The following is a 62153-nucleotide window of genomic DNA, read 5'->3' as shown; positions in this document are numbered from 1 at the left end:
AGAGTAAAATTAATGTTATATTAATTGTAAATAAATATGAAATTTAATGAAAAATCACAAATTTAAGAGGGAAGAAAAAAACACGTCCGACTGCGAATGCGAGAGCGAGCGATCTCAGTTGTTCGTCCTATCCCCACCTATGGTGCTCTAGTGTGGTGGCAGGCCACGGAATAAAGGACGTACCTATCCATCATGGAAAGGACACAGCGTCAAGCGCTACTGTGCATCACAGGCGCTATCAGGTCGACGCCTACTAAAGCCCTCGAGGTAATAGCTGGTGTCGAACGGTTAAACCTATACGCGCAATCCATAGCCGCAAAATCGTCTCTAAGGATTGCCGCAACAGGCAATCTGGGTCTGCTAGGCTATGGTCACAGCGCCATTGGTAGGGAGACTAGTAGAGAATTGGACTATACTATCCCCCTTACCAGTACTGACCATATAAAAACAATATTCTTGGAACCGTACTGTTGGCGGGGAATGCAAACATTCCTATAAACTCCCAGACCATAGCAGCATCTTTCAGGCAGAAGTTTTTGTCATTGGCAAGGCTGCCGAATTGGCTCGGGGTTTACAGCGTAATCACAACTCAATTAACATCTTTGTTGACAGCCAGGCTGCAATAAGATCAATACACTCTGATGTGGTCAAGTCCAAAGTTGTCCTGGACAGCAGAAGAGCAATAGAGTCGCTGAACGAATCTGCGGTCGTGCGTATCTTTTGGATCCCAAGCCACCAGGGCATCGATGGCAACGAGATCGCAGACTCTCTCGCCAAAGAGGGAGTGGGGCTCGATGCCGGTAACATGTGCAATGTTCCGATATCCCTGCGAACTCTAGGCAGGAAAATTGAGGTGCGCTTTAGACTTCAGTGGGACGCAAGCTGGCGCAATGCAAAACTGCAAGGCTGATGTGTGCCTCTACTAACAAAAACCTAACCAAATTCGTCATGCAGCTTTCAAGGAAAGACTGCAGGCTAATGCTAAGCATTTTAACTGGTCACTGTCTGTCGGCTGTCCATGCTGTAAAGCTGGGTATCACGAACAGTGATCAGTGCAGGAAATGCAACGAGCAAGGAAACACTCGAGCATCTTCTCTGTAGATGCCCAGCGGTATCCCGACTCCGGCTGAAATACCTTAATTCGCCGTGCCCCAACGATCTTCGGGACGTTTCACGGCTACCTCCCAGGATGCTGCTGGCTTTTGGCAAAAATGCATCCATACTGCGCGACTTCTGAGACGTAGATACGCTACCGGTACAGCTACGGACCTCCACTGGTCTATGCTTTGCCCCGTACAGAGGCAGCAGATCCCACCTAACCTAACCTTCATTAAGCCAAACTTAACTAGAGTGGCGAAGCGAGGCGAATTCGCTCAGAGAGCAAAACGAAAGCTTTATTATCACTTCGCTAATAACTTCATTTGACAACTTCATTATCTTAACTAATCTACATCAAATGCGAGAGTGATAAAGAGAGCCAATATCGAGAGAGTTCGGATAGCCGAGACCCAGTCAGCAATTGGAAGATCGCTTTTGCAGTAATCACCTTGACGAGTCTTCTTCGAGTCGTTGAAATGATTAAAAAAGATTCGTTTTATGCGCGACTAGAATATGAGTCGTAAATGATCTTCAAAACACGATTAAGCAAAAAAGCAAAAAAATTAGTCATCCAGATGATTGAAATGAGATTATTTATTGCTTTGCATTAAAATTCGGTGAGAGAAACTTGGAGCTTAGTTGCGCGCTCTGCCTTGGTTTTCTGTTCTTTGCCTTATCTCGTTGATCTTTTTTAAACGGTACTTTTCACCAAATTTTTAAAGTTTGCTGCAATGTTCTGCATTTTTAAACTCAGTTTTAGTAACTTTGTGAGTTCAGTGAGATTAGGTAAAGTGAAAAGAATGTCGGCCAAAAAATATAAGAAAATTGGCAAAAAAAACAAGCCAAACAATTCAAAAACATTGTGTTGTCTGCTTAAAAAATGAATATGGACATGGCAGATGACACAAATGAAGAACTTGTCGCAGAAAATAACAATGAAAATTATAACGACTCAAGTGCGTCAAGTGAAAATGTTCTTCTACGAGTGATTTCGATAGTGAGAGTGAAAATGAAAGTGAAAAGCGAAAGAATAATTTTGTGCGAAGAAATTTAAAATGGGCTACTCAATTTGGAGTAAGCTGTTGCGCACTTAATGCATTGTTTTAATATTACGAAAGTGCAATATAACAGTGCCAAAAGACGCTAGAACCACGGCTGCCACTTTTGGTACAAATGTACCAAAAACTGGTACATTTTTTATGCGTTGGTACATCAATTTTTTCATATTGGTAAAAAAATATGCCTAGTCTAGTATTTACATTTTTTATAAAATTTTATGTTCACACATATTTTTTTTACAAATGGCTCTGTTCCACCAGACATCAATTGAGAAAATATATATGCGCCAATGTAAGGTCCATCACAACGTAAACAGTTATATATTGTGATTCACCATTTGTGATTCAACCAAATTTCTAAGCGAAGAAAAACTTTCCATAGTGAAAACCTTTGAAAATTTATATAATGGTGATCCTCGTGATATAATATCCCAATGGAACCAACTCCGAATTTCTTTTATAATCAGGAAAAAGAAAAAGATATTCGTAAATTTTGGAGACATTGAAAGTAAGAAACTTAATACAATTCATAAACAACTCGATTTCGTTGCCACACAGCTCTGGTGCTGGCGAGCGAAAGTATTTTTAAATTTCGTTAATGAAAACTAAATTACCAAATAAATTAGAATTTAAGACACTAAATAACATAATGTATTGCAAGGAATTGATTGTAAAGACCTTCACTATGTCTGGTCTACAAAAAGACTGTTCATTTTTAAAAATTAACTAAGATAGTTTAAATTTTGATTTATTATTATTCAAGTGAAAGTTCTGTTTTTGTTTTATTTCTATTTGAAAAGTATAATTGATTAAATAAAAGTTATGTTTTGTTTTCTTTTATATAGTAAATACTATACTAAAAATGAAATATGAAATAATAAAAGATAATTTAAAAAAAACGTTAACAAAATATACTATTAAAAATACCGAAAATATGAATAAAAATTAAACAAGTAAGAAAGCTACAGTCGAGTATACTCGACTGTGAGATATATTGCGGTATTTTTCTCAAAATACCGAATATACTGCAAAAATACTAAAAATATACCAAATGGTATATTTGGTATATTCGAAATATACCATAGACGGTACAATATACCAGATTATTAGCCAAAGCAACTAAGACGCCTAGTAAGTAGCCGTTTTGTTTCTTTAATAACTTCGACAATTTCTATCTGATCGCAACCAAATTTTCAGGAATTATAACAACTATAGTAATTATTGTATATACCAAAATTCGGAATTCTAGCTTTAAAATTACGATTTTTTTTATTTACGAGGGCGGAAGTGGGCGTGGCAAAAATTTGGAACAAACTTGATCTGCGTGCAAACTTAACAAATGCTGTCGAAAAAAATTTATTGCTCTATCTATTATAGACGGACGGACGGACAGACACACAGACGGACATGGCTAGATCGTCTCGGCTGTTGACGCTGAGCAAGAATATATATACTTTATAGGGTCGGAGATGCCTCCTTCTACCTGTTACATACATTTCCTGCCGGCACAAAGTTATAATACCCTTCTACACTAGGGGTAGCGGGTATAAAAAAAATAGTTTGCGGAATTTTTCTCAAAATATAATACCGATTACACTGCATAAATACTAAAAATATACCAAATGGTATATTTGGTATATGTATATAGTACTGCATTCAAAATATACCATAGACGGCACAATATATCAGATTGTCAGCCAAAGCAACTAAGACCCCTAGTAAGTAGGCGTTTTTGCCCATACAAAAGTATTTCTTTAATAACTTCCAAAATTTTTATCTGATCGCAACCAAATTCTCAGGAATACTAACTACTATAGTTATTCCAGCTTTTAAATTACGTTTGTTATTCGATTTTTGATTTGCTGGGGCGGAAGTGGGCGTGGCACAAATTTGAAACAAACTTGATCTCCGTGCAAGCATAACAAATGCTGTCGAAAAAAATTATAGCTCTATCTCTTATAGTCTCTGAGATCCAGAGTTTCATACGGACGGACGGACAGACACACAGACGGACAGACAGACAGACGGACATGGCTAGATCGTCTCGGCTGTTGACGCTGATCAAGAATATGTTACATACATTTCCTGCCGGCACAAAGTTATAATACCCTTCTACCCTAGGGGTTGCGGGTATAATTTTGCTAAAATTGGTGCATTTTTGCAAAATTTTGGTACACAAAATTTTTTTGGAGTGGCAACTGTGGCTAGAACCATTTTTAAGACTCCTGGCTCTGTTACTCAGAGAACAGTTAAAGAAGGAACTTACATACACTATGGAGTAAAATGCGGACTAATTGACTTTTTGACTGTACAAGATTGGAAGTTACCGAACTTGATTTTAGACTTCGGTATTGATGACCTTCCCTTGTTCAAAGCAGCTCGAAACAAGTATGGCCAATATTGGCCAGCGTTGCAAACACAACCTACGTTTTTCTTGTTGGCGTGTATGAAGGAACTTCTAAGCCAAGTTGCGGGATGGATTATTTTCAAGAATTTATTTCTGAGATGAAAATTGTTATGCAGAAGGTTTTTTTATTTTCTAATAATTTTGTACCAAATCTCTGTTCGCTGTTTCTTAATGGATGTACCGGCAAAGTCTTATGTTTTGGGAACTAAGAGATAGTATTCATGGATACTATTCATGTGGCAGGTGTACTCAAAAAGAATAGATGGTTAAACATCGTCTTATTTTTCCACCAGAAACCACCAATTCACCTTGAACTAAATATTCCCTCAGAAATAGGACTCAGCCAGAACATCACTTAAATCAATCTCTATTAAAATGTTAAATATTGATATTATATCACAATGTTCCTTAGATTACATGCACGTTATATGTTTAGGTGTGATGCGGACATTGTTGAATGCATAGGTAAAAAAAGGGTGCAGACTTTTCTTGAACATCGTGGAAAATCGAATCTATTTCAAAAGAGTTGCATTTTAATAGAAATAACATGACAAGGGAATTTAAAAGAACACCGCGAAGTTTAAAAGAACTTGACAGATGGAAAGCAATAGAGCTTAGACAATTTTTACTTTATACTGGACCTTTTATATTAAAAGAAGTTCTATCTACGCACATAAAGTCCAAAATTTTATAGAAGAAAATCTAAATTTTTTTATTTATATATTTAAACTAGATACCCTAGATAGAAAGTATCAATAAATATTTTTGTCAAAAATGCAACCTTGCAGTTTTTACAGATGGTTAAAATCAGCAGATTGAGCAGCTGATTTTGTGACAAAATTGGCGGGAAACTTTTAGTGACTTTGAGCGCTTGGCAAATCCACACGAAATAATAATTTTCTATTTTTAAAGAGGATATTCAAGTTTGAGGTGTGTAAATTAAGAATAATAAACACAATTTGTGTGATAATTTGTTTAACGTTATATATGTGTACTGTTTTGTATTGTCCAAGGAAAACAAAAAGCTGACAAAAGTGTTCGTCTTCTGTAGAGGAAAAAAAGGTTTTCTGCGTATTTGTGCGTTGTGTAATGTATGTTAAACAATAGTAGACACTTTATATTAAATTTTAATAACAGTAAGGTTTGCGGCTTTTTGTGGCTTTTCCGATGCTTTAATTATTTAGATGTGCTTGAGTTCTATCATGCCACGTTGCTGGACGTGTGGATCGTCAGCGGGCGCCACTCTTCCGCACTGGGTAATTTTAAAAACAAAAAAAGAGTGCAATAAATAAAAAATTAAAATAAAATATCACGTATACGTCATGATGTCTATATGGGCATTGGAGTAGGCGTGGTCAAACTTACTTAAAGGTTTGCTTAAATATTTAGAGTGGTCTATTATTGAAGTATGCCAAGTTTCAGCTCGATAGATGCAATATTCGATTTAATGCCACCAAATCGGGAATCCGGACCATAGTGCTACGGAAAGATATGCTCACTTTTTAAAATTAACTTTAGCCTTAAGAATTCTTTTAGGTAAATATGTCTGTTAGCTTAACTCATGTGCTGAAAATCTTTTTAAAATATTTTGTGTTTGATACACCAAGGCTATATGATCATGTAAGTAGAGCATATTTTAATAACGATATTATTTTTAGTGCAAAATGATGCCAGATTTGACAAAATTACTGAAATTTTACTAAATATACAAAAAGAAAACCGAATGTTAAAGGCTGAAGTTTTGTACATAAAGCTTTCTATTACCAAATTGGCAGAGGAAGTGATTACCGTCAAATTGGAAAATAGAAAACTTCACAGCACCAGAGGGCAACACACGGATGATTTCCCAGATTTCTTTGATAACGACGTACAGCAGGATAATTAGAAATTACAACAATTTGTAAGTATATATGAATCAATTTTAATTTGTTATAAATAACCAAATTTTGAGAAACAAATTATAGGGAAAACTAGTGAAGAAGGACCAACTCAATTTTTGAGAGCAGCAATTCGAAAAGTATTTTCTGACGAATTGGCTACAAATTATAGTTGGAAAGGCACCAACACAAAGCGCTGAAAAGTGCTTCCTTATTGTAACGAACCGTCACAACGCCGAGGTAGCTAGCGCTGTCCAGGGATCGAAAGAAAAAATTTATGTTTGCTGAAACCTTACAAGTCGAGTATCTCAAGGTGTGAGACGATCTTCGTAGGCAAATGGAGATCAAGATGTAAAGAAAAGACAGGAGTTCTCAATTTGTAACGTTGTTTATTTTTATTTGTTATTTCTCTGGCAACAGATTTGTCAACAATAATGTGAATATTTCTGCTTCTGGGGTTCTTCTCGGGTCCAACGTCGATAGGATTGTTACACGGGGGAATTTGTCACGGAAGTCAGTGTGAAGCACACCGTCTATGCAGCTGTGTACACATTTTTTCGTCGTCGACTGTAGTGGTTGTAGTCACCCTACTATAGCTAAACGGGAAGAGTTGTGGTTCGTGCGAAGAATATGGAAAACGGGGCACGCGGCGTGGGTGAACTGGTTGCGAGTGTGTAATCACACTAGCCCAATTACACTGTACACGTTTTTCCGGCGTCGACTGTAGTAGTTTGTAGTCACACTACTACAGCTAACGGGAAGAAACGGGGTTCGGACGAATTGTATGAATCGTAGCACGCGGCGTGGGTGAAGTGGTTGAGAGTGTGTAATCACACTGGCCCAATTACACTGTACACGCTGTTCCGGCGTCGACTGTAGTTTGTAGTCACACTACTACAGCTAACGGGAGCTAGGTATACCTCGCGGAGAATCGTAACCGGGATGTACGGTGTAGGTGAGGCGAGTATTGGTGTGTAATCACACTGACACGGCCGCACCATACACACTATTACAGTGTCGACTGTACTACTGTTCCCGCAAACGGGCACTTTGTTTTACACAAGCACTACGGGCGAAGACGAGGCACACAGTATGAGTGAGACAAATGCTGGCGTGTGATCACACTGGCACAGTCACACTATACACCCTTTTTCAGCGTCGACTGTAGTAATCTGTAATCACACTACTACGGTGAACGGGGAAAAATGTGTGCGTTGTGTGAAAAGGTAGACAACGACGAGCGAAAGATGCGGCGAAAAGAAAAAAACAATGTATATCGTTAGTGTGGTGGTGTTTGTGCGTTGTCGCACTCGAAGGGGGTTAATACAATGACTATGCTAATGGCTATGCGTAATCGCATGTGTTGAACGGGGAGCAAAGGGAATAATTATAGTGTAAAAGGGTATCAAGCATTTAGCTTGAACGTACCTTTTAAAATCCTCGTGTGTTGCGTGTTTAAACTGTTCGACGTGTACTTGGCACGTGGTTCTTAGACTTTTCTTTATCACTCGCGGGTTTACGTGTAACGCACTGGCAAGTTCTTATCAGAGTGAGAGCCCCGCTCCTCCCCACTCGCCTTTTTATCTAGGTCAAGGTCTTGGCTCTGCCAACTCGCTTTTTACTTTCTTTTCCTAAATTTGTGCATGCGCTGTTAACTCGCTTTGCGTTGCACTTGTGCTGTTAACTCGCTTGCTCATTTTTGCGCTGCGCACGCGCTGTCAACTTTGTAGCTGAAATTGACTAAGCCTAAAAGTATGCAACATTTTTTTTCTTCTTTTTCTGCACACATACGTAATTATACCTATTATTTATTATCTTATTTATTTATATGTTTATTGTCCTAGTTAATTTGTATTAGTTAATTTGTTTAGTTGCATAAAATAATTTGTAGTCTGAGAAAATGGTGCTCAATGTCTTGTCATGTTTTGTTCTGAGAAGCGGAGCTTTATTTACAAATGAAACTGAAAGCTCCAAAAATAGCGCCCTCTATTGGTGGACCACGATACATGCAAGCATGGATTGCTAGATCAGCTGATCGTGTTAAGTCCAGACCAAAATAGACAAGCGATTTCCTTTTTGAGTAGGATTAATTGTCAAATTTCCGAAAAAAAAGGTTTTTGTTGTTGGTTTTGTTGGCAAGAAAATGGTTGGCAGGTTATGTGCCGAACCTGAGGAAAAAATGTGTAAAAGTGCATGTGACTAAAACCAGAAAAAAATAGATCTCAGTGAAGTGGTTGGCGAAGTCCGTTGCATATATCGTATTTGTAAGTATACAATCGTACTGCAATGTATGATTGATATACTAATACGTTAATTGTGTTTTTATTCACAAAAGTGCACCTATGCCGTCCACTTAACCTACGCAATAGATGGTTGTCCACTTCCACGTCCTCCCATACCAAGTGCCGTTTTCCAGATTAGGGTAAATATTTGTTATACGTATGTTTAGTTTTTCGTTGTTCTAAGTTTAGTTTTGTCCATTTATTTTAGATTCGGCACTTAGTCATATTTTATATAAAACCCGGTATTAAACTGAATTTAATACCCCAGCCGTAATTTATATAATAACCCAGTCATAATTTATATAAACCCTATTGTGTAAATTATAAAAATCCAGTGGTAGAATTTTAAATTAATTTAAACTGTAACTTCACCACACATAAATGAGGGATTAACGGCCAACCACCCAAAGCTCCACTTCGCAGCTGTGCTGGTCAGATCAGCTGTCTGGACAACACAAACAGATGAGCTGTTGTTAGCTGCAGACGCTCATTGAGCATCAGGAGAATTGCAGGCTGTGATTCTACTGCCGAAAACACCTGTGTCTGTCAGCCGTGCGTTCGTCATTTACTAGTTGTTCCGCACTGGTGGTGGCATCGAGGCCAAATATATGCGTCACCCAGGAGGAAGGCGAACAGCTGGATAGCAGCTTATGTTTTTTTTTCTGTTTGTTGATTATTGTTAGTTTACGTTGTTCTGTCCCAATATGCATTTATAAGTGAGAGTCAATCATCAGTGTTGTAAGTGTAGTATGATGTGGCGAGAAAGTTGAAACAACAACTTTTCTTGGGCACTCATAATACAAGTACCACGGTATTGTTGTATGAAATAACAACTGCAATCATTTAAGAATGCATATAAGGCACCATATATAGGCAAAATATCTTTGTACAATTGTATTTAATTATTGAATTTAATGTATCTGTATTGCCTGCAAGTAGGTACACTCATACCTACATACATTTGTATGTACATATGTATGTTTGTGTGGAATTGCACTAGCAGATCATAGCAGCCAGCTTTTACGCATGCGCAAAAGCTTTCTTGTTACTATTTATCCACAGCTTCACCACAGACAGTCACTAACACAAGGAAAGATCTTTCTGCGTGGGAGTCGCCGAATGTATGAAAGTCTGTTTCACTCTTACTAAATGATAATATATACTTGAGTTAGAGCTTTTGGGTGCATCTCAGCGCTGCTATAGCTGCTACTGCAGTCCCAGCGGTCAATGACCTTGAAGGGCTGGCCATATACATGCCTGCATTGAGTGACAGCCATCAGCTGATCCTCATCCAATTGCTTGCGCAGAGCTTTTCTGTTTAAAAAGATAGATTATGTTTGCCTATATTCATTGTGCTTTTCATCATTCTCAATGAAGTCATTTTAATTGCAAAATTCTTAAAGTATTAGTAATTTTCAAACCCAAAAATAATTAGTTATATTATATTTATGCTAGATCATATTTTATATTTATAGGTTAATTATTTTTAGTTTTCTTTATTTATTCTTTTTCTTTTTGCCTTATTTAATTAATTTCTGCCTCATACACACTTACTATGTTTGTCCGTTAATTTATTTATTTATTTATTTTTCTTGTCATTTCGTTTGTAATGTTAAAATTCAAATCACTTTTCTTATATGTTAATAAATTAAGGATGTTCGCTTAATTTAATCATTTTTATTTGGAACCATGCATCACCAAGCAGGAGTAGGTTAGCCGAACCACTGTCTTTTAGGGATCCTGCCAACTTTAAGTTTTTGGCATATGAATGCAGGATCATGGTAGGGTGGGCGTCTGCACACAATAACAGCTGTGTTGCATGAGAGAGTGGCTCCGTGTTCTTTGTTAACCTACCTTCCTCTCCTTCCCTTTCTCGTCTCTTTCACTATTGTTTATTGTAACCTTCCCATTACACTCCTTCTTCTCTGACTTCCCTTATGTACGCGAATTTTAAATGTATTATTGTTATAAGTGGTGCGTCCTATTAGTTGGCCTTTTATTTAACCCCATGCTACCTGAGCAAAGCCCGGAGAAGCCGGGGCGTACGCCACGCTACTAAACCCAACACCAGCACCAGACGAATACTACAATAGTGATTCGTTACAGATATAATTATAATTTAATAATATATTTTGGCGCCCAATCGTGTGGCCTGTTTTTGGTAGAATCTAAACATGGCCTATAAAAAAATTATGCTCTAGAATAAATACCAGCTAGTGATTCAAGTCTTTTGTTGTCCTTATACATATTTGTGTACTAGGTTAGTCTCTTTGTGTCTATTTTATTAGCGAGAAAGTAAGACCTCGTAAAATCAGGACAAAAGAACTTAACCAAGACGGTGTTGGTTGACGTTTTAGAAAATAATAGCTTCAAAATGGCTTTATACTCAAACGGTCAAACTGTCTACTGTCATTTATATGCTATCGTATTTCTTTAGGTGTAGAGCTTACATTGAAAAAGTTCGTGGACCAGATCTGCCTCTTGCGGTAAGCAAAACACCTAATGAAAACGATGGAAATAAAGTAGTACTACAAAATTAATTCAGCAATTGACAGTTAAACTCATTGACTGGGGTTGCATAGTCCCGTGGTGGCGCAAGTCAGCTTAGTGTGTTTAGTACTGTTTATTGTCCGTCTTTAGCAATCATAAAAGTTTACAATGTAATATTACTAATTAGGCGATCTATTATCGACTGAGTATGGTTTGCATGCGCTATTATGCTATACTTGGTTTTGAAATAATTGCTCTTAAAGTTGGTATTATTAAAATGAAGGAGCTTTATGAATGCTTATATTTTCCCCAATTTCTTTTCTTTCCCTTTAGTGGCTGTTAAGGCGTTCACATTTCAATTAGTGTTTGAAACGGATCGTGGCTCAGAGCTGCTTTCTCGTCATACTAATTGTAGGTATGCTTATCTAGCAACTAGTCCTATCATTTTCCATTCATTCCTATTCTTTTCTTCTTTTTCGATATCTGCTTTTTGATTCTGTGTTGATCACTACACACGAGCATGGTCGTTATCTTCTGCGTGGATACGAGTGTAAGTGGTAGTGATGCAACCAAAATCTATCTGTAGGGGGACATTGGTTCTAAATATTCGCTTGGAACGAGTAAGTGGTTCGAACTACTTAACTTGCCGCTATATTTGGAACTATGTTTTTTCGAATTCCCTATTTTCATTGGTTTCAATATATTCTTCTTTTTTGTGTTAATCACTATACACGAGCATGGTCGTTATCTTATGCGTGGATACGAGTGTAAGTGGTAGTGATGCAGCCAAAATCGATCTGTATCTGGAACAATGTTTCGAATTTCCTCTTTTCTTTTTCAATATCTATTTTTTTTCTGTGTTAATCACTACACATGAGCATGGTCGTTATCTTCTGCGTGGATACGAGTGTAAGTAGTAGTGATGCAACCAAAACCTATCTATGTTTTCGAATTTCCTATTTTCCTTGTTTCCAATATCTACTTTTTGATTCTGTGTTGATCACTGCACACGAACATGGTCGTTATCTTATGCGTGGATACGAGTGTAAGTGATAGTGATGCAACCAAAATCTATCTGTGTTCTTGAATTTCCTATTTCTTTTTTGTCATCATCTACTTTTTTTTTATTCTGTGTTAATCAATACACACGAACATGGTCGTTGTCTTTTGCGTGGATACGAGTGTAAGTGGTAGCGATTTAACAAAACCTAAATGTATTTGGATATTGTTTCTAGATATTCGCTTGGAACGAGTAAGTGGTTTGGAACTACTTAACTTGCCGCTATATCTGGAGCAACTTTTCAGATTCCCTATTTTCGGTGTTTTCCATATCTGCTTTCGACTATTAGTTAGCAACTCTTCCTTCGATAAGTGTTGCATGGTTCCAAATTTATTCATGGCATATTGGTTTATATTTTTGAGTTTGATTTCGATTATTGTTTGTTTATTTAATATTGTTTTGTGTTTCATACGTTTTTTTTGTTTAGTTAGCAATTTATAAATACTCAATTTGGCCAAGATGTTTGATGCACCCGGCGCAGACTGACAGCGTTGCCTCAATTACCTTTGTCAATTCGTAGCAACTCGAGTTGACATCGGAGCAACAAACAAAACTGGCAAATTTCATGCGAAGGACCTTAAGCAGTAATCGTTTATCTTCGCATCGTTGCAGTTAAGCTACCTCCAAGCGGGTATCCCACTTTGTCGTTACAACGACTAAGTGTGATTTTGCCAGGGGGATGTGTAATGGGCCGCTTGTCGTAGCTGAAATTGACTAAGCCTAAAAGTATGCAACATTTTTTTTCTTCTTTTTCTGCACACATACGTAATTATACCTATTATTTATTATCTTATTTATTTATATGTTTATTGTCCTAGTTAATTTGTATTAGTTAATTTGTTTAGTTGCATAAAATAATTTGTAGTCTGAGAAAATGGTACTCAATATCTTGTCATGTTTTATAAATGAGACTGAAAGCTCCAAAAATAGCGCCCTCTATTGGTGGACCACGATACATGCAAGCATGGATTGCTAGATCAGCTGATCGTGTTAAGTTCAGACCAAAATAGACAAGCGATTACATTTTTGAGTAAGATTAATTGTCAAATTTCCGAAAAAAAAGGTTTTTGTTGTTGGTTTTGTTGGCAAGAAAATGGTTGGCAGGTTATGTGCCGAACCTGAGGAAAAATGTGTAAAAGTGCATGTGACTAAAACCAGAAAAAATAGATCTCAGTGAAGTGGTTGGCGAAGTCCGTTGCATATATCGTATTTGTAAGTATACAATGGTACTGCAATGTATGATTGATATACTAATACGTTAATTGTGTTTTTATTCACAAAAGTGCACCTATGCCGTCCACTTAACCTACGCAATAGATGGTTGTCCACTTCCACGTCCTCCCATACCAAGTGCCGTTTTCCAGATTAGGGTAAATATTTGTTATACGTATGTTTAGTTTTTCGTTGTTCTAAGTTTAGTTTTGTCTATTTATTTTTTAGATTCGGCACTTAGTCATATTTTATATAAAACCCGGTATTAAACTGAATTTAATCCCCCAGCCGTAATTTATATAATAACCCAGTCATAATTTATATAAACCCTAGTGTGTAAATTATAAAAACCCAGTGGTAGAATTTTAAATTAATTTAAACTGTAACTTCACCACACATAAATGAGGGATTAACGGCCAACCACCCAAAGCTCCACTTCGCAGCTGTGCTGGTCAGATCAGCTGTCTGGACAACACAAACAGATGAGCTGTTGTTAGCTGCAGACGCTCATTGAGCATCAGGAGAATTGCAGGCTGTGATTCTACTGCCGAAAACACCTGCGTCTGTCAGCCGTGCGTTCTTCATTTACTAGTTGTTCCGCACTGGTGGTGGCATCGAGGCCAAATATATGCGTCACCCAGGAGGAAGGCGAACAGCTGGATAGCAGCTTATGTTTTTTTTTTCTGTTTGTTGATTATTGTTAGTTTACGTTGTTCTGTCCCAATATGCATTTATAAGTGAGAGTCAATCATCAGTGTTGTAAGTGTAGTATGATGTGGCGAGAAAGTTGAAACAACAACTTTTCTTGGGCACTCATAATACAAGTACCACGGTATTGTTGTATGAAATAACAACTGCAATCATTTAAGAATGCATATAAGGCACCATATATAGGCAAAATATCTTTGTACAATTGTATTTAATTATTGAATTTAATGTATCTGTATTGCCTGCAAGTAGGTACACTCATACCTACATACATTTGTATGTACATATGTATGTTTGTGTCGAATTGCACTAGCAGATCATTGCAGCCAGCTTTTACGCATGCGCAAAAGCTTTCTTATTACTATTTATCCACAGCTTCACCACAGACAGTCACTAACACAAGGAAAGATCTTTCTGCGTGTATGTAAGTCTGTTTCACTCTTACTAAATGATAATATATACTTGAGTTAGAGCTTTTGGGTGCATCTCACCATAGCGCTGCTATAGCTGCTACTGCAGTCCCAGCGGTCAATGACCTTGAAGGGCTGGCCATATACATGCCTGCATTGAGTGACAGCCATCAGCTGATCCTCATCCAATTGCTTGCGCAGAGCTTTTCTGTTTAAAAAGATAGATTATGTTTGCCTATATTCATTGTGCTTTTCATCATTCTCAATGAAGTCATTTTAATTGCAAAATTCTTAAAGTATTAGTAATTTTCAAACCCAAAAATAATTAGTTATATTATATTTATGCTAGATCATATTTTATATTTATAGGTTAATTATTTTTAGTTTTCTTTTATTTATTCTTTTTCTTTTGCCTTATTTAATTAATTTCTGCCTCATACACACTTACTATGTTTGTCCGTTAATTTATTTATTTATTTATTTTTCTTTTCATTTCGTTTGTAATGTTAAAATTCAAATCACTTTTCTTATATGTTAATAAATTAAGGATGTTCGCTTAATTTAATCATTTTTATTTGGAACCATGCATCACCAAGCAGGAGTAGGTTAGCCGAACCACTGTCTTTTAGGGATCCTGCCAACTTTAAGTTTTTGGCATATGAATGCAGGATCATGGTAGGGTGGGCGTCTGCACACAATAACAGCTGTGTTGCATGAGAGAGTGGCTCCGTGTTCTTTGTTAACCTACCTTCCTCTCCTTCCCTTTCTCGTCTCTTTCACTATTGTTTATTGTAACCTTCCCATTACACTCCTTCTTCTCTGTCTTCCCTTATGTACGCGAATTTTAAATGTATTATTGTTATAAGTGGTGCGTCCTATTAGTTGGCCTTTTATTTAACCCCATGCTACCTGAGCAAAGCCCAGAGAAGCCAGCGCGTACGCCACGCTAATAAACCCAACACCAGCACAAGACGAATACTACAATAGTGATTCGTTACAACTTGCTTGGCTCATATTTGCGTTGCGCATGCTCTGTGAACTTGCTTGGCTCATTTTGCGCTGCGCACGCGCTGTCAACTTGCTTGGCTCATATTTGCGTTGCGCATGCTCTGTGAACTCTCTTTGCGTTGCCCTTGCGCTGTTAACTCAGCACAGCTGGGTGAGGGACCATGTATAAGAGAAAACTCTGGTACATATGTTTTCGGACTATTGTTTATTTTGTGGCGCAGTATGGTGCGTTACACTCCCTTTCCCGCCGGGCGAATGAAAATCCGGATACGTCCGAATTTAGTCCGGTTCACCTGGTAGGTGGTGTCAAGGTAAGTATGGGTGAACCTTGTCCTGGTTCCTCGTCCCTCGCTGCAGCGGACCTCCTCGACTAGGCCCCGGGGTAGTTGACGTTGGGGCGTTTCTACCTTCCACTCGGCAGGAGCTTCCACCAGCTCGCTTTCATGGGCTACCTCGGTCATCAGAGGTTTCTCCTCCTCCTCCTGCAACGGCATCAAGTCCTGCCCCAAGACCTCCAGTAGGTCGGCGAGAGGGTCGGACTCCTCGTTGGAGGGGAAGTCCTTGCGTACTGCCGGCGGACCCGAGGCCCGTCCGGCTCGTCGTCCGACGACGCGGACTCCCAGTGTGGACCTTCTTGCGGTGGGGCATAGGAAGACATAGGGAGGGGGAACCCGTCGGGGTCGGACATATCCATTTCCTCCAGTCGGCGTAGAACGGGTGTCATAGGGCGTCGAAAGGCTGGCGGGAAGTAGGGTGGTGGCACCGGGCGGTCAGCGATCGCTGGCCCCCGATAATTCCAGTGCTCTGGCAGCTCAAAATAGGAGGTGGGGGTTTCCCCTGGAGGGAGGATAATATCCACCACCGCCCGGTCAATACGAGTTACCCGCATTCCCCATGGGCGGATGGCCGGCTCGTAGGTTACCGTACGGTCTACTTCCTCGATGAAAAACGGTTCGTCCGCGTCGCTATCCTCAGTGGGAGGAGGCTGGTATTGTTGCACCTCCGTCTCGGTCGGCGACGAGGGTCGAGCATACAGCCCACGCCCTAGTCGCGGGTCGCGGCGTTGCCCGGGCCTGGGTGACCAGGCGCCTGGTGGGAGTCGGAAACAGGGCTCTTCCGCCTCGCTGCTCTCCTCCTGTTTGGAATCATCGTCCTCTTCGTATGGCCTCTCCTCCGATTCCCCCTCGCTGGTGGAGTTGTATCCGGCTGGTAGGCCTGCCAAGTAGAAAGGGTCATCCTTGTCCCACGGGGTGTAGTGTGGCGACATACGGGGTGCATCCTCAGGGCACGGGGAATAGCGCTGTTCCGCACGATCCGGCGTCATAGGGGGTGCATCGCCAGCGTAGTCGCGTGGCGGAGAAGAAAAGGTGAGATCGATAGGTTCCATGTACTGTAATAATTAAGAAAAGTAGTGAGATTATTAGTAGGGCGACTGAGGAAATTGTGGTCGGAGGGATAGGATCAGGGTTTGATCGCGGTTCCCGACGTGTCGCTTTCGTAGTATTCGGCCTCGGAGTCAGGCCTCTGCTCCTGGAACTCCTGGAGATCGGCAATGTTAGCCACTCTTCTTTGGTTGGTCGTAGTGTGTTGTAAGCGGACGATGTTTGCTGCAATGAACTTCTTTACTATGTAAGGGCCATCAAACTTCGGAGCTAGTTTTGCTGCGAAACCGTCGGCAGCGTTGGAAAGATGGTGTTGCCGCAAAAGCACCTTTCCGCCCAAAGTAGGTCGCCATTGCCTCCGGCGTAGGTTGTAATGTTGACTCTGGTCATGGCTCGCTTGATTCAGGTTTCCGCGTACGATTGTAAATATCTCCTGCAGTCTTTTTGCCTTATTGCTGGGGTCTTCTAGTTCGCCGGGGGCCTCTGGTGTCACCTCGTCATATAATCCTCCGGGAAGTCGTGGCTCCTTACCCTGTACTAGGAAAGCTGGACTGTAGCCGGTGGACTCGGAGACGCTGGAATTGATAGCTAGTGTGTTCTCTGGAAGTAACTCATCCCATTGGTTCTGCTGTCCGTCGATTAGTTGCGAGATCATGGTCTTAATCGTCCGGTTGGCTCGTTCCGTTGGATTTTCATGTGGCGAATAGGGAGCAGTGTGTTGTAGGTCGACCCCGGCGATTTTAGAAATGCCTTGAAAGACCGGCTAGTGAATTGCGTCCCATTGTCGCACACGAAACGTCGCGGAACCCCGAAATGAGCGAGGATTCGCTCTCGGAACGCACGCTGAAGGCTCGCAGTAGTGGCACTAGTTCTACCCATTTGGAAAACAAGTCAAAGAAAACGAGGAGCATAGTGTTACCTTGCTTGGAACGAGGAAGTGGGCCGACGAAATCAGCTCCAATGACGGCGAAGGGTTCTTCTGCGGGCCGGGTATGCATGGGTCCGGCAGGCTTCTGCTGTGATGTCTTGAATTTTGACAGCTCAGGCATTGCCGGACGTGCTTCTTGACGTCCCGGTGCATACCTGGCCAGTAGTACCGCTGACTAATTCGAAGAATAGTCTTACGTACTCCTAAGTGGCCGGCAGCTGGTTGGTCATGACACTCGTGAAGAACGCGGGGTCGCATGGCCCGGGGTACGCACAACTTCCACGTCACGTCGTCGAAGTCATCGGATCGATGCACTATGTGCCGGAACAGTTGCCCGTCCCTGATGGTATAATCCGGGTAGCGTTGTGGTTCCTCACTCACCTGTCGTATGCGCCGGGATAACCACGAACAAGGTTGGGCCTCCTCCTTTAACATAGCCAGCCTGGTAAGGGGTTGTCGGGAAAGAGCGTCGGCGACTACGTTCTGCTTTCCGGGTCGATATCGCACGTCGTATTGGTATTGTTGCAGCTCTAAAGCCCAACGTGCCACACGTCCATGTGGTGATTCTAGTGAATTCAACCACTTGAGTGCCAGATGGTCGGTGACGACCTCGAATCGATAACCCTCCAGATAGCAACGAAGTTTCCTGATGGCCCAGATCACTGCGAGACATTCCTTCTCGGTGGCGGAGTAGTTCTCCTCCGCTTTGTTGAGCCGTCGACTAACATAGGATATCACCCGCTCTTGACCGTCGATTTCTTGAGTCAAGACTGCTCCGATTCCTACGTTGCTAGCGTCAGTTTGTAGCACGAACTGCACGTGGAAGTCCGGGCATGCTAGCACAGGGGCGGTGGTCAACAGGGTTTTTAATTCATCGAACGCGACTTGCTGCTCTTCGCCCCATGTCCACTTTCGCCCCTTTTTGAGGAGTTGTGACATGGGTTGCACCACCGTTGCAAAGTTAGGGACAAATCTGCGGTACCACGACGCCATGCCGATGCACTGGGGTAATTCTTTCAGGTTCGACGGGGGAGTTAATTCGCGGACAGCTGCCACCTTGCTGGGATCCGTGTGAATCCCCTCCTCACTGATCACATGTCCTAAGTAGGTTATTTTTCGCTGGAAGAATGCGCATTTTTCGTGGCTTATACGTAAGTTCGCCCGCCGGAGTCTTTTGAACACTTCTCTAAGATGCTTAGTGTGTTCCTCTAGGGAGTTCCCGACCACCACAATATCGTCTAAGTATGCGAAGGCGAAAGGTTCCATGTCGACTCTGATCACGGAGTCCAAAGTACGCTGGAATGTCGCCGGGGCCGAATGTAGTCCAAATGGCATCACTCGCCATTGATACACGCCGCATCCTGGTACGGTGAAAGCGGTGGCCTCTCGACTTCCCGTAGCCATCGGTATCTGCCAGTAGCCGTTCTTAAGGTCCAGCGTGGATATGAATTTCGCGTGTCGTAGGCGTTCCAGGATGTAGGTAATCCTCGGAAGGGGGTATGCATCAGGAACGGATCGCTCGTTGAGTTGTCGGTAGTCCACGCACATCCGCCATTGTTGTTATATCAACGTCACAGTTGGTGGTTGAATCTTTTAGCTTTTGAAGTTCAATTGAATCAACTCGTGCACGTCAGTGCAGTTTTGGTTTGGTTTTCATAATGTTCATTTATTTTGAGTAAAATGTTCTCTTACCCTAAGTACATAAGTTCAGCGCGCAATGCGCTGCCGGTTCAACCGGCAGCGGCGCGGCTGCATATATATTACTTATATGTATATACTTATACTTAGGCGTCAATGGACAAGCATGCTTTGTCTTACATAAATTCTTTAGAGTGAGAGAGTGTATTATGTATTATGCATATTCTATTCTATTCTATTTATAGTACTAAAATCGTTTGGTAAATTATGCAATTTTCCAAAAACTAACTCATATGGACAATAGTTGTGTGCCATAGAGGGGGTCGTGTTGAAACAGTATACGAAATATTGAATCCATACGTCCCAATCAGTTTTATCAGCTGATATATAAGATCGTATATATTCATTGAAAGTTCTGTGACTTCTTTCGACTGTTCCAACGGTCTGGTGGTGGTGTGCAGTAGATGTTATATTATTAATCTTTAAATATTTGCACAAGTCATTTATAATTGAATTCTTATATTCCGTTCCCATGTCCGAAATGAACGTCTTCATTGGACCGTACTTGAGAATAAAAGATTCAAATATTGCTTTTGCTATTGTTGTTGCACTTTTGTTTGCAACTGGTATAGCTACTAAATATTTAGTCAAGTCACATATAAGCGTGACTGCATATTCATTTCCATGCTCTGACTTTGGTAATGGACCAATTGTATCCACTATAACTCTGTCAAAAGCTTGTACTGGTGTTTCAGTAATGGTTAGCGGGGTCTTATTATGTTTAACTGTTTTTGATTTTCGGCATTTTTGACATTTCTGGATGTGCTGTGTTATATCACGAGTCATACCTTTCCAGTAATAATGTCTTTTGACCTTGGCCAAGGTTTTTGTAATGCCTGTGTGACCTTGTATTGGATCGTCATGTAGTGTAGACAGTATAGCTTCTTTCTCTTTATTTGTATTTATTGTAGTCACCGGGATGAGTAGCGCTACTCTTAATGTATTCAATTTTTCATTGCCCATTATTTTGAAATTATCTATTGAAATTTTCTCAAAGATATTTTCCCACGGTGCTATTTTTAATTGGCTTATTTGTAATATACCGGCTTCTTTCTCGAGCCTTGGAAATAGTTGACCTAAATCAATATTTCCATTTGTATATATGTCACCAATATCTACTCTTGCAATAATTTTCTTACCATGTTTAAAGAAACATAGCGAATATTTTATATGCAAGGTCACTACTTTTCGTATTTCGTCATTGTTTATGACGTTGTATACGTTGGGCTGAGAAGCTTTTTCTGTAGATTGCCTTGGCAATTCTACTTTTTCATTTTCTGCGCAGAAATTCTGTCTACTTTGGTACCTGGTAGTGACTTTCAGGATTTTATTTTGTATGTCTTTAAAGTCTTGGATGGTTATTCTTGATAACGCATCCGCTACATGATTGTCTTTGCCCTTCAGATATTCTACAGTGAAATTATACTCCTCCAGCTCAAGTCGCATGCGCGTTAACTTGGAGCTTGGATTAGTCATTGAAAACAGGTAGGTTAGAGGTCTATGATCAGTCTTGACAGTGAAGTGTCTACCATAAACGTATGGTCTGAAATAAGTTATTGCCCAATGAATTGCTGTCAATTCTTGTTCTGTTGTACTTTTATTACTTTCACCCTTAGTAAACGATCTTGATACATAAGCTACTGGAAGTTGGAGGCCATTTTGGTTTTGAGTTAAAACTGCTCCACACGCTTGCATCAGTTGACCATTCGAATTTAACATCTTTTTTACATAATCTTGTTATGTGACGAGCATAGTCGGCAAAATTTTAATAAAACGTCTATAGTAATTGCAAAATGCAACAAATTGTATTCCCTGCATTTCTCAAAAACATCAGTTAAGTTTTTAAGCATATGGTTTTCGGAACAACCTATAACTATTAAGTCATCCATATAAAGGAATGCTTGTGAAGGTTCTAATCCAGAGAATGCAATAGTCATCATTCTCTGAAATGAATTAGGCGCTATTTTTAAACCGAAAGGTAATCGTGTGAAACGATACGAGCCATTGCTCGTTGAAAATGACGTTATATCTCTTGAACCTTTTCAAGTTCAATTTGATGAAAGCCAGACATTAAGTCCAGACATGAGAAATATTTCGCTCTTCCTAGTTGATCCAAAATATCATCAATTCTAGGTAGCGGGAATTTATCCGACAACAGTTTTTTATTAATTTGACGATAGTCAATTACTAATCGCCATTTTTCGTATCAGATCCGGGAAGTGATTTCTTCGGAACTAATAAAAGTGGGCTGTTATATGCTGATACAGACGGTTCTACTATTTTATTATTTATTAATTTTGTACCTGTATATTGATTTCGTCTTTCTGACTATGTGGACTTCTATAATTCTTTATGTATACTGGTTCATCATCTTTCAATCTTAACTTTTGCTTGTAGAAATTGTTGGTAGTGATTGATTCGGTTTCGAGTCCGAATACGTCACTAAACTGGGTGCATAAATTAGTCAATTCCTTTTTGAATTGTGGTGGGAAATTTTAGATAATTGAGATAAGACAGTTTTTCTCTATTTTCTTGATTTTCGTGAACTATGTCATAGTTCGAAAGTGGTTCATATTTTAGGCTATGAATATTTACTATTTGATCATTACTGGTTGTATTCAGTAATCGGACAAATGCATTTTTGGTTGTTGCGACCGTGTTCGCAACATAAATGCCATGTTGAATTTCCTGATTGGGTATTAATATAGTTTCTTCATCTGATGACAGATGAATCTTTCGGACAACTTGGGATCTTGCTTCTGGTACCAGAACTGTATGTTATTGGAACATAAATTGGGAAATTCAAATTATTTGGTCTAACTGGCAATTGAATTTTTGATAAAGTCAATGCCTATTATTCCATCACAAGGTATTGCGAAGTGCAAATTTACTAAGTGAAAATCGTGTATTTACCTGTCTGTATCTCTATTGAAATCAGTCCGTTTGACTGTATTATATCTTGGCCTATGCCTTGGATATTGATTTTTTTGTTGATTTGGATGTCATGAAAGACATCAGTATTTTCTTTTAACAGTGATATGTCTGCACCAGTATCTATTAAAAACACAAGTTTTTTATTAGTTTTTACATTGTAGAAATCTACAAATATATGTCGGCGGCAAGGGTATGTTTTCCATCTTGATGCTTTTATTGATTTTCGCAGCTGCACAGCGAGTTCCGTTTGGTTCGAATACCCAAGCTCAACTGACTCTTGCATACGCGCTCACGTCATAAACTCACTCAAGTCGAGCGTATACAGCCATCTCTGTCTTACTCAAGACTCTTAGTATCTTACCATCGAACCTCACTCAGCAGCAGAGCGTCTCTGGCTCTGCTGCCGTGCATTCGCTCAATATCAACGAGTAAAGCAGAAGCAGGGAATTCCCCGAATTCCCAAATTACCAGAATGCTACATTTATTGGGAATCACACTACGACACGGCCTTCCTGACCTATCACACGTCCTCGTGTGTTTAGCTTTCAATACCACGAGACTCAATTTCACTTTAAAGTTTTCTTTATTTTTAAACAGATATTTTTATTTCATGTATTGGACAAAAGCTTTCAAAATAAAAATCACTTATATAAATATCAAATATTCTGTATTCATTACATTTCTTCAATTAAACATAATCTTATTAATTCATTTAGTTATTCTTTAATAACATTATTCTCTTTTGTAAAATAAAACATTTGTGCATTTCCTTTGACACATTTTAACAATTGTGTAATTCCTGTAACACATCTTACAATATAACATTAGTGTAGTTCCTTTAACACTTTTTAAAATTTGTGTAGTTCCTTTAACACATTACAATAACTTTAGTGTAGTTCCTTTAACACTTTCTTTTTTTTTTAAGATTCTCTTTCTTGATTGTCTGACGCATCTTCCATCGTGCCGTCTCTATCTTCGCGTATTAGCTCATTATTCGGCAATGCTCTTAAGAATTCATGAGAATATTTGTAAGTTCGCTTACTTGTTAAGGACTTTAACAGATATCTATCTCCATCTAGTATTTTGACAATCTCAAACGGCCCTTTAAATTTAGGGTCAAGCTTAGTTTGATGACGCTCCTCATTCTTAATCAATACGTGATCGCCTAAACTATGTTTAATAATTTTCGCCTTATTACTATCAAACCTGCGCTTATCATATCGTGCGCCGTCTTCCATATTTTGTTTGGCTTGTTTTCTTAGATTTTCTCTGTCTATTTTGTCATCAACTTTTTCATCTATTGGTAGTAAGCCAAAAGGTCTAGCTTCCTTACCAATTAACAATTCTAGTGGGCTAAACTTAGTTACTCTATTCGCCGTACAATTCATTGCCAATTGCACCTGGGCCATCGCATCCTGCCACGACTTTTGAGTGTACTCATTACTCGCTCGACCTGTCCATTGGCGCTACTCGCACCGGTGGCAATTAAATGCAAATTAATTTTTTTGAGAGGAACAAAACTCACGAAAATCGGAATTTGCAAAACAACGATCTTGATCCGCTATAATTCGGGTAGGCAAGCCAAATAAGGAAACAACTGATCTTACGGACTTAACACAACTTTCCGTATCTATTTTCAAAGTGTGGTAAAAATAAACAAATTTTGTAAATGCGTCTATTAAGACAATAACGTATTCTTTTAAGTCATTTTTACCACTCAATTTTCCTGTTATGTCAATATGTACCGTGTGCCAAAATAGATATTTTGGGAATAGAATGTAACTCTGCCTGCACTTTACCTACGGGTGGCTTCGATAGTTTACAAGTGATACAGTTTTCTACGAACCGACGCGCATATTTTGACATGTTTTCAAACCAATAATAGCTATAAACCTTATCTAATGTCTTTTCCCATCCCAAATGCATTATTTATTCGTGGACATGATTGATAATTGCCCATCTAAATGACCTTGGAATTAGCGGTAGACATTTAGTTTTACCATTTCGCTGTATTTTCCTATGCAAAATACATTTTCGTAATTCATAGGTTTTATCTAAATTATCTGGTAATTCATTATTTCTTAATTTAGTTGATATATCTAAAATCTCACTATCACGCTGTTGCTCCGAAATTAACCAGTTGTCGGTTACCTCAGTCAAATTTATTCCTTTCTCAGGTATTTTATTCTGAACACTATTTTCCTCAGGTATTTTATTTTGATCATTATTTTTCTCAGGCACTGGATTCCGAGATAGACAATCTACGTGCGCCATTCGTTCACCCTTTCTGTACTCTAAGTCAAGGTCAAACGATTGCAAAAATGCCCACCACCTATGTACCCTCGGCGTTAAGTCGAGTTTTGTGCGACTAGCCTTCAAAGAATTGCAGTCTGTATATACGACAAATTTACGTCCCTGCAAGTAATGGCGGAAATGTCGGATACCGTTAACTACCGCTAGCGTCTCTAATTCATAAGAATGATATTTTGACTCGCCAGGAGACGTGCATTTACTAAAATACTCAACGACATGGGGTTTGTTATCAATTTTGTGCAATAGTATAGCTCCATAGCCAATTGAACTGGCGTCAGTGTGCAACTCAATTGCGTATTGCGGGTCGAATATGATCAAAACGGGTGACTGTGTCAACACAGATATGATTTTAGCTCGTATTTGCTCATGGTCTTGTTGCCAAGTGAAAGTTGCAATTTTCTTTGACGTTAGGTGATACAAGGGCTTAAGCGTCTCCGAAAATTTTGGAACGAACTGTCTTAAATATGAAGCCAATCCAATAAATTGTCGTAACTGCGACACAGATTGTGGAGGCAGTAAATCAATCAATGCTTTTATCTTACGTGCGTTTGGCCTAATTTCCCCGTTGCTTATTTCGAACCCCACATACTCTATACGAGTTTTAAGGAAGGAACACTTAGTTACATTAAACGAAAATCCGGCATTACTTAATATTTCGAGTACAGTATGCAACCGTTCCAACGTCTCTTTTTGGTTTCGGCTATAACCAACACATCATCCAGATAAACGATAGCATATGTGTGTGCTAGAGTTCCTAACGCTCTTATTATGGCCCTCTGGAACACAGAAGGTGCATTTTTCAAGCCAAAGGCATGGTCAAAACTCGCACTGCCCTTCTGGCGTTACAAACGCGGTTCGCTCTATTGAATTTTAATGTACTGGAATTTGATAGAAACCACTGGCCATATCTAAGCAGGAGAAATATTTGGCACCGCGAAGCCTGGCAATCTGGTCTGCGATAAGAGGCAACGGATACCTATCAGCAACGGTATTCTCATTTAATATCCTATAGTCCACACAAAGACGATCAGTGCCGTTTTTCTTCTTTACCAACATCATAGGGCTGGCGAAAGGTGAGCAACTTGGACGAATAATATTTGCTTTCAATAATTCATCAATTTTACAGCGCACATGGTTTTCTTCCTCGGTTAGCCTGTAAGGACGTCGTTGCACTGTCTTTAGTGGATCTATTAAATTAATTTCTAACTGCCCTGTCGAGACTCGAGTTTTGGAATACCGCTGATAAACCAATCAGAGTAACACTTTAGGATATTTGTTAAGGCCATTTTATCGGATTCGACTAAATCAATATCAGCATTTATAATATCTCTGTAATCAGTTACAGTCAAAACATCTACCTTTTTGTTTTATAAATTTGGAATTTGTCGGCGTCTATTGTTACTCCAAAGCCCTGGCTAAGGATTTCACGACCAACCAACACATCGTATTTCAGATACTTATCCATAATTACGTGTAACAAAATTTCAATGCAGTATTGTTCAATATTTATATTACATAATACTTGCTGAGTACTACAAATGGCATCATTACTTATACCGTTAAGATTTACAATGTTGTTTATTCTTTTTCCCTTAAATTTATCCACGGCGCTTTCCTTCACGGATGCCCTTATTATTCCAGATGGTGGAGCTACTGTGCAGATATCTACCCGCTTCTCATACATTCGGCCTTTTGGACAAGCAGATGCAAAATGTCCTATTTCGTCACACTTGAAGCACTTAACACTTGAGCGATCCTTCGGTCCAGTCATGTTGCTGCCGCTGTGGATTTTGCCTTTGCTCTGGCCCTTCTCCAAGCGAGCACGACATTCGGCGTATTTATGGCCAGCCTTGAACTTCTTGCGCTCCGAGCCTGTTGAATCGTCGTCCATACTGCGCTTTTTGAAAGAGTGTGCGTGTAACTGTTGTTGTAGCTCATTGCGAGTTTTCACGTTTTTGTAAAAACCCAGCGCGTCAACTTGTTGTCTATTTGCGCCATGTGAGCCAGAGTCACGGATACCGCTATTTCTTCCAAATCCTTGGTTTTCCATTTTGACATAAGTAGCGTCACAATACGGCTGCCGTATTCGGCGAAGCCCTCCTCCGGCTTTGGTCGACCATTCAGAACATTTAATAGCATGGCGGCAGAAGTCTCAATTCCAACAAAGCGTTGTATAAACAGCTCCTTGAACTGCGCCCAAGTGATGCCGGCAAAGCAAATTTGGGAAAGCCACTGTGATGCGCAGCCTTCTAGTGCCTTGCTTAGGGCGATCACCAGGTTGCTACCCTCGAGCACGTTATCCGCAAAAATTAAATCAACTGTTGAACACCAAGAGGAAGCATCCGCTCCAGCGATGTCAGGATTGAATTTTGGAAGAGTCACATATGACGCTTTTCCATCGGCTGGCGGTGCCCTTGGTGTCTGCATGTTTTTGATGATCTCCATTAGGTTGCGGTTTTGTAGCTCCAACGCTGACAAATACGGATCGGTGGCATGAGCAGTAGGCAAAGCAGATCCCACTTCTGATGTCGGCGGCAAGGGTATGTTTTCCATCTTGATGCTTTTATTGATTTTCGCAGCTGCACAGCGAGTTCCGTTTGGTTCGAATACCCAAGCTCAACTGACTCTTGCATACGCGCTCACGTCATAAACTCACTCAAGTCGAGCGTATACAGCCATCTCTGTCTTACTCAAGACTCTTAGTATCTTACCATCGAACCTCACTCAGCAGCAGAGCGTCTCTGCCTCTGCTGCCGTGCATTCGCTCAATATCAACGAGTAAAGCAGAAGCAGGGAATTCCCCGAATTCCCAAATTACCAGAATGCTACATTTATTGGGAATCACACTACGACATATATTTAAATTAAGATTGATGGTATGAACCGTATGTCCTATTGCTGAACATCTGAAGGTTGAGAGTTTCCCGAATTATTCTGGGCAACTCTAACATTGTTTGTATTGTTATTGTGGCCTCTATTCGAGTTGCCACGGCCTCTAGAGTTTCCTCTATTTTGGCCTCGTCCATTATTGTTATTATTGGAACCGTTGTAGTTGTTGTAATTGTAATTACGACTACGAGAGTTTCCTCTGAAACCTCCACGTCCGCGGTTTCCACCACGCTGTGAAGAATTTCTAAAATAAAGGACTGTATTTTTGCTGTCCAGTTGCTTCTGTGCAACTGTTTACAAATTTCGATACAGCTTCATTCATGGTGTTGAAGGTGCCAGCCTGCATGATAAGTTTTACCTTATCAATTGCGCAATTCTTTGTCATTGGCTTAACTGCAGACTGTGTAAGTGGTAGGCCGTCCGTTATGTACGCACTTTCTAAAGCTTTTGTCATCTGCTCAACCTCTGCTGTGTATTGGTTAGCAGTTTTGTTGCGTTGCTGTAGATTCATCAGTTTAGCTGATAATACTTCTACAGTTTCGCCTTTGACATTGCTCTGTAGTCCGGAAATGATTTCTGATATAGTTGTTTCATTTCCGACTAAATTTCTGGCAACACCTTTTAGCTTGGTCTTTATCATTGACACAGCTAATTGTTCGTGTTCGCCTTTTATTGCATCGACAATGTTTAACGCATCAAGAAAACTTGTTAAGTTTTCCGCTTTACCATCGAAAACTCGTTCGATATTGGATTGTGCCATTGTGACTGTTTTGATTTCTATTACACTTGAATGTGTATCAGAATCAGAATCTACAGTTGACATTAGAATGGCTGGGATGGTAAGATTTGCCAAGTCTTGTTCTTGGACTTGTATATCCTCCTCTGTACTAGCCTCAAATTTTACTGGGGTATTCAGAATAGATGGCACAGTTAGATTAAGATTATGTTTCTCCTTTATACTTTGGAGATTATTTCTTAATCTTGTCAATAACCTTGACGTTTCTGACCAATGTTGATCGGTTAATACGTCTTTATGATTATAGATTAATATTCGTGCTTCATTGAAGCAGTCGATTAGGGTTATTGCGTGTCTATCTACTGTGTCTCTGTGAGTTGGTCTATTCTGAGTTAAGCATTTCTATGCTTTTTCAAATCTGATTTTTATATTATGGATTCGTTCAGAAAGTTCTGACCATTCCATAATATGGGCTAGCAAATTGTTTCTATACGAGGTTTAGTACTTAAATACCTCGTAGTTAATTTCCTCAGATTTCTCGTTAAATACCGTCATAATTTCTATGCCAGGTATTAACTTTAATAATTGAGCCTTTTCTTTATTAGATAGGCCAATAAATGGGGAGAAATCTAGGTCATATGTCCTCATATATATACTTTCGAAATTACATATATACGTGGGACTATATGACACGATGAAATTAACTCTTTTGGCTAGGTCTGGGTCTCTTAACAAGACTTTCTTTAAACTCCTCTTTGCTAATTTACTCATAGCTTTTTTTCTTGGAGTATTTTTATTTTACTTCATTAAGTGACACGAGTGTGTACATATGGCCGAGAGTCTCTAAAAACTCCGGCTCATATTTCAAAATACTACCTATTAAGATTGTGTGTTTTACTCTAGTGGGGAGATTATTTTTCTTGATCATATATATATATATAATTAAATTTTTCAATTCATTTTTCTTTATTAATAATCATTAATCATTCTACGATTTTCTTCATTTTTGTTCGTTCGCTTAATTATATTTTATTATGTTTAACTTCATTTATAGTTATAATATGTGCCTTGCTTTTTTTTTTTAAATTCTGTCCAAGTCGTTTGCTTGGCTCGCGTATCTTTTCTTTAAGCATTTATTATGAAGTTTATACAGTTTGTAAAAGCAATTGGCACACATTATTATGACAATTATTAATAACATTATATTGACGAATTCCAAATCTATGTTATTTGGTTCGACTTTATTTATTACGTTAGCAGTGGAATCCAATGTCTTAACGTCTACTAACCCCATACTAGTTGGATTATTAATTTCTTTTAATTAAACTATGTTTTTATATGGGTCTTCTTCTGAATATTTACTTATTCTATTTGTCTCTATAGACATTAATTTTTCTTAAGAATTTTGTCTTTAATAAGAATTCTGTTTCTTCATGTTATTGTTATTCCTACATTTTAATTGAAAATTCTCATTTAGTTATGTTTTGTTTAACAGTTTCCTGCCTAATTTTTCGTACAGCTATACGGGCTGCACTACTATCGAGCAAAAAGTGTTTCGCAAGATTATACAATTGTTTTATATTAATTAATTATATTATATTATATTCTATATTCAGCATTCGTTGATTCCTGCACTCTTTGTAGTGCTGCCAGCTTCTGTGCCCTCTGTGGCACTGTCGGTTCCTTGGCCAGCTTGACGTGCGTGGCGTTGCCGGTGCTGGGTTGGCACAGGCTTTTTGCTTCTTCTATTTGCTTGTTGATTCCTTCATTTGCTTTTTGCTTCTATTATTTGATTGTTGTTGGCCAGCGTGATGCGCGTGGCGTTGCCGGTGCTGGGCTGGCACAGGCTATTGTTGTTGTTGTTGTTGGTTGCACGTCGCAACGCAATGTGGGGAGTAGAGCGGTCCCTCGCAGTCAACAGGACATCTTTTTTGTACTTTTGGCACAACTGCTGGTATGTGGGCGGGAATGGTTTTTAGTAAATTCCTTATTTGATTGTTATTGTCAGAGTGAGAGTTAGAGTGAGAGGCTTTTTTAACCCTTAGGGTCTCTATGAGGTGGTCCAGCTCAGTTTGTAATTTCTGTGCTGTAGACCATGCAGGCGGTGGCGATTGTTTATAGATTAGTCACTTTAGCTTGGCTATTCTTTTATTAATCTTGTGGTTTAAACCACCGCGCTGCTTGCCCATTACTCAACTCTTACTCACTCAGATTTTATTTCCTTTGTTGTCCATCAGTTCTTTTAATTTTCTTTGCCAATGTTGCCTTTGTTGTTGCCGAATTGCTGTTGCAGATGTCTCCGTTGTTGTTGCAGATGTCGCTGTTGTGTCTTATTCTAAGACCGCTGTCACGGTCGCCATGTTATATCAACGTCACAGTTGGTGGTTGAATCTTTTAGCTTTTGAAGTTCAATTGAATCAACTCGTGCACGTCAGTGCAGTTTTGGTTTGGTTTTCATAATGTTCATTTATTTTGAGTAAAATGTTCTCTTACCCTAAGTACATAAGTTCAGCGCGCACTGCGCTGCCGGTTCAGCCGTATATGTATATACTTATACTTATTCGTCAATGGACAAGCATGCTTTGTCTTACATAAATTCTTTAGAGTGAGAGAGTGTATTATGCACTTATGCATAGGGCACCGCAGCAAATCGTTGTCTCTATGGAACAGAGGAAATCCAGGCCCAGTATCACGGGCTCAAGGATATGTGGCAGGACTAGGAAGGCTACGCGAACTTCTCGATTCTCCAGGCGGACACGCGCTGTGAGCGTCTTCGTGACCTCCCGAACGGAGCCGTCAGCGAGACGAAATCGCGAATCCCTAGCCAATGTGTTCTCGGAGGTGCTAAGTCGTGCGGCCAATTCTTCGTTGATGAAACTCGTGGTGGCACCGGTATCCACAGTTCCCTCGATGGGCATGCCTTCGATCTGGATCTTGGCCACGTTTCTCCCACCGGTTAGATGCATCGTGGGGATTACTGGCGGGTCGTGGTGTCTATCGTCCTCTGCTCCTCCCGCCGGGGTAGAGGACGATGACCGTTTCCCGTCCCGTTGTTCCGACAGCAATGGATCGTGCGTATGTCTCGTTTGCCGCAGTCCCAGCAGAATATCACGGCAGGATTCTGACATGCTGCCTGTAAATGTCCTGGTTCTGCGCATCGTCGGCCAACCCGGGCTACATCCGGCACTGAAGGTTGTCCTGTGGGAGTGTTCCGAACTGGTGGTTAGCGGGGCCTGTCCTCGGGTGGTCCTCGGAAAGGGTTATGCCACGTCGGTGGAGTCTGTGTTGGCGGGTATGCCTCGCGGCGGGCCGGTGCCGGGGGTGAAATGGCAGTCGCCGTCGCCAGTGAGGTCCGTGGCTGGATTCGATCCTGTATGTATTCGAACTCCGTGGCCAACTGGATCAGTTGGGGAAGACTTGTGATCTCGTGTCGACGGGCGTAGTACTGGTATTCGGGGCGGGCGTTGTCGTAGGTTCGGTCCAACTCTTGCGTCGTGCTGTAATCAGCATGGTGCATGAGGAACGGAATTTCCGTTACGAAATCCTTGAAGGATTCGTTTTCTCGCTGTTTACGCTCACGGATGTTATCTTCTAGCCGTTCAAAATACCGCGTGGGCAAGAAAAACGCGAGAAATTCCTTACGGAACTCCGACCAAGGGACTGCGCTCAGCCCACTGGTTCGGAACCAACGCGCGGCACGATCCACCAAGCCTTCGGCCATACTCCTTGGCAATGCATCGACCGAGATCCCGTATGCCTGAGCCCGTTCCTCCAATGCCTCGACGAAAGCCAACGGATCACCCTGACCGTCGAATTGGATTCCCCATTTCCGAATTCGATCCAGGTGAGTACCGTATGGTCCATGGCTTGGGTTGGCGATGCACAGTGGGCGATTTGGTCCCGCTAGCGGCATTTAATTAAAATTTTCAAATCTAAAAATCCGTTAATATTTTTTCACATATCGATAGCAGATGCTTTGATTAGATTTTTAAAAGCTTTTTGAAAGCTCTACGATCAGCTGATCATCAGCTGTGATCGGTCAAACACACCATATGATTTCGCAAAGAGCTTTACACAATTTTTTCTCTTTGCGCGCATGGAACTTGAGTTCCTCGGAAATTTAACATTTTTGGTGAATTTGTTAGAAGTTTGGTTTTTTATTATATTCAAGGTATGTATTTTCAAAAAAATCAATGTTTGTGACCGGTCTATAAATGTGTAGCTAATAAAACGTAGTGGTAATTCAGTGTATTAACAACTAGCCCGGATTAGCATACACCTGTCTTTCGTGGAGTAGAACTTAATTTGTTCAACTAAGTCCAGTCTAACTCCTTTATTAGCCGAAAGTGTGAATCAGTGGCGTCCAAAATGTGTAATATCAACTGCTATTATCTGCTAGCCTTGAAACTATGGTACTTTTTAGAAACAGTGTTAGTACCAAAAAGGGATGTTTTTTTAGTATTGCACTCAGAAGTCATCCCATTTTTTTCCATCATCCCATCATTTTTTAGATAAAGTTTATATATGAAATATGTTAATTGAAGTTCAAATAAAATAAAAGTACAACAAAATTTTAAATTTAAAAAAAAAATTTTTTTAAATTAAAAAAAAAAATTTAAAAAAAATTAAAAAAAAATTTTTTTAACTTAAAAAATTTTATGATTTTTTTCTGATCAGTGAAAAAAAACCGACTGAGAATATCTATTTTAGTTTAGAAGTTATTAATTAAATGCCGCTAGCGGGACCAAATCGCCCACTGTGCGATGATCGGGTTCGGCTGGGATTCGCTGACGAGTGCCGGGGGAATTGGCCTGTGTAGACTTGACGTGGCGGGGGTGGAAGATAGCACCGGGACGTGAGACGTCGTACGTGTTTCCGTCTTGGATAGGGTAACCGACGGGGCGTGTAAGAACTGCTGGCTCAAGCCCGAGGTGGTGGCTTGAGCGTCGGGTTGTGGAGTGCGCGGTCGCGTGTATATTATTTCCAATTCGGCCAGTCGAGCCCAGACTTTCTTTCCAAGCCTACTTTTGGCTATTAGGGACGCGAACGCCTTTCGCATGTCCTCGACTTTGCCTTCGACTGGGAACTTGAATTCTTGCGCCAATGCTTCTAGCTCATCGCGCCGACGGTAGTAGATCCACTTTACGCCAACTCCAGGGTTGGGTATCTCCTGTGAGCATGCGTCGCTATCACTCTCGTGATCACTCATTATTTATTTTTTTCTTTGAAACACTCGCGGAAATTCAACGACTTGAACTACAAAATCACACCTTGCTAGTGGGTTTTTATGCCACTCGGAAACTGAGTTCCACTTGACTTGTAGGGTCCCTGCTCGGGCGCCACTTGTAACGAACCGTCACAACGCCGAGGTAGCTAGCGCTGTCCAGGGATCGAAAGAAGAAATTTATGTTTGCTGAAACCCTACAAGTCGAGTATCTCAAGGTGTGAGACGATCTTCGTAGGCAAATGGAGATCAAGATGTAAAGAAAAGACAGGAGTTCTCAATTTGTAACGTTGTTTATTTTTATTTGTTATTTCTCTGGCAACAGATTTGTCAACAATGATGTGAATATTTCTGCTTCTGGGGTTGTTCTCGGGTCCAACGTCGATAGGATTGTTACACGGGGGAAGTTGTCACGGAAGTCAGTGTGAAGCACACCGGCTATGCAGCACTGTACACACTTTTCGGCGTCGACTGTAGTGGTTGTAGTCACCCTACTACAGCTAAACGGGAAGAGTTGTGGTTCGTGCGAAGAATATGGAAAACGGACACGCGGCGTGGGTGAACTGGTTGCGAGTGTGTAATCACACTAGCCCAATTACACTGTACACGTTGTTCCGGCGTCGACTGTAGTAGTTTGTAGTCACACTACTACAGCTAACGGGAAGAAACGGGGTTCGGACGAATTGTATGAATCGTAGCACGCGGCGTGGGTGAAGTGGTTGAGAGTGTGTAATCACACTGGCCCAATTCCACTGTACACGCTGTTCCGGCGTCGACTGTAGTAGTTTGTAGTCACACTACTACAGCTAATGGGAGCTAGGTATACCTCGCGGAGAATCGTAACCGGGATGTACGGTGTAGGTGAGGCGAGTATTGGTGTGTAATCACACTGACACGGCCGCACCATACACACTATTACAGTGTCGACTGTACTACTGTTCCCGCGAACGGGCACTTTGCTTTACACAAGCACTACGGGAGAAGACGAGGCACACAGTATGAGTGAGACAAATGCTGGCGTGTGATCACACTGGCACAGTCACACTATACACCCTTTTTCAGCGTCGACTGTAGTAATCTGTAATCACACTACTACGGTGAACGGGGAAAAATGTGTGCGTTGTGTGAAAAGGTAGACAACGACGAGCGAAAGACGCGGCGAAAAGAAAAAAACAATGTATATCGTTAGTGTGGTGGTGTTTGTGCGTTGTCGCACTCGAAGGGGGTTAATACAATGACTATGCTAATGGCTATGCGTAATCGCATGTGTTGAACGGGGAGCAAAGGGAATAATTATAGTGTAAAAGGGTATCAAGCATTTAGCTTGAACGTACCTTTAAAATCCTCGTGTGTTGCGTGTTTAAACTGTTCGACGTGTACTTGGCACGTGGTTCTTAGACTTTTCTTTATCACTCGCGGGTTTACGTGTAACGCACTGACAAGTTCTTATCAGAGTGAGAGCCCCGCTCCTCCTACTCTCGCCTTTTTATCTAGGTCAAGGTCTTGGCTCTGCCAACTCGCTTTTTACTTTCTTTTCCTAAATTTGTGCATGCGCTGTTAACTCGCTTTGCGTTGCACTTGTGCTGTTAACTCGCTTTGCGTTGCACTTGTGCTGTTAACTCGCTTGCTCATTTTTGCGCTGCGCACGCGCTGTCAACTTGCTTGGCTCATATTTGCGTTGCGCATGCTCTGTGAACTTGCTTGGCTCATTTTGCGCTGCGCACGCGCTGTCAACTTGCTTGGCTCATATTTGCGTTGCGCATGCTCTGTGAACTCTCTTTGCGTTGCCCTTGCGCTGTTAACTCAGCACAGCTGGGTGAGGGACCATGTATAAGAGAAAACTCTGGTACATATGAGTAGTTGGAATAACACGTTTCTATACAAAGCACATTTCTGTACAAGGAAGTACTAATTAGGGTCACATGTCATTAATGTCAATTTAGGGGTAATAAAGATGCAATTTAATTAGGGTTACCTATTGAAATGTCAAGTGTGAGGTAATAAAGATGCAATTTAATTAGGGTTAGCTGTGGAAATGACAAGTGTGGGGTAATAAAGATGCAATTTAATTAGGGTTAGCTGTGGAAATGACAAGTGTGGGATTTGTGTGACGAATCGTACGCGACCCGAGACGGGCGATGAAAGGATCGGGATCGGGGTCGGGGGCGTTTCGTCAGACAAATCCTTCGGAGTCGGGGTCGGGGTCGAGATCGCTTGTCCCGAGACGCCCTCGGGGTCGGAGTCGAGATCGCTTATCCCGACACGCCCTCGAGGTCGGGGTCGCAATCGGTCTCGCACTCGGGGTCGCAAACGAAAACGATTCGTAGATCGAGGACGAAAACGTGCAACGAACATGTGCTACGATACGCTCTCGAGGTCGAGACGAGACGGTGAGGATCGGGGTCGGTGTCGCAATCGAAAACGATTCGTAGATCGAGGGCGAAAACGTATGACGAACACGTGCTACGATACGCTCTCGAGATCGAGACGAGACGGTGAGGGATCGCGGTCGGGGTCGCAATCGAAAACGATTCGTAGATCGATGACGAAAACGTGCAACGAACACGTGCTACGATACGCTCTCGAGGTCGTGTGTCCCGAGACGAGACGGTGAGGGGTCGGGGTCGTAGTCGATTCGTAGTTCGTACACGAAAACGTGAGACGAAGTCGTTCTACGAAAACGTGATACGCTCTTTAACGAACGTAGCGTATGAACGCGCGAACACCCACATCGAAAACGTAGGTCGTGGGCAACGCATCATACTAGATCGAAACGTTACGAAACGAATGGACGGAAACGTGACGCAACGCCACATCCAAGACGATCGAATACGTGAACGTCTAACACGAATCAACGTTACGAAACGTGATGAAATATATTCGGAAACCCAACGCTACCTGAAAAACGATCGAAGGCGTCTTGCACGTGACGCATGTGATGTAATTCAGACGAGAGTACAACACCATTTCCAAGACACTTGAAGATAAAATACAAAATCTGAAAGAAAAACCGAATAGTGCTGTAAAAATTCCATTTCCCGTAAAGATATAGTATTCTTCTTTGCATGTTTTGTATGTAACATAATTTTATTTCCAAATACATTGTTTAAAATCGATTCTCTAAACTAACATACATTTTTATAATTTTTTTTTGATTTTTGTGAGCGAACAGTATAGAAATGACAGGCACATGTATCGACTCCATCCTCCACATCGTTATGAGCCCAACAGCAGGATGCGAAATGTTGACCATGAACATTAGAAACCAATGGTCCATCACATATTCTATTATTAAAATATTTCAATGATTCTGATAAATATTCCATGTGTTCAGGAAAAATTTTATCGTTAAACATTTTCATAAAATTATTTATTTCAGTTATAAGTTGTTGTATCGAAATATGAGTTGTGGAGTTGGTCTTGTTTTCAATCAACATCATTTTAAATTTCTTTCGATCCGTTGACGTCTACTCGTAATGATTTCCAAAAGGTGAATGAAGAAATATTTTGAGAAAAAATTATACGATACGTTGAACTAATCCGGTCAGTGGGGTATATTCAACTAGACGATCGTGAATGAGAAGGCAATATACCTTTGTATTCAACTCACTTGGTACTCTCAATTCAGTTGAAATTTTAACATCAATTGGCCCTGATTTGACCGACTCGTTTTGATATGAAAGATCAACAACAACAATAGGAGCCTTTGACTTGAAGTCTAGTGGTGTTAAAAGCGGACGAGGCTCACGGTTGTAGTAACTCTCTTGGAATTTCACGTACATATCATACAAGGCAGCAAACCGATTTTCATTGAATTTTACATTTAAATCTTCATATGGATAGACTTCAGAATTTAAATACACTTTTGCATTTCTCAAATTGTTTGTAATTATATGGCCATTTAATGTAAACGCAATGACTGCAAACCGTGGACGTTCTCTATTTGCAGCTAGCTTAACGTTCCATACATGATGAGTCCCCTGTACCAACGAGGGATTTATATAACAATCCCAGCTGCGGAATGAAAGTGGAAGTGTAGCACCACTTTTGACTACATTGAACATTTTAATTTTAGTAGTATCGCTTGGAACAATGTGGGGTACTCTCCAACTAATGTTCTGTATAGCAATTTTATGTTCAACACCTCCGACCGTTTTTTCAAACATATCATTCATATTTTTAGCTAGCAAGAGAATGAGTTCATGTTTACAATTTAATATAACTTTTTATGATCTTCAGCGAATCCCATTAGCATTTTTAGTGGTATTGAGAAGCTGAAATGACCTCCGGAAGATATACTCTCTCCTCCACTCCACCCGGCATTACGATAACATAGAGACTCCTGTCGACCAATGGAAAGAAAGTTTTTCAGAGTAGATGTGATTCCAGTAAACCGTGTTCTATCCAGTTCGCATCCGTTCAATTCATATCTTATTTCATCCAAAAATAGGCCATGCAATTATTTTTAAGCAAGCCGGCAACATAATTTGTTGTACTTGTGCCTGAATTTTGGTTAGTAATTTTACTAAGTGTCCCTTCAAAGTGGAGGAAACTTTCAGACGGCAATACATACAAATCTTGGTTTTGTATTGTAATACGAACTTCATCATTTGTTTTGAAGTTCTACTGATATGGGTAATAAGTGTGATATTCTTTTTTCGTGATACTCTCATCATTGTGAGGTTTATCTTGCACAAAAAAAATTTCATTCATTTGAAATGAAGGTAGTAATTTTACTGAATATTAAATCCAAGTGATTTTAAAATCAGTTTATTTTTAATGATACCGCAGGTCGTGGATATGATGGTGCTCGAGATGATAATGATGATGGTGTTTTCACTTCACCTTTACATTTAGTAATGGGAGTTGTGAGGTGATGTAACGACCTTTTATTATAAATAATCATTCTGTTGCTCGTAAATGAAGACGAATTGATATAGTTTCCCTCGAAAATTGATTAATTCCCCTCCTGATCAGTTATCCGTACTTCGAGCGTGCTTATTTCTCTAGTGTTGATAGGTAAATAAATCAAGTTTCGTGGTGTAATACTCATTTTATATCCCGGAGGAACATTGATTCCAAATTCATGAAGCACATGATTTGGTCTATTACCTACATATGACCCACTGATAATGTTGCATTCCAATCTAATTGTATTTTTGAGGACTTTGCTTTATTTATTGAATCTTCTAGATTTTGAGACTAACAATAAGTTTACGAATCTTAACATTAAAATTTAGCTAACAGTGTGTTAAAACTGCATTCTGGTTGCGCGTCCCTCAGGTCGGTCGCTGGGTAGGTAAGTCATTACGACGAAGACGTGATTGGTTGCTCAACCTTGTTAGACCTCTCGCCAGGTGGTTAGGGTGCAACAGTAGCTTGGTAAAGTACTTTTCCTTCTGTTCTGCGATCACTTCTTTGACTGGTAGGATGTTTAAGTCGCGTTGTATGTTTTCGTTGCGAACGTACCACGGTGCCCCGGTGATGGTTCTCAAGATCTTCGACTGAGCTCGCTGGACAATGTCAATATTACTATTGCTGGCACTCCCCATAATTGGGAGCCGTACATCCATATAGGTTTTAGTACCGAGTTATACAGCAGGACTTTATATTCAAGGCTAAGGGGAGACCGAGCGTTGATAAGCCAATGAAGGCTGCTGGCTTTTAGCTTTAGGTGTGTTCTTTTGGCTTCAATGTGCCGGCGCCATGTGAGTCTTCTGTCGAGGTGTACTCCTAGATATGTCACTTCGTTTGCTTGCGGGAGTGGAGTGTTGTTTAACGTTAGCGGCGGGCAGTTTTGTCTGTTCAGGGTGAATGTAACGGGCTTGCATTTTTGTTCGTTCACTCTAATTCGCCAATCTGATAGCCATTTTTCAACATCGACCATATGAAGAGCTAGCTGCGCAGTTGCTTGCCTCGGGCATTTTGAGCGGCTAAGAATAGCTGTATCATCAGCAAACGTAGATGTTGTTATTCGTGTGCTTGTCGGGATGTCTGCTGTGTAGAGGACGTATAGTGTTGGCCCTAGCACACTACCTTGAGGAACTCCAGCTCCAACAGTGAAAACATCAGATATAGCAGAGTTGCATCTCACAACAAATTTTCTGTCGTAAAGGTAAGACTCTAAAAGCTTATGGGTGTTGCTGGGGAGCATTGTCTTGATCTTGTACATTAGACCTTCTAGCCAGACTCTGTCAAATGCTTGAGAGACATCTAAAATATGGCAGTACAGTACTCTCGTTTTTCGAACGCGTTCCGAATTTCTGATGTTATCCGGTTGACCTGCTCAATTGTTCCGTGCTTTTCACGAAACCCAAATTGATGTGACGGGATTCCTTCCTGGAGTCTTAGGTACGTGTTTATCCGAATCAAAACGCATTTTCAAAGAGTTTAGATAAGCATGAAAGTAGGCTTATAGGTCTATACGACGTGGGGACTGTGTGGTCTTTCCCGGCTTTGCTATCATTATTATAATTGACTTCTTCCATCTCATTGGATAGTAGCCAAGTTTTGCGATGGTGTTGAAAAGCTGGGTTATAGTGCAAACGGCGCAATATGGGAGCTCGATGATCATTTTGGGAGTTATGAGGTCGCATCCGGGATTTTTCGGATTCAGTTGATTTTTGATGATGCTAACGATTTCATTTGGGCGAAATTCGATTGGCTCACGTTGAAGCTGAGGCTCATTTGATAAAGTCGGCAGAGTAAACGCACTCGTGGCAGGATTTGGTTGGAATACATTTTAAGGTGGTTGGCAAACGTGCTGGCTCTGTCTGCATCGCTACGCGCCCAGCCTCCTGTGGGATTTCTTATAGGCATCACGGCTTTTCGGTGAGCTCAGAGTAGGGTGAGCTCTCCATAGTGAGTTTTTCGTACTAGAAGTACACAATTGCTCTATGTAGTGGCGTTGGACATATGCTTCTTCTTGCTGTAGAGCTTTAGTAAGTTCACGTGAGGCATGTCTTAAACGTTGCTTAGAAGATGGCGATCTGTGGAATTGCCACTCTCGACGTAATTGTATTTACTTTTAAAATATTCACAGGATTATCTGAGGCATAAATTTCAGTATTGTGCGGTTTTAGAATACGTGCACCAAATCCAAATAGCTTTCCAATACTTCGTTCACGATTAAAATATACTGTTTCTTTTTTAGTGGTAACTTGAACTTTCAGCGTATTATTGTTGGTTTCTATTTTTAACTCATCATAAGAACCATACCCTTTAGGACATCAATAATATATGTTGCAATCTCTTCGAGTTCATACGATCCAACAGGTATTTCTATACATTTATTTCAATATGAAATAGATTGTTCCCTCTATCTACGTTTGGTATAGAATTGTATGTGTGAAAGTCAATGAGAGCACACTCATAATTTCTATTTAATTCAATTTGTGGGAAAAAATTTTCGGTTATAACTGATGTGTTTCCATTTAATGCAAATGTTAGTGATGTAGACATTTTGAAGTCTGAGTTTGGACTGTTGTTTAATCATCATATCATTAGTTTTATATTCATATTATTAAAGTATAATAAATTGATCAAAGCCTTTTCTGTATCGCCCATTTTTCATATCATCATCTTTAGAGATTAGTAGAAATCAAATTTCTCCTCCCAGCATTTTCGTGAAATTTCCATAAATGATTCATAGTCCATGTCACTGTTTACGTGATCTCGATATATATGACGCATGTTCAAATCATCTTGTTTAAACATTATAATAAAATTAGCATTGTCACGTATTAAATGCTTCGGTATATGTGTGTATGTTTGACATAAATAGAATGAATCAATATTCTTATGTCTTCCCATACAAAAATAGTTTCGGATATTATCCTGCTTTTCACATGCCACATCATCGAATATCATAATGGAATTATTTTTAGCTTCGTGCGGTGATAACACTGCATCGTTTCCAGAGAATGTAAAATATCCCATTCCTTGAATTGGTTTGATAAGTTTTTCCAAATATTCATATTTGGGTTGGTATAAACTCTTTGAAAATACATAAATATTTTCAAATTTGAGACCATTGGGACTCTCTATAAGACTAAGCATCACATTGGTTTTCCACAATTTGATGGTCCAACAATTAATGCTCTAATTGTATTGGGTAGCAAAACACTATGTCGAGGTTGTTGATTATTCTCTCCATGTCCACCACCCTCAATGTTTCGTACTAGTATGCTTTTCTTATGTCTTAAAAAACGCATGTTAGTGAGAGAAGTACTTCATTCAATGGGAAACGTTTGTTGAAATGATTGAAAATGGCCAAACGTTTTTATAATTTAATTAGTTCAAAATCAAAATTCAAACAGGGTAGTGGTCTTGTAAACAATATAATAGACTATCTACCTTTTGAGGCTCATATACCTGGATACAATTACTGTGGACCTGGAACAAAGTTAGAGAAACGATTAGCACGTGGTGATCGTGGAATTAATGGTTTGAATGAAGCGTGTAGAGAGCATGATATTGCATATTCAAACAGTAAAGAGTTGAGTGAACGTCATAAAGCTGACTCAGTTTTAATTGAAAAGGCTTGGAATCGTATAAAAGCGTTAGACAGTAGTATTGGAGAGAGAGCAGCAGCATACTTTGTAACAAACATGATGAAGACGAAGAAAAAATTTGGAATGGGATCAAATCAGGAGAGAAAGAAAAGAGTGAAAACATCATTGACTACAATAATCAAAAAGGCTAGAAAGGAATTGAAAAAGAATAAACCGCTTGATATCTTGAGTGCAATAAAAGTTGCACGTAAAGCAGTATCGAACTCGATGGGATGTAGGAAAAATGTTGTTATTCCACGTATTATAAATGTACCCAAGATAGGTGGGTTCTTGCCACTTGTCCCAATTTTAACAGCTCTGAGCGCTGTGGGTAGTTTGGCGTCAGGTAGTGCAGCAATAGTAAAATCTATTAACAATGCAAAGATGGCTAAACAACATCTAGAGGAAAACAAGAGGCATAATAAAAAAATGGAAACGGTTGCATTGGGAGCTGGCTTGTATTTACATCCATACAAAAATGGATATGGTATATCATTTGGTAGAAATAATCAAAGTCAAAAACACATTCAAAAAAACTAATAGGTAAGCTACCCAAGAGAGCATTATCAAACTTTGATATAATGAAGTTTGCCTTTAGAAAGATTTCTCATTTTCGAGGTGTTTATATGAAGGATCAATTACCCAAATTTCCACATCATTTCGAGTGTGGAATAATAAATTTAGCAGACTCAATATCGAATGGAACGCATTGGGTAGCATATTACAAGAGAGGATCAGATTCTTATTATTTCGATAGTTTTGGGAATTTACAACCACCATTAGAAGTAGTCAGATATTTAGGAAAAAACATTAAGTACAATTATGAGCGTTTTCAAAATTTTGGGACTGTAAACTGTGGACATTTGTGTTTAGAATTTTTAATGTGGTGTATGTCGGTTGAAGAGTAGGGAGACACTTATCAGTGGGATGGTTGTCCTTCTCTAGCACTTGAGAAGTCCTACAGCTAGTAACAGCTAGAAAGTCAACCAATCAAAGGAAAACGTCCTTAGGTAATGAAAACCTTTGAAAACAACAGTGGAAGGGGAAAGTGAGAAGTATAAAATCAGCTAGCCTCTCGAAGGAAAATATCATTCAGTCATCACCACTCAACAACACCAGCAGCACCAGCAACAACAACAATATCATCACCATCATCAACATCCTCACCAACAGCAGCATCAACAACAACGACAACTGCAGTATCAGCAGCAACAGCAGTACTAGACACAGAAACACACACAGACAGAATCCATCGTTTGAGATGGAAGTCACCGAAGTTAATCTTCCTCTTATTACTCCTCTTGCTGAGGACATTCAATTCCTCGCCAATGACATGGAGATTGAATCAACACTGAAATATTTGAATGCAATCAAGAAGAAACAGAAGCTCCCTTTCCGCGCTCTTCCAAGGAATACGGAATTCAGGATATATGAAGCGTCGAAGGTTCCTAGTAAATTTAATACCAATTCACTAAAATTAACATTGGAAAACTATTTAATTTATCTCCCGAAATGTTATGATAAAGTTGAACCTGTATACATTAAAGAATTAAATACTGGTAATTATACCATAACAAAACAGGATGATGGAAAAATTCTATTCAAATTGAAAATGTAATAAAATATATGCAAAACAATAAATTATATTATCAAAATAAAATAACAAAATTATTTTAAATGGGGACTGGTAAATTTGGGGAATTTCAGCCTTCTTTTCAGCCTTCTTTTTCAGCTTTCTTTTCCAGCTTTATTAGTTCTGATACTTATTACAAATAAATGTTAATGAAATATAAAATCGAAATTTTCATTAGGGAATGGGAAATTGGGGAATTTTCAGCTTTCTTTTTCAGCCACTGTTCTCCTTTTTACATTGCGTGAATAAATGTAATTGGAAATTTAATTTCATAATTTTAAATGGGGATATGGGAAATTGAAACAGATCTGTTAACAGAAACAGGTCTGTTATCAGAACCGGATATCTGATCTGTACAACCAGGTCTGTTTAGAAGAACAGCTAGCTGTTCGATACAACCAGGTACCTGATCTGTACAACCAGGTATCTGATCTGTACAACCAACTCTCTTCATAAAAACATGCTAATGTATCTGTTTATTGGTTATATATGGTTATGTTTCGTAAAATAGATCACAGTACACTAATGACCACAAGACTGAAATAATCATTAACCCACTAACAGTTGAATGAGATAAATTTGAAAGAAAATGAATCAAAAAGTTTTAACTCAATTAACTAAAAGCCGAAATGCTCTAAAAAAAAATATTTCTGATCTTAAACAACTCAAAAGTCAGAACAGTATTGGTCTGGAGGAAATATTTAAACCTATAACTGAACCACTACATGAACTTGTGAATGATAACAAAAATTTCAGACATTGATACCATCAGAGTTCAATAATGTTGAGACTGGAAAAAAAACTATGCAAAACTACTCTCCAATCGACCGAGAGAGAAACACACCACCTAACAAGAAAAGGAAACTCACATTTCACAGTGCTAAGAGTCAATTCTCAAAACCTAAATATGATATTGAGAAGGCATTGGATTGGGGGATGGATAGTGTTAATGCTCAAGATGATGATGATGATGATGATAATGATGATGATCAATTCTATTCTCAACCAGCTATAGAAGACACATCGTTTGAAGGCTTACCTCATACCTCGAAATCGTTAGCGAGAGAAGGTTCTCCTTATTCATCAACTAAGTTTATGAAGCAAATATCCCCCCACACTTCGCTTCCATTACCGGTTCAAGACTCACCCCATTCATCATTGCCGTTAATGAGTCAAGAGCCCTCTCATTCATCGAACGTGTTATCAAATGATTCAGCTATACATTCAACGCCTTCGATAACGAGTCAAGCAATCCAACATGAAGACAACTCAAAAAATTTGAATATCAGTGAATATCAGTGGCACGGGAAGATCTTTTGGATAAGACATATGGTCCATACAAAAATGCAAGTGGACAATTAATGTTGGGGAATTCACATATTAATGTGACTCACAAAAAAATTGAATTGGATGATGGGAAAAACTGGCGTCTTACAAGTGGATTATTATGAATTATAATTCAAATGATCTAGAAATATGTAATGAAATTTTATTGATAACTAATGTGCACCGGAGAAATTTTAATTCCGATGGACAGATCAGAGGAACAAGGGCAAATAAATATACAAAAATTATTAAACCACTCTTAACAAAATCACGTACTGCCGAGTCTACACCTAAATTCTCAAAATCTATTGTTTCTGGGACTGGTTTCATCTCACTCGCGACGAATAAACCCAATTATGTATATTGGGACGATCCAAATGAGTTGGTTGAACGATTACAACTCTTAATTGCCTCTCAAACAGCTGGAAATACGAATCATACTAATGAAATTACATCAATAATTGAAGAATTGAGAGAGGCTCAAATTATACACTAAATTCATATATAATTGATTGATAACATTGAAATGAACTTATAATCATCATGTGTGTTGACAAGTTTGGACGTTATGTAAATGATAAGCAGATCTCTATTCATTTAAAACGACGTGAGAAAATACCAGGACTCCACATTGATAATGATGGAAGTTACAATATACAAGGAAGACGTTTAAAAAATGGTCGCTTACCAATTGAGAATGCCGACTTGGCGATAAAAGAATATGTGGACCAAGTTGTAGACGATCTGAGAAATTTTCTAACATCAATGATTTCAAGTCATCATGAAAGGAATGAGAGATTATTATCCGATAAATTGTCTACAGTTGAACAGCGAATAATCAAGACTGAGGAATCTACATCAGATATTCTTGATAAAATTGTACGCTCTCATATTCGAAAGTAATAAATATGTCTAGACGGGGAATAATTAATGAAATACATGCTTCTTCACGTAAGCATTTTCTTAGACGTAGAGTCATAACAAAAGGATAAACGAATTATGGCAAGCTGACTTGGTTGAAATGGGGAAGTATGCACACTCAAACAATGGGTATCGCTACATGCTAACAGTGATAGACACATTCTCAAAATTTGGATTGGGGGAAGCAATAAAGTCTAAAAATGCAAAAGATGTTGCTGAGGCCATGGAGAAAATATTTCAATCAGGGAGAGGATTCCCCAAAAATCTTCAAACAGACGATGGAAAAGAGTTCTTTAACACCCAATTTAAGATATTAATGAAACGATATGGAATCAACCACTATTCAACATTTAGTAGTCTAAAGGCCTCAATTGTTGAACGATTTAATAGATCATTAAAAGACCTAATGTGGCGTGAATTTAGTTTCAATGGGACATACAAGTGGGTTGATATATTCAAATCACTAATTTCCGTTTACAACAATAGACATCATAGAACTATACGAATGCCACCCGTTAATGTAAACACTAAAAATGAGAAACATATTTTGAAAACTGTCTACAATAACATTAAAATGTTTGCGGGAAGCAAATTGAAAATGGGTGATTATGTACGCATCAGCAAGTACAAACACGTATTTGAAAAAGGCTATACTCCTAATTGGACAACTGAAATTTTTAAAATAAACAAAGTACAGAATACTTACCCAACAACATACTTACTACAAGACTTCAATGGGAATCCAATTCAAGGTGGTTTCTACAAAGAGGAACTGAAAAACAAGTTTTCCTAACACTTATCTGGTTGAAAAAGTGTTAAAAAGAAAGGCAATAGAGCTCTAGTGCGCTGGTTGGGTTTCCCAAAACCGAAGACAGCTGGATTCATAAGAATGAAATTTTGTAATATTATAAGATTGAAAACAATTTTGTGTTTTGTATTTTTCTTTTTATTTTATCTTCAAGTTATTTATAATTTTTATTTTTCTTAATTTACTAATATGTACACTTAATTTTAATCATTTTTATTTTTAATTTATACATTTCAATTTTCAATAAAGTATTGTTTATTAATCTAATCATCTAGTTTTCTTTTTTTCATTCTATCCATTATTTATTTATTTATTTATTTATTTGGACGTTGACGTACTAACGGCAGTACCATCAAGTGGCCCAGCGATACCAAGCACGGGCTTGTTGACGCGCGGACAAAACAAAATAAATTTGTAAACAGCATGCATTAAACGAAAACCGCGAATAAATATTAAAAGACGCTGGACAGCTAATTAATTTAGATTAAAAATATGTTAGAATAAGTGTATAATAGAATAAATAACAATTAAATACTCGATAAATAAGCTAATAATAAGGTTTTAAGCAAAGGAATAGATTTACTAGAGCAAACTACGTTATTGAGATTATTATAGTTCACACACAGAATACGGAAGGGATTATGGCAAGCAAAGTTAGTAGATCTACGTGAAATGACAAGAGGAAGAAAATTCTAGTGATCCTGACAGGAACTGCAAAACTAATTTGACTTAACAGCTCCAAAGAGTCTATTTCACCATTAATTAGTCTCTGTATAAAAACAGCACCTTGCATAGTTCTACGGTCAGAAAGAGAAGGAAGGTTTAGTAATAAAAGTCTACTTCGATACGGTGGTAATCTAATATTAGGATTCCAATTTAAACTACGAAGAGCAAATAATAAGAATTGTTTCTGCACCGATTCAATCCTATCTTGATAAACCCTGTACTGGGATTCCAGACAAGAGATCCGTACTCAAGGATAGGACGAACCAGTGAGACGTATAAAGTCTTAGTGATGTAGGGATCATTGAACTCTTTCGACCAGCGTTTTATAAATCCCAAAACACCCATGGCCCTATTTACAGCAGACAGAATATGTTTATCGAATTTTAGTTTTGCATCAAGCAGAACCCTAAGTCATTCACACCTTCAATTCGCTCAAGAGGAGTATCATATAACATATAGTTATTTAACTGGGAAGAACCCCTACAAAAGGTCATAAACTTACACTTATTGCAGTTCAGATGTAACATATTTACTCTGCACCAAGATTCTAGACGATTAAGGTCACATTGTAACAGTGAGCTCGCAAGACTATCATTAAATGTCAGGCAAAGCTTAACGTCATCGGCGTACATAAGTACACGGGAATGCTCAATAACAGAAGGAAGATCATTTATGAACAAAGTGAACAATAGAGGACCCAAATGACTGCCCTGGGGCACACCAGAAGTGACTTGAACACATTTAGATACAAAACCATTAAAATAAACATTCTGAATTCTGTTGGAAAGGTATGAGGATATCCACTCAATTAGGCTATGAGGAAACCCTAAAACATTAAGCTTATACAGTAAAAGGTGATGATTAACAGAGTCAAAAGCTTTACTAAAATCGGTATAAATGACATCCGTTTGCATTTTATTCTCGAATCCTTTAATTACAATAGAAGAGAACTCCAATAAGTTAGTAGAAGTGGATCTAGACTTCACAAACCCATGTTGGTAAGGTGAAATTATAGATTTACACAGATGTTGCAGTTGAGAAGTTATAATTTTTTCAAATGCTTTCGGAATCGCAGACAATTTAGATATACCGCGATAATTTTGAACTTTAGATTTGCTCCCTTTTTTTAGGATAGGTATAATGTATGATTTTTTCCAGATTTTAGGAAAAGAACATGAGTTAACGGATAATTCAAACAATTTAAAAAGCGGTTTACAGATACTACCAGCACAATACCTTAGCACACAACTAGGTACTCCATCCGGACCAGCCGAAAAAACAGGTTTTATAGCCAATAGTTCCGTTAAAATAGAGCTTTCAGTAATTAAAGGACCAAAAATACAATTAGATGAATTTAACTGATAAGGATAAGAAAAGGAATTTTGAGAACTTGGGACAGAATATGTCGTTTGGAAAAAGTCCGCAAATAAATCGGCAACATCATGACCATTAGATACTGTCATATTTTCCAAAGACATAAATGCTGGTGATGACGCGGATCTACGCTTCGAGTTAACGAAGTCGTAAAATCGCTTTGGATCACGCTGAAATCTTATTCTGCACCTACTCAAATAATTATTATAACACTCATTGTTATGAGTGCGAAAAGCAGCTTGTGCAACAGAATAACGCAGAAAATCAAAGGAAGAGCCAGTTCCTTTGAATTTTTTGTAAAGTCTCGACTTACGATTTTTTAAATTCGATAATTTCTTGGTAAACCATAAGGGTTTATCAGACAAATGTGGAATACTTGCTGGAACACAAGCATCAAATAGCGAGTTTAAAGTAGAATAAAAAATTCCACCGCTATATCCAAGTTTGTAAACAAAGAAAGTTGGGACCAGTCAGTTCGAGATATAAGCAGAGAAAGTTTCTCAAAATCGGTTTTCCGAAAACAACGAGAAAGCTCACCACAACGTACACTCGATTCTGACGCAATAAATGGGAACTCCAACGTAATTTCTAAAGTGGGATGGTAAGGGTCTTCAGGGAAGATATAGGAGATATTCTCGATAGAGAACATGAATCTGGGTCTAAAACAAAAATAAGATCTAGAGACCTGTTTAAGCAATTTGGAATATCATTAATCTGAGACAATGATACCCCGAAGAGACTATCAATAAAAACATGGGATACAGAGGGGGAAAGTCCATTTATATTCTCGGCTGAAAGCCATGACACCCCAGCTATATTAAAATCACCAAGGACAATAAAGTGATCCCGATCAGAAAGCATATTAGAAATGTCATTAATAATAGAAAAATGAGCTAAATATAAAGCATCATCTGAAGCAGGAGGGATATATGAGCAAGAAATAAAAATGTTTAAACTACCAAAGGATAATCTAACAGCCACTAGCTCAATGTCAGAAGTGTGATCAATCAATTCTGAATTTAATTGAGCATCTACTGCGATTAAAACCCCACCACCGCGACGTACCTTGCGGTCACGTCTGTATACGGAAAATCTACTAGAAAAGATTTCCGTATCAAGGATGTCATTTTTTAACCACGTTTCAGTAAAGGCAATGACATTGAAAGGGAAAGATACACTATTTAAATATAGGTCAGTAAGTTTACTACAAATACCTCTTACATTCTGATAGCCAAGAAGTAAAGAGGATGTTAGTTTTTTGAACTGACAGACATAGAAGAAGGCTTTGCAATCAAATTCTTGCCACTACCAGGAAGAGAAACCGGAGACCGATTTTTCTTTTTCGCAACAAATTCTTTAACTAATAGGTGTTCCGGCCAAAACTCTTTACTGCACATCATGCTAAATTGTTCAGCGGGAACACTTATTTTAAAAGATGAAATCTCCCGTTCATACGAGAAATTAAATTTATCTACTTTAACCCTGGCTTGGGATTTGGACTTAATATAAGCCCGAACATCATCAGATGTCGTATCAGGGGAAAGCCTTGAAACGAAAATCTGCTTAAGAGGCGGCACTGTAACTAATGTATTGCGGACAACAGAGGTAGGAGCTGGAGGCGATTCTTGTATCGTTACAGCACTAACGATCTCAACAGAGGATGGTGATGGTTGAATTTCTTCAACCGTCTCCATCTCAGTCGGCAACAAAATCGAAGCCGGAGCCGGCGACTCCAATCTTAATGACGTAATGTCATGATCTGGAACATCCAGAGCTACCGAAGGTTGAGGGGACGGAGAACTAAACGACATTAATTCCCCAGCAGGTGGTACAGATAAGCTTGGAACATCAACTGGGACAGAAAGCTCGATTGGGGTAATCGACAGACGCGTATTGACCTTTTACGCTTCGGAGACTCGGTCAAGAGCTTCATACTCTTAAACCCAGAATCCAAAGCAGAAAAGCTATCGGAGAGTTTTTAAAGCCCGCCAATATATCTTTAAAACCAGTTCGCGTCTGCCGTATAAACCCAGCAATATCGCGTTCAGAGTCCCTACAATGTTCACAAGTCCATCTCAAACCAGACTTGGCCGAAATCAAATCAACAATACGGCCGTTAAAGCCAGCACATTTTTCATGTGCAACGTTGTCGCATAACCAGCAACAAACAAAACCCATTTTGGCACCAACTGGCACCCGGCATTTCTTGTTATAGCAGACCAACATGTTGCTAAAACAAAGATTATTAAACCAATTAAAAAAAACAAAAAAAAGAAATAAATCAAAATAGGTAAATTATTTGCAAACTAATATGATCTGTACTTACGAAGAGCACAAAACACAGAGAGTATGCACAGGTCGAGCGAGACGCAAGATAGGTAGGCAACTACAACACCAAGAGAGGGAGAGTTACTATTCTAAAGAGCGTTGAGAGCACAAAGCACAAGCACTGAGAGTAAAGCGCGGGTCGAGCGAGACGCAAGATAGATGATAGCCAACAACAACACCAAGAGAGGGAGAGTTAACTATTGTAACAGCGTTGAGCGCAAAGAAAAGCAAGTGAAAAAAGAAGAGCGCGAAAGTAAACAAAAATACAAAACAAAGTGCAGCGGCAACGAAAACAGAATTGTTTTGCTAACAAAGCAAAGCAAAGTTTGACCACACAATTTGTTGTTATATTTTTAGAAAAATGATAATAATTTACTAAATACACGAAAGCACACAGCGATTTAACGATCAGTAGTTAAATACAAGTGAGAGAGTAAAATTAATGTTATAATAATTGTAAATAAATATGAAATTTAATGAAAAATCACAAATTTAAGAGGGAAGAAAAAACACGTCCGACTGCGAATGCGAGAGCGAGCGAATTGTGAAATTGAAATGAAATATTAATTGTCCTTCGTAAATGTTGATCGCACTTTCATTACTATCCAACTTTCTTTTAAGATTATTTATTTTGTTCACACTAGTTTGATTACTGTGTGAGTTCTGTAGTGCAAACATTTGGCTGCGCCAAACTCTTGACTCCGCTTCTAAAATTGATATGGAACTCTCAATTTCAAAGGGTATTACTAAATAATGAGCTCTTGCTATAGTTGAAATCTCATCTTCTTCTATTATTCGCTTATCATCCTGACTATCTAATGTAGTTTTTGTTACTTCGACTGTAGTGATTTCATGCCTTCTAGACCTAAACATCTGCATACTAGAACGTTCTTGCTTTCCTGTATACAAAGTATTTGAATAATTTGATAATGAAATGCCCATCAAACAACATGCCTTTACCCCTTATTTTTTTATGCATATTTCACCAGAGTTATCGAAATTTTCATAAGTGTACGCATACATTGAGCGTAAACCAACAAACTCAGTCATTGGTTTACCATGCAACTCATCCTTAAAGAAACCTAATCGTTTCTTATTACATTTCTTAAACTTATACAACTCGGCCAATTCATCTGGATATTCGGACGTGTCAAACTTTAACTCCACATCATTCCGAATATCTGCATAAAATCATTTGTTTTATGCTATAAATAAATGAATCCGTATCCATATAATTTAATTTGAGTGCTTTCCCAAACTTAGGTTTCATGTAGTCATAATGGAAGTCATACATTTTGTATTTTGACATCTCCAACACTACAAATCCTAAATAAATTGGTTTATCACAAATGTTGTGTAACCTCTTCATTTGAATTGCATACATAGTTTCACTGAACCTTGATGCACTATGAAAATTAGATTTTGATATTAAATCCCTGGCACATAATTTGGGTCGTCCTAACTTCCTATTTTCAACTGGATAGTCCCACTCCGTTATTATCCGTACATCCACCCTTTTTCACTGTTTTCCATGGTTTTCCATAAACAGCATTGTTCAATAATTTAAAAATCTTTTTCAAAATTATTTTTGGCTCTGGTTATATGCTCAGTGTTTATATCAATATATTTCTTAAGCCAGGCTTTCTGCCTAAATTGAAGGATGGAGTGAATTTTTTTTAATTCCAAGCCATGTCTCATACACTGTTTTAAAGTCTTATAGTATATGATATAATTCTTCTTTTCAGCGAGATCGGCTATTAACTTGGGAGTTTTACAACTGCTTGATGGTAGCTTGTTATCCGGACAGAATGGTAGATCATTATGTTCATCATGAACTGAGTAAGGGTAATCTAGATCAACCTCTAGAATATATCCATACTCACTATTTTCATGAATATTTTCTAGATTAAAACTCTTAATCTGATTCGTGTCTAACCATTTGAACTCACCGTAAGGTAGTGGTTCAGACATAGCCCATCCATACAAATTGTTTGCATCCACATACATTAAAAATTCCGATTCTTTAGTAGGATCGAAATTTTTTAAGTATTTGTGGTTTGCTTTTGTATGTCTATGACTACATTGCACCAACCCACCCCGAATTCCACTCTTAAAATATGTAATCATATCAATATCAGTGAGTAACTCGAGTTCAATCTCTGTGGTTTTTAACATAGCATCCCACGACAATCCTGGTGTAGTGTAATAATGGGCTGGGTCAAGATTGTAAATTGAAGAACAAATTGCCCTAAAATTTTGGAAAACGTCTGTTAACAATAAAACATCAGTTTTCAAATACAATTCTAAATATTCCTTCAATGAACGACAATTAAAATGATACCATACTTGGATGGCATGAGCGTAATCCTCTTCTGAACATTCTGACTCTGTTAAATTACTATAGAACTTGGATCTCGGTGGGAGAGAAGTTTCATCTAGTTTTTCAACAGAATCTAAATATTCGTATGGGAAAACTCCTTTCCTGCGAAGTAGTTCAAAATCTGACTTGTTTTTGTACTGTGATTTCAGCACATTGAAATTCTCCTCACTCAAATTCCCCGCGAGTGTGTCTAGACTAGAGGGCATGAATCTGATAGTATCCAAAAACCTGATTTCTAGCGTATTTTTCCTTAGAGGGAGATATTTAGAAATTGAAATATACAATTCCTTATTCAAAGGAATAACTTTTATTTCCCCCTCAATTTCTCCAAGTTCTTTAACAAACAAATGAGAATCGTATTTGGAGAAATTGTGAAAGAATACGGGGATAAAATCACCCGTCTTGTAATTAAGATTACAGGAATTATGGGCTGCACCTCTATATCTACCTGTAAAATGACAATGATCTTTCACTCTATCATTATTTAAAATACCCTTACATATGTGGCAAATGGTCGCTTTCCTAAAATTATCTAACTCATTATGAGTCATGTGCATTGGAACCACTATTTTCATGTGGTTCTCATACAAATCGGACAAATCTGACGTTAAATTTTTAATGAAAGTGCGAGCGACATCACCTCCTGTCTTCGAAACAAACTTATCTAAGCCAGAGTCAAACGCACACTTTATGTAGTATGCAAATGCTACTGGCACATGCTTATTAATAATTTTCGTGTTTACACTTACATCTAATGATACTGGTTCCAATATACATTCAAAGTCTGCATACACGACGAACGGAACCTCCAACTGACGGTGATGGTTTTTAAAGCTAATCTTCTGATCCTTCCTTGGTCCCTCGGTAACCACCCGACTACATCTCAATGTATGTTGAGCCGCCCTCTCCTCACTCGTTGAGTATTGTAAGCATTGATTACAGAACCAACGCTTAACTCGATGTTTACCCAGTTGTTTGGCAAGTAGACTGTGTATGAAAATTGAAATTGTAAGGTGATTGTGATATTTTCAAATTTAATGAATGTACTTACGATGAATTATTTTTAATCCACACATAGTGTCCATGAATACCCGCCGTTGGTCCGTCGACGAATAATAAATTAATGTGGATTCTCATTTCCACTCCATCGCAGTAAAGTGGTCCAATTATTTTGTCAGATTCCTCATCATACCCGAAAACATTTAAACTTATGTGAGGGTTTCGTTTAGTGAACTCTTTTATTTTTCGAATTTCCATCGGGAATGCTAATCCATTGAAGTCAATCTTTATGTTATTCACCTCAATTATTGGGGACGTAATCTCAACACCATAACTATTACAATGGTATGATCTACTTATTGGTTTGAGAGCTGATATAATTGCCCACTTAAAACAGAAGGCATCTTTGTTATGTACATTAACAACTGCCTTTCTATTTTTTAATTTAAGCGGAAGCTCAAAATGATTAGATCCTTTTGTCGGATCATATTTGTAAACATTAAGCTCCAGCCTAATAATTCGTGTCAAGGTCCATCCACTATCCTTTTCCTGAAACTCACTCATTTTTGCGTCTATCACATTTTTATGTGATTCAAAGAAGCGGGTGAAGTCGGATCCAGTCGAAACCTGAGACATTGTGCTCTGGAACGATTTTATTTCTTGTTGAATATCATACTCTTTTATTAGCATGTACTCAACAAACAACTCAAAATTGCATTTGGATGATAGGTGGGTAGTCATCACGCATTCCAAGTGTGGGATCAGTGCTAATCCAGCCTCATTTAGGAATTCAATAGGCATCCTTACATCCGCTCCCTCATTCTCAAACATGTATTGGAGAATACGTCCCTTGTACCCATTCACAATCTGCTTGATTCTTCCGTCCACCGGACGGATAGAGTTGTATTTATGTATATCGGTGCGAGCGTGGAAATGCCATTGCATACCTGCAGGTTATGCTGGCAGGAATAGCAATACTCCCCATTGATGGTGTTGGTGGTGTAGTTGAAGTTGTTGATATTCTCGGGATTCAAGTTGATGTTTTTTGTTTGTTTCTTTTTATTTGATGGTTGAATGAAATAAAGTTTATTTTATTTGAAGTATTGTTTTTAAAGTATTTGATTGTGTATTGTAAAATTGATTTTTACAATGTTGTTTGAATAACTTGATTTTGAAAGTTATTAACAATTTTCACTGCACAATTATAATTTGTTTTCGACGAGGGTTTTATTGTTAATACTGAATGTTTAAACAATTTTTCACTACACAATTATTCACTTAACAATTTTTAAATATTGTTAACTTTGGAGAATCGCGGAGCCGATGTGTATCTTCGAGTCACAAACTAGAAGTGATTTTAAGGATTTTAGGTTTTGGATGAAAACCGAGGAAAATTGAATAGTGGACGAATATCTATGGGTATTCATGGTGTGCTACCCTCATTGCATCTTGCTTATAATATTCGGCTTTTCTTTTAGATTTTCTATTTTATCTTCAAGTGTCTTGGAAATGGTGTTGTACTCTCGTCTGAATTACATCACGTTCCCATCCTTTTAACGTTCATCACATCGTCCTTCCTCCGCTCCGATTTCGAATACATTCGAAATGACGAGACAAGAGGGCGCCACACCTTCGTTCGTTTTATAGATAGCGTGGCGCCTACGATCGTTTTACAGCTAGCGATGCTAGCTAGCGTGCAAGGCGCCTTCGATCTACAAATCGTTTTCGACTGCGACCCCGACCCTCACCGTCTCGTCTCGGGACACACGATCTCGAGAGCGTATCGTAGCACGTGTTCGTTGCACGTTTTCGCCCTCGATCTACGAATCGTTTTCGATTGCGACCCCGACCGCGATCCTCACCGTCTCGTCTCGATCTCGAGAGCGTATCGTAGCACGTGTTCGTCATACGTTTTCGCCCTCGATCTAAGAATCGTTTTCGATTGCGACACCGACCCGATCCCTCACCGTCTCGTCTCGACCTCGAGAGCGTATCGTAGCACATGTTCGTTGCACGTTTTCGTCCTCGATCTACGAATCGTTTTCGATTGCGACCCCGAGTGCGAGACCGATTGCGACCCCGACCTCGAGGGCGTGTCGGGACAAGCGATCTCGACTCCGACCCCGAGGGCGTCTCGGGACAAGCGATCTCGACCCCGACCCCGACTCCGAAGGATTTGTCTGACGAAACTCCCCGACCCCGATCCCGATCCTTTCATCGCCCCGTCTCGGGTCGCGTACGATTCGTCACACAAATCCCACACTTGTCATTTCCACAGCTAACCCTAATTAAATTGCATCTTTATTACCTCACACTTGACATTTCAATAGGTTACCCTAATTAAATTGCATCTTTATTACCCCTAAATTGACATTAATGACATGTGACCATAATTAGTACTTCCTTGTACAGAAATGTGCTTTGTATAGAAACGTGTTATTCCAACTACTCATGTGTTTTCGGACTATTGTTTATTTTGTGGCGCAGTATGGTGCGTCACATTATAACAATAATTAAAAGTAAGAAAATACTTATATTATTGGTGAACAAATTAATATTTTTCTCCTCCTAAATATTTGCCACCTAAAATACAATTGTACGGATATATAGGTATGCATTACAAAAAAATTAATGTTTGTGACCGGTCTATAAATGTGTAGCTCATAAAACGTAGTGGTAATTCAGTATATTAACAACGAGTCCGGATTAGCGTACACCTGTCTTTCGTGGAGTCGAACTTACTGGATTCAAGTGGATTCAGTCTAACTCTTTTATTAGCCGAATGTGTGAATCACAGGCACAGTGTTAATGCCAACAAGTAAGAAAGCTACAGTCGAGTGTACTCGACTGTGAGATACCACTAGCCATTTTAAATAAAAGCAATATATTTTGCGGTATTATTCTCAGAATATACCAAATATACTGCTAAAATACTAAAAATATACCAAATAGTACATGTGGTATAGCGGCGTAGTACCGCATTAAAAATATACCATGGACGGCACAATATACCAGATTGTCAGCCAAAGCAACTAAGACCCCTAGCGTTTTTGCCCATACAAAAGAATTTCTTTAATAACTTCCAAAAGTTTTATCTGATCGCAACCAAATTCTCAGGAATACTAACTACTATAGTTATTCCAGCTTTTAAATTACGCTTGTTATTCGATTTTTTTATTTGCTGGGGCGGAAGTGGGCGTGGCACAAATTTGAAACAAACTTGATCTGCGTGCAAACATAACAAATGCTGTCGAAAAAAAATTATAGCTCCATCTCTTATAGTCTCTGAGATCTAGGTGTTCGTACGGACAGACAGACAGACACACAGACGGACATGGCTAGATCGTCTCGGCTGTTGACGCTGATCAAGAATATATATACTTTATAGGGTCGGAGATGCCTCCTTCTACCTGTTACATACATTTCCTGCCGGCACAAAGTTATAATACCTTTCTACCTTATGGGTAGCGGGTATAAAAACCTTCTGGAGACATCTATTTTAGTATAAATGTTATTAATTAAATGCCGCTAGCGTGACAAAATCGCCCACTGTGGGATAAGGACAAGAACATGGTTTTTAAAAAATTTTTCGTACATGCCAAAGACCGTGTTAATAAAAGAAAGCGTGAATTTGTTTAACTGATATTTGATATACATAATTTGTTAAAATTTAATTATCGTTGATTTACTACATTATTGTTACTTTACTACTTCTTCACTTAATTACTACCTCTTACTTTTCTTAAACAATTTTTTTTACATACCAAGGATTGAGCAAGTTGCAGTGTTGCTAACTTAGCTATTTTCTAGCCAGATTTGGCTATTTTGTATGACCTAAAACTGAAAGTCACTCAATTTTGCAGGAGCCTGCTATTTTGGCTATTTCACATAAATAATTTGCTATTTTTCAGCTATTTTAAAAAATTTGTAATATTTGATAATATTTATTTTCTTAAAGTCGACCTAAAAACGGTCGACCTTAATATGTAATGCTCTAACAATTTTTTTTTTATTATTACAAATTATTTAAAATAGCTAAAAAATAGCATTTTTATACCCGCTACCCATAGGGTAGAAGGGTATTATAACTTTGTGCCGGCAGGAAATGTATGTAACAGGTAGAAGGAGGCATCTCCGACCCTATAAAGTATATATATTCTTGATCAGCGTCAACAGCCGAGACGATATAGCCATGTCCGTCTGTCCGTCTGTCCGTCTGTCCGTCTGTCCGTCTGTGTGTCTGTCCGTCTGTCCGTATGAACACCTAGATCTCAGAGACTATAAGAGATAGAGCTATAATTTTTTTTCGACAGCATTTGTTATGTTTGCACGCAGATCAAGTTTGTTTCAATTTTTGCCACGCCCACTTCCGCCCCAGCAAATCAAAAAAATCGAATAACAAGCGTAATTTTAAAGCTAGAGTTCCGAATTTTGGTATATATAATAACTACTATAGTAGTTATGATTTCTGAAAATTTGGTTGCGATCAGATAAAAATTGTCGAAGTTATTAAAGAAATACTTTTGTATGGGCAAAAACGCCTACTTACTAGGGGTCTGAGTTGCTTTGGGTGACAATCTGGTATATTGTGCCGTCTATGGTATATTTTGAATGCGGTACTATGTCGATATACCAAATATACCATTTGGTATATTTTTAGTATTTTTGCAGTATATTCGGTATATTTTGAGAAAATACCGCAAAATATGTTTCTTTTATTCAAAATGGGTAGCGGGTATCTCACAGTCGAGTACACTCGACTGTAGCTTTCTTACTTGTTTTTGTGAAATAGCCAACATAACAGGCTCCTGCAAAATTGAGTAGTTTCTAGTTTTAGGTCATGCAAAATAGCCAAATCTGGCTAGAAAATAGCCAAGTTGGCAACACTGTTACGGAGAACTAAAGAGCAAGCTGTTAAAGGAGTTCAAAAGAGAATACGAAAGTGCAGAGATACATACAAAACTGAATGAAAGGAAGAAACAAAATGTTGAAAGTTTCCAAGAATATGTACTGCAGATGAGAAAAATTGCTGCCTTGGGTAACGTCGAAACAAAGTCAATTATTCGCTACATAGTAAATGGCTTAAATATTGCAAAAGAGTTTAAATATAGCATGTACGCTTGCAAAACTTTTGAGGAACTAAAAGAAAAATTCTGCGATTATGAGTCTGTAAAAGAAGTCGAAAACCAAAAGAACGGTACAGTTTTATTTTGCCCTGAATGAAAATGGGTTTAATTTTTCTTCGTCGTCAGCTCAGGAGGATCACGCTGACCTTAATCAGATGAGTATTTATAATATCGTAGAAACAAAAGTTGATATAGATGCTCCCTGCAGTACAAACCAAGCATTGAGTCGCTGAAGCCGGAGCGGAGCAGCGTACGTAGCGATGCGAGCAGCAAGGAACGCTTGCAGCTGGAGCGTGAGCTGCAGGAGGCGCGTCAACAGCTTCAAACGAGTAATGCAAACATGAGCGAGACTTAGCCAAGTTGCAAGTTGGAACAGCAGCAACAGAGCAGCGACAACGAGGTGGCCATGAAGGAGCTGCAAGAGCGACTGGAGATCACAAACACCGAGCTGCAGGACAAGGAGCAGTTGGCACGAGAAGATGAACAAAAGATCGACGACTTGAAAACGCTAGTCGAGGCCATTCAGGTGGCCAATGCCAATTTATCGGCCAAAAATGCGGAGCTTTCGACAGTTGTTGCAACAAACCGATCGGAATTTGCAGGGCACATCTATCGAGGTAGCTGAGCAACTGCTGAATCAGTCGAATGGTGAGTTGCTGGAAACTTTGCAACAAAAGCAGTACGAGAAAAAGCGTAAAAAGATGTATGGCTACAAAGAAGGTGACTTTGTTGCTGTGAAGCGGACACAATTCTTTTCTGGGAAGAAATTACACAATAATTATCTTGGTCCATATGAGGTAATAAAAGTGAAACGCAATGGGTGTTTTGAAGTCAGAAAAGCTGCACAGATCGAGGGGCCCAATATTACTAACACAAGCTCTGACAATATGAAGCTGTGGTAGTACGTCGGGTACAACGATGATTGTTTGTCGTCTGGAGACGATGCTTATCAGGATGGCCGAATGTGAAGTATGGCACTACTGGTCGCTGGCAACGAGTGGCAACGCGAGCTTTGGGAAAGGATATGACAGCACTAATCACGAAAGCCAGATCGACGAGAAGTCAGTTGGTGTGTCGGCGTTGACAAGAACAGTTGTTCTCTAATTGTGTTGATCATTAATCTGTTTAATTTATCTTTACTTCATTTCTTTTAGATTTTCTATCAATAAATTACTCTATTTTGTTACATATATATACATGAATATATATATATATATGTGGGATTGGTTTTATGATAATGTTTATTTATTATTTCATAAGTTTAATCCTTAATTATTATGATATTTAGTTTATTGATTAATTTAATTATTTTAATAATCGCGGTCGTCGTGAGCACTTCTTGCTTTTTCTCGTCGTCGTCCTCCTCCTCCTCCTCTTAATCGATACTCCTTTCTTCATATCATCGATACTCCTTGCTTCATATCATCGATAGGGGATAGATTGGCGTTGCCAGACACATTCCCACAACTCGGCCATCCTCTCATGCATTCGCCTCGAATGCGTCGTCGTTGCAGTCGTCACCTGGAAGCCATGGTTTCATGAATTCCGCACATGTGATAGTTTGTCTCGGTCCCTCATAGAACACCGCATCTTTGGTTACATCATAGGTATCATTCGGTTTTGATTTCGTCACACGGTACGGGCCAAAATATTTAGCTTTTAATTTAAGCCCACCTCCTAGTTGAGTGCGTTTTATAGCTACAAGGTCGTTGACTTTGTAAGTTGTAGCTGGCTTTCGTCGAAGATTGTAGGAGCGCTTATTCTCATCTAGAATAGTCGCTATCTGCTGTTTGGCCTGCATTCGGAGCTCGTCTCTGTTGTCGTTAAACATCTGAATCATCTCGTCGGCAATGATCTGCTTCAAAATGAGGTCGTCCTTAGTATGCATCTTGATGCCAAAAGCATTTCAAACGGTGTAGCATGGGTACTTCTACAATACGTCGAATTGATGGTTTGTTGCACCTTGCCCACGTGTCTATACCATTTGGTAGGGTCGTCGATCGACATCTTAGATAGCACTGAAATGATAATAGAATTTAGTCGTTCAACTTGTCCGTTGGCCCTTGGTAAACCAGTCGTTATTAAATGATGAGCTATGTTCTCCAATTCGCAATAACGTTTGAACTCGTCTGATGTGAATGCGGAACCTCTGTCGGTGATGATTTGGATTGGATTTCCAAACATTAAGCTCTGCGTCTGTAGCCTCATTGTGACTTCTTGCGCTGACGTCGTCTTTGTCGGGTAAAGCCAACAGAACTTCGTGAAT

The 62153-nt window shown here is 39.1% G+C and overlaps 2 long non-coding RNA genes across 2 annotated transcripts; both read left to right on the top strand.

Moving 5' to 3' along the window:
• Positions 1-8470: 8470 nt before the first annotated feature.
• On the top strand, positions 8471-9005 carry LOC133849986 (uncharacterized). Its single transcript, XR_009895550.1, has 3 exons — positions 8471-8704; positions 8776-8862; positions 8931-9005. It is a non-coding gene; the product is annotated as an uncharacterized LOC133849986 (long non-coding RNA).
• A 4326-nt stretch (positions 9006-13331) lies between these two features.
• On the top strand, positions 13332-13787 carry LOC133849988 (uncharacterized). The gene is made up of 3 exons (XR_009895551.1): positions 13332-13484; positions 13556-13642; positions 13713-13787. It is a non-coding gene; the product is annotated as an uncharacterized LOC133849988 (long non-coding RNA).
• The last annotated feature ends 48366 nt before the right edge of the window (positions 13788-62153 follow it).

This window comes from Drosophila sulfurigaster, unplaced genomic scaffold (assembly GCF_023558435.1).
Source record: "Drosophila sulfurigaster albostrigata strain 15112-1811.04 unplaced genomic scaffold, ASM2355843v2 ctg63_pilon, whole genome shotgun sequence".
Taxonomy (NCBI): Eukaryota; Metazoa; Arthropoda; class Insecta; order Diptera; family Drosophilidae; genus Drosophila; species Drosophila sulfurigaster.
This window is presented reverse-complemented; position numbering and strand designations above follow the sequence as displayed.